Source organism: Capra hircus, chromosome 3 (assembly GCF_001704415.2).
Source record: "Capra hircus breed San Clemente chromosome 3, ASM170441v1, whole genome shotgun sequence".
NCBI classification, from domain to species: Eukaryota; Metazoa; Chordata; class Mammalia; order Artiodactyla; family Bovidae; genus Capra; species Capra hircus.
In genome coordinates this window covers 12,512,414-12,582,638 of record NC_030810.1, presented here as the reverse complement: position 1 = coordinate 12,582,638, position 70,225 = coordinate 12,512,414, and the positions used below count along the sequence as shown (strand labels likewise).

Below are 70,225 nucleotides of genomic sequence, written 5' to 3'. Positions count from 1 at the left end.
CAAGGGAAAGCTAGCAGGCATCAACAAAGACCCAGCACAGCCAAAAATAATACTTATTTTAAAAAAGAATTAGATGGGCTAATGTAAAAGAAGTTCAAGTCATATACAAATAGAAGTGATGTTCCCCTGAGGAGCAGCAGGGTGTGATGGAAAGAAGAGGGATTTGGGAATCCACCAAGGTTATTACTATAATCACTATTTATTGAGCAGTTTCTCTGCCTCAGACTTATGCCTTGTGCTTTCAGATCCATTACAACCATCTGTGAGGTAGATATATGGTTCCTGGTTTTACAGATAAGGAGACTGATTTAGACAGGTCAGGTGATTTGACTCCCCAAGGTCACATAGATGATCTGGGGTTTAATCCTTGAGGAACTCCTGCGTTCCAATTTGCTACATAGCCATCTGAGACAGCCCTGGCCAGTGTCCTTAGACCGGTCAACGAGACCTCTCTGTGCCTCAGTTTCCTGCTCTGTGCAATGAAGACCCTTCTGTTCCTCTGACAGGCGCTGGGAGGAAGTGAGCCCAGAAGTGGAGTGGAGCTGGTACAGAGCAGGGCGGGAGGGATGCTGACTGCTCCCCACGCCCCCTACCCCACCCCAGCAGTGGTTCCCAGCAAGGCTTGTGACTCCCCATTGCAGGCAGGGGTTCCGGGGACTGCTCAGTGAGGGAAATCTGGCTCAGGTGGGAGGTTTGTCATTTCCTGGCTACACTTGGCAACTCTTGAGAGGCAAGGCCAGTGGATGTGAGCCACCAAGCTGCCCAGGGTGGTCTGGGACCTGCCTCACTTCTGTCTCTAGTCACTGAAATCTCCATCACACTCCATGAGTCACTCAAGCACCAGAATTCCACACCACTGCTTGGAAGAAAGTGTACCCAGTGACAAGCCCCATAGACCTGTTTGTGAAAATAACCAGCACCTCCCTTGTGAGTTGTAGACCCCAGTGCACTAATCCAAGGCTCAGGGTCTGGGGAGGGAGGGCACTTTTTTACAGCCAAGGACCCCAGTCTAGCACAGTAGGTCCCCTACATAAATTCCCCCATTCAAGTTGCAAACTTTCAAAGATGTGAACATGTGTCTAGTAACGTAAGTTAGTTCATGTGTCTGTAAGATTGCTATACTGTAAGATTAAAAATGTTTATTTTGTGTGTCTGTTTTTTATCTATTTGTGTGGAAAGTATTATAAACCTGTTACAGTACAGTTCTATATAGCCAACTGTGTTAGTTGTGTGTGTAGACTTTGTTGGACTTATGAACAAATGACTTACAAACATGCTCTCAGAATGGAACTTGTTTGTATGTAGGGGACTTAAAGCAGCTTTCTCCACCTAGTTCCCCTTGGCCTAGCTGCTGACCCAGAAGGAGACAGGCAAGAGGTGGAGTGGCCATCCTTTAGATCCCATGTAACTCCAACCAAGCGAGGAAGAAGCTGTCTCTTCCTCGGGATTGAGAACAGTGGGTCACTTGGGGAGCTTTATAAAGCACTGATGCCTATGCCCACGCCCAGATTCTTGTTTAATTGGCTGGGATGTAGGCATTGTAAAAGCACCCTCTCCCCATGAGTTTAATATTCAGTGAAGGCAGAAAACAGCTGCTTTGATCCAATTCATTCATTAAAGAATCTTGTTTTTGAGTGTCACCCTGTATTGTGCATTGTGCTAAGCTCTGAGTGAACAAGAGTCTGGGACTGTACCCTCACAGGTCCTGTATTCTAGTGGGGAGACAAAATAAGCGAGCAAGTGGATAATGGCAGGTGGTAATAAGTGCTGTAAGGGACATGGATCAGTAATGCAATGAAAGAAATGGGTATTGTCTGCGGCTTCAGTTCTCAAAGTGTTGTCTGGGGACTCTGAGACCCTGTCAGGGGATTTGCAAGGTGGAAACATGTTATAACACTGTGGTTCCTTGGTACGCATGGGGGGTTGATTCCAGGACCCATGAGGGCACCAAAATCCACAGGTACTCAAGTCCCTTATATAAAATAGCATATTATTTGAATATAACCTGCTCACATCCTCACGTTCACTTTAGATCATCTCTAGATTACTTATAATACCTGATACAGCATAAATGGTATATAAATGGTTGCCAGGGAGACAAATTCAAGTTTTACTTTTTGGAACTTTCTGGAATTTTTTCCCCAACTATTTTCAATCCTTGGTTGATTGATTTTGCAGCAGAACTGTGGGTACAGACGGTTGATTATATTAAGATGCTGTTTGCCTTTTCTACTCTCACGCTCTTCCTAGTGTGCAATGGAGATTTCAGATACTCTGTGAGTGTGTAATGACCTTCTCACTCTGACAGCTACTGAGGCTGTGTGTTCCACTGTTTTAAAACATTCTTATATTTAATGTCTCTTTTGGCAAATGTTGATAGTTACAAGCCATGTGAACACAAACACTAGCTCTTTGGGGTCCTCAAATTTTAAGAATATAATGGAGTCATGAGCTATTTAAAATCCTAAAATATGATGCTGTTTAAGTGCTGCACTCATTATGCCAGCAAATTTGGAAAATTCAGCAATGGCCACAGGACTGGAAAAGGTCAGTTTTCATTCCAATCCCAAAGAAAGGCAATGGCAAAGAATGCTCAAACTACCATACTATTGCACTCATCTCACATGCTAGCAAGGTAATGCTCAAAACCCTTCAAGCTAGGCTTTGACAGTACATGAACCAAGAACTTCCAGATATACAAGCTGGATTTAGAAAAGACAGAGGAACCAGCGATCAAATGCCAACATCCATTGGATAATTGAAAAAGCAAGGGAATTCCAAAAAAAATCTGCTTCATTGACTACTCCAAAGCCATTAACTCTGTGGATCACAGCAAACTGTGGAAATTTTTTTAAGAGATGGGAATACCAGACCACCTTACCTGCCTCCTGAGAAACCTGTATGCAGGTCAAGAAGTGACAGTTAGAACAGGTCATGGAACAATGGACTGGTTCAAAATTGGAAAAGGAGTACATCAAGGCTATACACTGTTACCCTGCTTATTTAACTTATGTGCATACTATATCATGTGAAGTTCCAGCCTGGATGAATCACAAGCTGTAATCTAGATTGCTATGAGAAATATCAACAACTTCAGATATGCAGATGATACCACAGATGGCAGAAAGTGAAGAGGAACTAAAAAGCCTCTTGATGAAAGTGAAAAAGGAGTGTGAAAAGGCTTGCTTAAAACTCAACACTCAAAAAACTAAGATCATGGCATCCAGTCCCATCATTTCATGGCTAATAGATGAGGGAAAAGTGGAAATAGTGACAGATTTTATTTTCTTGGGCTCCAAAATCACTGCAGATGGTGACTGCAGCCATGAAATTAAAAGGCACCGTTCCTTGGAAGGAAAGCTATGACAAACCTAGACAGCATATTAAAAAGCAGAGACATCAATTTGCTGACAAAGATCTGTCTAGTCAGAGCTATGGTTTTTCCAGTAGTCATGTACAGATGTGAGAGTTGGACCATTAAGAAGGCTGAGTGCAGAAGAATTGATGATTTCAAATTGTGGAGTTGGAGAAGACTCTTGAGAGTCCCTTGGACAGCAAGGAGATCAAACCAGTCAATCTTAAAGGAAATCAGTCCTGAATATTCATTGGAAGGACTGATGATGAAGCTGAAGCGCCAGTATTTTGGCCACGTGATGTGAAGAGCTGACTCACTGGAAAAGCCGTGATGCTGGGAAATACTGAGGGCAGGAGGAGAAGGGGGCAACAGAGAAAGATGGCTGGATGGCATCACCAACTCGGTGGACATGAGTTTGAGCAAGCTCCGGGAGATGGTGAAGGACAGAGAAGCCTGAAGTGCTGCAGTCCATGAGGTTGCAAAAGAGTGGAACACGACTTTAGTGACTGAACAACAACAACAACGATGGAGCCATGAGACCAAAAAGTCTGAAAAATGCTGATGCAGTGGACAGGGCTTCCAGAGGGTGCTGAGGTGTGGGAACCAGCTTGACATGTCCAAGGAAGAGCAGAAAGGCAAGGGAACCAGGGTGAAGAAAGAAAGGGGTTGTTGGGAGATGAGGCTAGAGGGAGAGATAGAGACCAGGCATGCAGGGATCTGGAGGGAGGAATACTTCAGGCAAAGGAGGATTAGGAGGCTGTCCAGGTGTGAGATAAAAGATCGAACTAGGATAACAGTTATGGAGATTGAGTGAAGTTAATCCAGAGAGGGAAGGTGGAGTTAATGGGTGTTGCGTTAGTCGTTCAGTAGTGTCTGACTCTTAGAGACTCTGTGGACTGAAGTCCACCAGCCTCCTCTGTCCATGGGATTCTCCAGGCAAGAACACTGGAGTGGGTTGCCATGCCCTCCTCCAGGGGATCTTCCCAACCCAGGGATGGAACCCATATCTCCTGCATCTCCTGCATTGGCTGGTGGATTCTTTACCAATAGCACCAACTGGGAAGCCCAGAGTCAACAGGATCTGGTGATAAATCAAATGTAGAGCATAGAGGAGGATGGCTCTGGCTCGATGGCCATTCATGAAGGCAGGGGCCACAGGAACTGGATGAATTTTAGGGTGGGTGGTGGAGGACAGGGTTGGGGATGTCCCTCTGGCTATAGAGTTTTGCCAAGAAAATGCACTGGTCATAGCAAACACCCTCTTCCAACAACACAAGAGAAGATTCTACACATGGACATCACCAGATGGTCAACACCGAAATCGGATTGATTATATTCTTTGCAGCCAAAGATGGAGAAGCTCTATACAGTCAACAAAAACAAGACCAGGAGCTGACTGTGGCTCATATCATGAACTCCTTATTACCAAATTCAGGCTCAAATTGAAGAAAGTAGGGAAAACCGCTAGACCATTCAGGTATGACCTAAATCAAATCCCTTATGATTATACAGTGGAAGTGAGAAATAGATTTAAGGGCCTAGATCTGATAGATAGAGTGCCTGATGAACTATGGAATGAGGTTCATGACATTGTACAGGAGACAGGGATCAAGACCATCCCCATGGAAAAGAAATGCAAAAAAGCAAAATGGCTGTCTGGGAGGCCTTACAAATAGCTGTGAAAAGAAGAGAGGAGAAAAGCAAAGGAGAAAAGGAAAGATATAAACATCTGAATGCAGAGTTCCAAAGAATAGCAAGAAGAGATAAGAAAGCCTTCCTCAGTGATCAATGCAAAGAAATAGAGGAAAACAACAGAATGGGAAAGACTAGAGATCTCTTCAAGAAAATTAGAGATACCAAGGGAACATTTCATGCAAAGATGGGCTCGATAAAGGACAGAAATGGTCTGGACCTAACAGAAGCAGAAGATGTTAAGAAGAGGTGGCAAGAATACACGGAAGAACTGTACAAAAAAGATCTTCACGACCCAGATAATCATGATGATGTGATCACTAATCTAAAGCCAGACATCCTGGAATGTGAAGTCAAGTGGGCCTTAGAAAGCATCACTACGAACAAAGCTAGTGGAGGTGATGGAATTCCAGTTGAGCTGTTTCAAATCCTGAAAGATGATGCTGTGAAAGTGCTGCACTCAATATGCCAGCAAATTTGGAAAACTCAGCAGTGGCCACAGGATTGGAAAAGGTCAGTTTTCATTCCAGTTCCAAAGAAAGGCAATGCAAAAGAATGCTCAAACTACCACACAATTGCACTCATCTCACATGCTAGTAAAGTAATGCTCAAAATTCTCCAAGCCAGGCTTCAGCAATATGTGAACTGTGAACTCCCTGATGTTCAAACTGGTTTTAGAAAAGGCAGAGGAACCAGAGATCAAATTGCCAACATCCACTGGATCATGGAAAAAGCAAGAGAGTTCCAGAAAAACATCTATTTCGCTTTATTGACTATGCCAAAGCCTTTGACTGTGTGGATCACAATAAACTGGAAAATTCTGAAAGAGATAGGAATACCAGACCACCTAACCTGCCTCTTGAGAAATATGTATGCAGGTCAGGAAGCAACAGTTAGAACTGGACATGGAACAACAGACTGGTTCCAAATAGGAAAAGGAGTCCGTCAAGGCTGTATATTGTCACCCTGCTTATTTAACTTCTATGCAGAGTACATCATGAGAAACGCTGGACTGGAAGAAACACAAGCTGGAATCAAGATTGCCGGGAGAAATATCAATAACCTCAGATATGCACATGACACCACCCTTATGGCAGAAAGTGAAGAGGAACTAAAAAGCCTCTTGATGAAAGTGAAAGAGAAGAGTGAAAAAGCTGGCTTAAAGCCCAACATTCAGAAAACGAACATCATGGCATCTGGTCCCATCACTTCATGGGAAATAGATGGGGAAACAGTGGAAACAGTGTCAGACTTTATTTTGGGGGGCTCCAAAATCACTGCAGATGGTGACTGCAGCCATGAAATTAAAAGAATGCTTACTCCTTGGAAGAAAAGTTATGACCAACCTAGATAGTATATTCAAAAGCAGAGACATTACTTTGCCGACTAAGGTCCTTCTAGTCAAGGCTATGGTTTTTCCTGTGGTCATGTATGGATGTGAGAGTTGGACTGTGAAGAAGGCTGAGCGCTGAAGAATTGATGCTTTTGAACTGTGGTGTTGGAGAAGACTCTTGAGAGTCCCTTGGACTGCAAGGAGATCAGCCCTGGGATTTCTTTGGAAGGAATGATGCTAAAGCTGAAGCTCCAGTACTTTGGCCACCTCATGTGAAGAGTTGACTCGTTGGAAAAGACTCTAATGCTGGGAGGGATTAGGGGCAGGAGGAGAAGGGGATGACAGAGGATGAGATGGCTGGATGGCATCACTGACTCTATGGACGTGAGTCTGAGTGAACTCTGGGAGATGGTGATGGACGGGGAGGCTTGGCGTGCTGCGATTCATGGGGTCGCAAAGAGTCAGACACGACTGAGCGACTGAACTGAACTGGAGGAGTCAGGACTACAGTGACCAAACTTTGGGAGAGTGTGTACAGAAAGGAGACAAGGTACCTGAGGAGCTTTGCTGGGGAACCCCAGGCTGCAGGACATGGCCCAAGTTGATGTCAGAGCAAGTCAGGGGAGAACTAAAAGGTCCTGGAGGCCAGGAGCCAAAGAGGAAGACCACTTCAAGAAGGAAGGAAGGTCTGGGCTGGGAAGAGTGCAGAGGAGTCATGTGGGATGAGGCGGGCTGAGTAGGAAGAACTTCTTTGGTTGGGTTGGGATGAATGCTAATTTGCAGCAGAGCTGAAGGATGAAAAGAGATAATGTGGAAGTGATGCACAGAGAAAGACTTTCAGGAAGGAAAGGAGGAAAATGGCCTGAAGGAGATGCAGAGGGGGTCTTTTAGGATGGAGGAGACAGGACCTTTTTGTGTAGGCTGGGAGGGGATAGTTGATGGCACCAAGTCCCTGATCTGGTGGTGAGGCTGGTTCAGGACCTTGGGAGGGAAGGACAGAAAGAGTCACAGTGAGTTGGGGGGAGGGTGACAAGTGGAGGGAGGGTCATCTTGGGTGGCAGGCAGTGGGCAAGGTGGTTTGCAATTTGGTTTGGGAAGGGCCGATTAGGCAGGTGGTGGGTTGGAGAGGGAAGGGCAAGTTTGGACAGCCACCAAGGACGCTGGGTGAGGAAGCTGCTGGGCTCAGCAGCAAGGCTGGGCTTGAGACTTCTCTTCCCTCACCCAGAGTGGACCCGGGGGACTCAGAAAACACCAAATAGGTTGGCTTTAAGCAGTGATTCCCCTCTAAGAGCTCCTCATACATTTCCCCAGATGTTTCCCCATTATTTTCACCATATTGAGGGGAAATGCACAGAAGAGGAGTGGGAATTAACATTCTGACTTGATGTGGGGAAAGAGCAGAGAAGTCTCAGAACGCTTCTGAGAGCAGCCAGGATTGTAAGGCAGAAACCCTGGTTCCTTGAACCAGACCATCGGGCGGCAGTGACTTGACGGTCCTCCCCCTTCCTCCCCGCCCTCATGGCTCTCTTCCTCCCACCACGAGCCTTGACGCCTCCCTCTCTTCTGCCTTCTGGTCCCCCTACCCCTGCCCTGGCTCCAGCATCTCAATCCCCAAGATGGCAGCACTGTCCAGGCCTCTCACGAGTCTGTCCTTGCCCCTCCTTCCTGACTGCTGGGACTACTGCTGGCCTCTGCCTCCAGCCTCTCCTTCCAGTCCACCCTCTGCCAAGAGGCTTGTTCTAGAATATATGTAAATCTAACCACGTATCCTCTGATTTCTGAAGTCTTTCAGAGATTCCCAGGGTGTCTAGGTAGAGACCCAGACTCTTTAGCACGGTGTTCCAGGCCCCTCATTGGCCCAGAGCTCCTCGGGTCTCCTCTGCCCCCATGCTTTTGTTTAAGGGGGTTCTCCTGAGGGGGAAGCCCTGTTCCCTTTTCCTACATTTCAGAAATGGCTCAGCTGAAACATCACCTCCTCCTTAAAGTCGGCGTTGACCACCTAGGCTGAGTCTCCTCCCTCATCTAAGTTCCCGTAGTGCCCTGCACTCCAGTAGCGTCACCCCTCCCAAGTGTGATAGCAGGCTGTTCTTACATCTGTCTCCTTCCCCTGGACAGGGGCCAGGGTGGATCCTCTGTTATGTTCCAGCAAGGAACAGAGTTTGGAGCCTTGTGGGTGTTGAAATGAATGAATGAGTCAATATTCTCCTGGATCTTGTGTCATCAGTGTGGGAACCACTGCTAATAGTTATCTTTATTTTTCTTAATGCGTCATTCAGTTTTATACAACCAAACGCACAGGGATTCAAAGACCTAGGAGGTGGGCTTTGCAGAGCATGTGGAAGAGGATTCTTGGGAGCCTGCACAGGGGACCACCAGCACCTGGCTTCCCGGTGTGCCTGCAGAAGCTCTCCATGAGGCCATTCACCAGGACCCCATTCACCAGCTGGGTCTCTGGACACCTGGGACCAAGAAGCACTGATCGCTGGGAAGCCCGAAAGAGGTAGCCATCAGTCACCGACTCAGGCTGGCCCATGGCTGCCCTGCCCAGAGGCAGGGGACTGACTGCATGGAATGAATCCTGCTCTAAGAGGCCCTGGCTCCCCGTGTCTGCGTGACAGCCCTGACGGTTAAGATGGTTGTGCATAGTCACATCTGCAGGTAATTTCTGCATCCATCTGCATTGGAACAGACCTCATTCAATTAATTAGAACAACACCCACTGTCCCAGCTCCATCTCTCGGGCTGGAGGGGCCCTAGTATCCCCCGGACAGCACATTGCTCAGGCTGTCGGAACCCACACTCTTCTAGCGGGTTCTAATTGCATTAGGAGTAACCATGAGGTCAGCAGGCATGCTTGTTACGGACGGCCTAGCCTCCAGCCGCCCGGGTGCGTGCACAAGGAGCCCCAAGGCCGTGCTGCCTGACATTTGCAATCGTTTAATGGGAATGAGTTCCATCTCTGAGCTCTGCTTAGCCTTTCATTCAGCAGCCAAACTGTCCACCCTGGACAGGACATAAATCCTGTTGGCAAGTCACTGGGCCAGCTCTCCTCCTTGAGTTGCTTCTTCCCTGTAGCTTGCCAGGGGCAGCTGTTTGCACCCCAGCTTGGGAAAGACCCCAGGAAACTGATGGGGTGCAGGGGAGAGAGACCCACTGCAGTAGGGGCCAAATTCCAGAGGACTAGTCCAGGTTGAGTGAGTTACTTAACTCTCTGAGCTTTGGTTTCTCACTTGTCCAAAGGGGATGATAACTTACTTCTCTTAATTATTCTGAGAATTAAAGGCCTTGACTATGCCAGACACCCTATAGATACACAGAAAAGTGCTTCTTTCTCGCTCTGAACTTGCTGTGTGAACTTGAGTGACTACATGTAACCCCTGGGCTTCGCTTTTCTCATATGTAAAATGAGACTAAGATAGAGCCCATTGCATATGACTGCTGTGAGGGCTAAATGATGTAACCTGTGCAGAGTGATTAGAAAGGGGCCTGGCATGTGGCACTTAGTACCTGTCAGCTGTCATTGTTTTTACTTCTCTGTAGGACGCAGTTATAGGGGAAAGGTCTGGTCAATACATCATTTAGGGTGCTTTGGAGGTTAATCCTCTTCTTGGTGGAGTCTGAGCTACATTGCAGTTTGGGAGGAGAAACAACGAGTGGGAGGGCTGAGTTCCAGACCGACCAAATGTCCTGTTCATTTAATTAATATTTATGGAGGTACTACTATGTGCCAAGCACTGGGCTAAAAATATAGTGTTGATAGGAACGCCTACACAGGTTTCTGTCATTTGTGTGGTCTGGTGATTTTCTCTTCACTGGGTTATTCATTAAAAAAAAAAAAAAAATCATCAGTGAAAGGAAAGAGGCTCCTTGACACCACCCTAGCTGAGTTTCTGGGGGTATTTCAAGGGACTCGGGTCCAGGGTGACTACTTTCTAGGATCTTCCTCTGTTTGTGCCTTCCTCTTTTTTCTAGTGGTAGCAGAATTCCTCCAGGAGTGCGGTCCTAATTCCCCTCTGGACTGGACCACTGGCCTGTCCTTAGCTCCTGACTCTGTCTGTCACTAGCGATGCATACCTTGAAGTTGCCTGGTTCTTTGTCCATGACTGAGGAAGGACATGTCCTATGTCTCTTGCTTTCTGCTCTTCTCCAGAACCTAGTGGATGCCTGGTATGGAGTAGGTGCTGGACAGATAACTGTCGAACAGAAGGCTGAAGCATGGACGTTGGGCCTGTGGCCAGATGTAGGACTGGGTCCTGTAAGAGATAACCTGCCTCCACTTTGGACAGCTCCTTGGCCTCCCCTCTTGCCCAGTCCCTGTAGAATGTCTCCAGGGCCAGTGATTTCACTGTCTTCCTCTGGTTCCCTTTCCAGATGCTAAGCCCTGTTGGTCAGGAAGTTCTGCCCGATATCTGCCTAAATCTCTAGGAATAACTTAAGCCTGTTGTCCCAGAGCCAGGCAGCTCGGGAGGCAGACGAGTGTCCTCCCTGAATGCCTCTCCTCGCTCCCCGAAGGATAAGGGACCAGAACGGGAAAGCGAATGGGGCTGAGGGTAGGGGTTGGAAACAGGACTGACAAACGTCAAGCACATGTTCCCGAGGAAATAGGATGTAGTTGTGGTGAGCAGGGCTTGGCAGCGGGGGGCCTGCATCTGATCTGAATCTTCAGAGCTTTCCTGGCGGAGAGGCGCTGGCAACGAAGAGGGGTGAGCTCTCACCATTTGGGGTGTGGGGCATCAGGGATCATGGAATGCCTGCCTGGGGGAGTCTGGCCGGGCGTCTCCAGAGACTCAGGTTTTCCCTGGCATGAACCAGGACAATTCACCACCACCCAGCAGGCCGTTGAGAAGGGGCCTCTAGCAGGGGTAACTCTGTAAGAAGGAAAGGGCCCATTCTCAATCCATGCTTGGGTGCATGCTAAGTCGCTTTAGCCGTGTCTGATTCTTTGCAACCCCAGGGACTGTAGCCTGCCAGGCTCCTCTGTCCATGGGATTCTCTAGGCAAGAGTGCTGGAATGGGTTGCCATGCCCTCCTCCAGGGGATCTTCCCAACTCAGGGGTCAAACCCATGTCTTTTATGTCTCCTACACTGGCAGGCGAGTTCTTTACCACTAGTGCTGCCTGGGAAGCCCCATTCTCAGTCCAGGTCAGTCCCAAAGGCAGAGGGCCCCCCCACCCCCCCGAACAGGACCTCAGACAGGTCACTGTGACCTCTCCTCTCTGCCCTCACCCTGGTGTTCACTGTCGCCTCCGCTGCACAGGCCTCATGCAGCTCAGAGGGATGAAGCAAAAACCTCACAAGGGCCCAGGGAACACCAACCCATACACTCCTTCCTGCCTCTTCACATCCTAAAGGGCTGTTTTCCATCTCTCTCTGGTTTTCCCAAAGTCACACTAGTTACTCCAGCAGAGGGTGGAGGGATAGCTCTGGGCCAGGAGGCAGGTGACTTGCAGTCAGTTTCCAGCTTTCTGTGACCCTGGGCCAGTCTCTTCTGTCTGAGCCTTGAGTTATTCCCCTGCACGGAGTGGCCAAGGGCAAGGATATTTAAATGCTTTTGGTTCTTTATAGTAACGGACTCTTCAGTATTTTGGTGAAAAATCTGAGTTGGAATGTTGATGTATAAAGCACATAAAAGCAAAACTGCTCTAGTTGGAGTGGGGGAGGGTCTGGGGTCCCATCAGCTCAGCTTCCCACAAACCCAAGACTGAAACCCACAGGACCATGGGACCTCTAAGAGACTTATTGCCCTCAAGTTCAACTGGGGCTCCTAAGAGGGTTAGGACTGGGAGGTATAAGGGCAGTGCTATCGACTGGAAAGGTGTTGACAACTAGTTCAACTGCAGAGATGGGGGAGGCTAGGCTCGTTGTGCTTTGATCACAAAATAGAAGTAGCTTTCTGCGATGGGCCCGGCTCCAGCTAATGGAGCACTAGAACGACCCGCCTTCCTCCTGAAGCTAGGCATAGAAGGAGACGACTCCCCAGGCTTTCCTCCGGAGGGGCTGGGGACACACTGCCTGGAGTCAGGAGATCGATCTGATGGCCTCCCAGGGGCCGGCGCCTTGTGTGGGTATAGCAGGTGTGGAGGAGAGCTCCAAGCACGAGTGCTCCTACCAAGAAGTGGCTCGAGTGCTCGGTCCAGCCTTGCCCTCTCCAGGGGGATTGACTTTGAGACACCCGACCAGACCGTGCCTCCAGCCTCTGCTCCGGAAACCCCCTCATTCCACCGTGTCTGCTTAATCCCTGTTCACAGCAGGCTGACCTCCCACCTCCGTGGCCTCACACTGCGCCTGCCCCAGAGTCTCGCAGGCCTCCTTCGAAAAATAAATAAATACTTTCTCCATTATCCCATTAACAGCTTCACAAGTTTTTCTGCTATTAGTTCCCAACTCCAGTGAAAGTGGAAACACGTGTCCTGAAGAGCCTCGCTTGCCCACCAGCCGCTATGGGGCTGGTGCTAAACTCCAGGTGCGTGCTGGGCCTGTCCACCTGCAGCCGCCCACGGTGGAGAGGTGGGTCAGAATTGGCTCTGCTCCCCCAGCCTCGAGTTCTGCCAACCTCAGTATATAGCAGCCACCCCCCTCAGCACACACACACACCGGGTATGCCGCAGCTTTTGTGCACTGCTCCTCAAAGACGGTGCATCTTCATACAAAGCTCTGTACCTCTCTGGACCTCAGGTTCTTTCTCTCTTTTTGTTTATATCTATTTATTTATCTGGCTGCGCCACATGGGGTCTTCAATCTTCACTGCGGCCCGCGGAATCTTTAGTTGCTGCATGTGGGGTCTAGTTCCCTGATCAGGAATCAAACTGGCCCCCCTGCACTGAAAGCTCGGAGTCTTATCCACTGGACCATTAGGGAAGTCCCGGATCCTTTTTTCAAAGGGAGCTTATAATCCCTGGCTTGCAAGATTGGAGGACCAAAATAACCTGAGAGAACAAAGTGAAGTGAAAGTCACTCAGTTGTATCCTACTCTTTGCGACCCCATGGACTACACAGTCCATGGAATTCTCCAGGCCAGAACACTGGAGTGGGTGGCCTTTCCCTTCTCCAAGGGATCTTCCCAACCCAGGGATTGAAGTCAGGTCTCCCACATTGCAGATGAATTCTTTACCAGCTGAGCCACCAGGGAAGCCCCCTGAGAGAACAAGGGACGGTCTTAAAAGTCACAGAATGCTTTACCAGTTGGTAGGGTGTTTGGGAAATATTGTATTTTTCTGACCTTCGCTCCTACAGGTTTAAAGCAGGAAGTGACCAGGCCTTCCATATAGCTCAAGGCAGGCGTTTGGTAGCTCAGACTGTCTAGCTTTGGCTCATCTGCCTTTCCTCTGTGCACACCTCTGTCTACTTCCTATGGCCAGAGCTCTCTGAGAAGATTCTAGGATGCCGGATCATCAGCTCCTCAAGGTGGGGCAGGGAGCTGCCCGGAGGCCTCATCGAACACCCCCACAATGCCCAGGATAGGCCCTGGTCCAGAGCAGAGTCAGGCTGGGAGCTGGGGGTGTGTTTGTCTCTTCCTTCTATCTCTTGGCCCCTTTCTCTCCTCCTCTGCTTATGGCCCCAGGGGAGGCGGCCCAGGAGAGGTAAGGCCTGCACTTCAACCCAGGTGTGCAAGAGTGTGGGCTGTTTCTGGCTGCCCACTGGGCACCAGACTGCCCTGTTTTCCTGGGCAGAGCCTGACAGCAGCTGGCATCTGTCTACAACGCCTGTGAGGTCACTGCTCTGCCTTCCTGTTTCTAATAAACTAGGACTAAGTCTGGCTCAAGTCATCTCTGAAACCCTCTGTCCCTTGGCTCCCACTCTAGTGCCCCTCCCAACCCCTCCCAGTACCCCAGCCCTGCTTCATGCCTCTCTTTTTCTTTTTTTAATATTTATTTATTTACTTGGCTGTGCTGGGTCTTAGCTGTGGCACACGGGCTCTGTTTTTTGTTGTTGTTGTTGTTGCAGACTATGGGATCTAGTTCCCTGACCAGGGATCGATCCCAGGCCACCTGCATTGGGAGCACGGAGTCTTAACCTCTGGACTACCAGGACAGTGTCCTGCTTCACTTCTCTTGACTGTGAGCTTCGTGAGACAGGGAGGATGTGTCGTGATCCCTAGGCAAGTAGTGTTGCCCAGGCCTTGGGGTCAGCCGTGCTCCATCCAGTGCCAAGTTTGCACTGTGGCTCTCTTCTTGATGAGCAGTTTAGCCTTAGACAAAGGCCCCGACTTCTCTGTACCTCTAATTTTCTCATCTTTAAAGTGCAGGCAGCACATTGGTTTGCTGCGAGGATCTAGTGAGATGATGCGTTAACAGAGTACCTGGCACTTTGCAAGCCCTCCGAGAAATAAGCTGTTGGTTACTTTCTCCCATCTCTGCAACTCAGCCCAGGCCTGGTGGAGTGAGCAAATGTTCTGTTCCAGGCCCCAGCTCCCCAATTCCCCAGCCCCTCCTTCCGATTCCTGGCCAGGTGAGAGATGCTGTCAGCTCTGCCAGAGTGTGGTTCCCTGGCCCAGGAAAGGTTTCCAGACACCTGGGAGCAGCAGGATGACTATGCCCAGGAAGCCTCTCAGCCACGGCCTCTCAGCAGACAGCACCCTGGGGCTCATTCCTGGACGGGGAGCTGGATATACCCACCTGCACCACTGAACTTGGCCTCCTGTCCCGTCTGAGTTGGCACGACTTACCAGTGCCCTGCTCCTCGCTGCAGGTCCATGCCACCTGCACGGCAGCATCCGGCCTTCCTTTCCCTGCCTATCCGAAGCAGGAGGTCCCTTTTCACCCATCAACCAGCCACTTTTGCCCCCTTGGTTCCTCCAAAAGTTGCGGGACCAGGGCATTGAACCAGGGCATTCTGCCACCTCTGAGCTGCTAAGCCGCTGTCCACGTCACCCTTGGAGCAGGTGAAGTAAGGCTGGGACTGGCTGAGGGCCACCTGTAACCCGCTGTCTCTTGTCTTGGCCAATGTTGGTCCTCACGGGAGCAGGTAAGGGCTGAATCTCATCACCCTGGGATCCTGGGCTCTGCAATCAGAGGCTGGGGGCCTTTGGAGAGGGTCTTGGGGCCAGCTAAATACTTTGGCCTCAGGTTCCATGCAGGCCAGGATGGGGGTGGGCAGGCCCAGCCCTTTCTTGCCAGACACTGGTGGGGGGCTGGGCTTGGCCTTGTGGGGGAGCTGGCCTGAACAGAGCAGAAGCAGGGGCTGGGCCACCTGACCTCCTGTGAGCCCAGAGGCTACAATTCCTGAGCGCCTCTCCCCTCTGAGCAGCTCTCCTGGGAAAGCTGGCAGGTCTGGGTCAAGGGGAGGGAGTCTGGTATGGACCATATTCAGGGGCGGATTAGCTGAGGGAACTGCTCCCACCAGCAGGGAGGGGAGAGATAAAGCCTGGGAGCTGGAGAAGGGGGGCTCAGCGCGGAGACATTCCCTCCCCTGACCCCAGGCCCGTGCAGAGCCGTGTCTGTGTTGGGGGAGGGGGCTGCCCCCTTTCCCAGGGTACTGGCCGGCCCTGGAGCCCAGCACTTTCTCAGGCCCTTTATTAAATTTCTCAGGAGCAAGAGGGGAGGTTATCCCTCCCCTTCTTCCCCAGGCTCCCCTCCTTTTGTCTCCCTCCCCAGGAGGGTCGGAAAGGAGCTTTTCTCATTATTGTGGTTATTAAAAAATAAATGAGCCCGGGACAGAGACACATGCGCAGAGACAGAGAGACTGAGAGACAGGCAAGCAAAGAGAGACAAAGAAAAGACAGACTGACCGAAGAGGGAGCTGGGAAGACAGAGACAGGAGGCTGGCGCAGAGACCTTGAGAGCCCGAGAGAAATAGGTGGAGAGATCAGGGCTGCTTGGTGTAGGAGAGAGAAAGGAGGCTTTGGAACTTTGAGCTGCATTTCCTGTCACACCTGTACACAGCTGTGTGGCCTGGGGCAAGCTTCTTTACCTCTCTGGGCCTCACTTATCTCATCTGCAAAATGGAAATAATAACTTAGTTCGTAGCATCACCTTGAAGCATAGAAATAACATCTGTCCAATGCTGAGTGCAAAGCCTAGAGCTTAGTGAGTGCTCAAAACACGGCCTTATCAGGTTACACGTCTGTGCTTATGTATGGGCTGCAGGACAATGGCAGAGAGAACCAGGTGGTGCCCGGGGAAGCGCCCAAGGTCCGTGGGGCAGGGCTGGGAGTGTTAGAGCGCCTCACCCAGGGAATGACTGTTCAGGGATCTGGTACCCACTCCTTGTTCCTCACCTCACTCCTCTGAGCCAATTCTTGATTCCTAAGTGGGAAGGAAACTGGAATCAGAGGCCGTCCATCTCAGGCTGTTTTCCTTTCTCTCCTAAATGAAAAGCTTTGGAAGCAAACAGACAGACCTGGCATCGAATTCCAGAAATGTACTCTTAAGTTGTTTTAAGGGCAAAGGGCTAGTAATGTTTGGGTCTTCTCTTTTTTAATTGAGTTATAAAATTCTCTTATAAAACCCACTCACTTTGAGTGTACAACTCAATGATCTTTAAGTAAATGAACAGGGTTGTGCTACCATCACCCCAGGCCAATTTTAGAACATTTCCTTCACCCCCAAATTATCCTTCATGCCTGTGTAAGTCTCTCTGAACTCTAGGCGCCTACTCATCTGTTTTCTCTCTCTATGGATCTGCCTTTTCTGGATATTTCCTATGAACAGGGTCATGTAGTGGGTGGTCTTTGGCTTCTGACTTCTCTCACTTAGCATCGTGTTTTGCGATGCATCTGTGCCAAAGCAGGTAGCAGGCCTCCACCCTCTTCTAAATGCTCTGCAGTCTTCTGTTTATGAGTACACCCTGTGTTGCACATTCATCCACCAGCTGATGGACACTTAGGCTGTTCATAGGGTATTTTAAGGGTTAAATAAGATAGTGTATGTAAAGTGACTAGATCAATGAATATCAGATCATTTTAAATAGATGAAGAGGAGAGACAGAGACAGATTTCCTTGTAGGCTTACCCAGCAGCAGTCAAGAGGTGGGAGCTTTTTGTAGTACCTTATTTTCACTTCACCACCCTGGAGTTATCCTCTCTGCTTTAGGGAGAAGAAAACCACCCCCTTGGAGGACTGTCTGTGGTCACACCCACTAAGTGTAGAGCTGGGATTGTGTGAAGCCGGGCTGTGGGCCCCAGCCCTGCAGCAGCCACTCCACTGTCCAGGACCTGCCCTTGGGCCCCTCAGGGAGCACCAGGGTAGGGCTGGAATTCCAGCCAGCCCCAGCTCTCAGCGCCCAGCGCGCCCAGCCCAGCATGTTTACTCCACCCACCGGGGCCTGCTGCTGCTTAACCTACAAATCCCTGCACCCCCACCCCACCCCCATGTCTCCTCTCTCCTCTCTGTCCCTGCGGAGTCTCCAAGCATGGCCCATCTGCTGTGCCAGGCACTGCCTCACCATCTACTTTCTTTAATCTTCCACAACTCTTGAGCATTGGTGTGAAGGCTCAGAGAGGTTCGGAAACTTGCCCAAGATCACACAGTCTGTGTGCAAGTGGTGGAACCCAGATTCCAGTGTCTCCATCTGTTTGATTCCCAAGGCCATTCTCTCTCTCTCTCCCTCTGCTGCCCTCCCTTGCAGAGGATGCAGCTCCACATCTGGCTCCCAAATGACCCCCCCAGGAGGGAAGGCAAAGGCCTGGGGACCCCGTTTGCAGGGACGAGGGGGAGAGGAGGGGTGGGCAGAGGGACAGAACTGGCCTTCTTCCCTCCAAGTCGGCTCAGAGGCCCTGTCTAGGGTGCCCGGGCGCTGAGCTGCCCTCTTCTGTCCTCCTAGCTTCTTTTGGGAGACAATGTGCTTCTCATTAGGCTGGTGTTGGGTTTTGCAAACCATGCGGTCTAATTGTGAAGCGTTGGGGGTGTGAGTAAGTGCGCATCTCGTGTGAGAAGAGCAGTCAGGCCTCTCCCACCTCTTGCAGAGGGGGGCTTCCAACACACTGGACACAGCTGTGCCCCCAGCCCTCAAGGAGTGCTAGCCCAGACGGGCACAGAAGGGGCTTCCTAAGAGAAAGAAACCTTTTGAGCAGGGGCCAGTGGGGAAGAGACCAGGCCCACAGTTTTCATCTGCACCCCCCAGGGATGGGAGAGCCAGCCGGCTCCAGGCTCCTTGAGTCGCCTCCCCTCTGATTAGGGTCCCCAGGGCAGGGCCGGGCCCCTCAGGACAATCTCCCAGCCCTGGGGCTCCCTCCTCAGCCTGTCCGCACACCCAGCAAGAGGGAAGCAAAGGGGCTGCACCTCCGCCCCGTTCCGCAATGCTGGGTTCACAGTGGAGAAGCTGGGTAATGAGCATGTAACTGAGTTAGGCCCACGGGAGCCTCCAAACTCTCCGGTTTCCTCCCCACCCAGCGGGTCTGTCTGGGTGATGGCAAAGGGGCCGTGGACGCCGCCTTCTCAAACGTTCCAAAATCTTCTCTGTGAGTGTGAGCCAGGCCTCCCCCTTCCCTGCCACCACCCCGCCCCCCCCACTGGCGGGGGACCGGGCAGAGTGTGACTGTTATGCTGCCGGAGCTCCCGTCCCTTCCCACAGCGCACACACGCCTGTCCCAGCCGCATGGAGACCCACGTGAGACCCTCAGTCCCAGTTCCTGACATGCGCACACGCAGACGCGCACTCACAGACACGATCACCCAGACACACAGATGTCTGCACCTCCATCACACACACTACCCAGACCCCCTGTGTAGGCGCTTAGAGTCACATACACACTCAAACACACTTCTGGGACATACATCCAGGCATGTACGCGTCCATAGGCACACTTGCAGCTACACACACCGCCAACTGTTTGCAGACACATGCAGGGATGTCCTCTTTCTCAGGTTAGGATTTCATGCAAGGAACCCTAGAATTCTAGCCCTGGAAAGGCCCTTGAAAATACACTTGCCCAGCGCCCCCACCTCCACCCCGCAGGCCCTCCTCAGCAGCTAAAATACCACCCATGGAGAGACCCAGCTCTTCCTCTAGGCTCCAAGGTCAAGGAGTTCTCATGACATCTGAGGTGTGGTCCTTTGGGAATCACTTGCGGCAACTCAAAACCTCAGGTGCTGAAGCCCAGGGGGCTAGCTCTTAAAAGGGTTCTGGTGGGACGTGGGTCGGGAGGAGGATTCACAGGGGGCCTTGCCAAAGAGAAAGATTGGTTTGGATTAGGGAGGACACCTTGTCCCATCCAAGCTGAGAACATTGCGCTTGTTTGTTTGCTTGGACCAAAGGAGGAGGAGGAGGAGGAGGAGCAAGGAGCCCAGGCCCCTGTCTCATGATGCTGTCAGCAGACACGGCAAGTGTGGGGTGGGGACCAGGCAGGGGCAGGTCAGCAAACCTGAGCTGGATGGCTGGTGTGGCCCACCTCTAGTCTGGGCAGGATGACTAGGAGGGGAGAGGCAGGGTATGGGCTTTGAGGGAGTGGGAGGGAATGGGCCAGGGCTGTGTAAAGGAAAGAGAGGCCCCACCTGTCTGAGGCCAGAGGGACCAGAACGAGCACCTTGCATGTGATCTAGAATAAGACTCGCCTTTACTGGGGCCCAAGACCCGAGCTCCAGGTCACCTGACTTTCTGAGACCCCATGGACTATAGCCCGCAAGGCTCCTCTGTCCATGGAATTTTCTGGGCAAGAATACTGGAGTAGGTTGTCACCTCCTCCTCTAGGGGACCTTCCCGACCCAGGGATTGACCTGAGCCTCTTGCATCTCCTTCGCTGGCAGGCAGGTTCTTTGCCGCTAGTGCCACCTGGACAGACACCTCTGCTCCATTCATTTCTCCCCTCCTTCTTTCCTGGGTTAGCGCCTTCCTCTGGGCTCGTCCCATGGCTCCTAGGCTGCAACTCATCTCTCTGTGTTGTAACCAGTTACCTGCCTCCTCACTAGATGGTGATCATATTTTATGTCATTCACTCACTCATTTGTTATTAGCTGCATAACTTGGAGTCCTTCATTTTCTTCTCTAAAAGGTGGATAATGATAGCACCCTCCTCAGGATTGCTAAGGTCAAATGAGTTACTATATAGGTAAAGTTCACACAATATCATCTGGTACAGAGTAAGTGCCATGTAAATCCAGCTTAAAAAAATGTGGAGCTGCACCCCAGACACTGAGGCTGGGAACACCACAGTGAGCAAGGTGGACACAGAGCTCCATCAAAACCTTGCCATCTTAATCAAGCAGTCACAGTGATGCTGAAGGGGAAGGCGGGCTTGTAGGGGAGCACAAGTCTCGGGGTCCTAACCTGGGCAGAGGGTTGGAGAGGGGCTTCCCGAGGCAGGGACATTCAAGGAGAGACCCCAAGTGTGAGTAGGCGTAGTCAGGTAAAGAGCCGAAGCAGGGTGTTGCAAGCAGAGGGAAAAGCTGGGCAAAGGCCTGGAGGCAGGATGTCTAGATCATTAGAAACTCCAGGGTTTCGCCCTGAGCCTGGCCCAGGGTAAACCCTTGGTTGTTCTTTGTTGAATGGAGCACTGGTCTTTTTCTAGCTCCTGGAGTGGACACTCACACTTTATTCCATGGAATCTTCGTGGCAGCCTTGCAAGATGGGGGCTAAGGTACCCCATTCCACAGAGAGACTGAGGCCCAGCAGCTTCAGTGATGTGATTGGGGGCCCAAGTCACACAGTGAGTGGTGACTCGGTGACAGACAGGATGCTTTATCTTTCAGAGAGCTTTGGTGGGTCAGGGGGATATTTTTCCGCTGCTGTTGCAGAGGATCCCTGAACAAAGACCCAAGCTGAACAGCCAGGCTGGGGACAGGCCTCCAAGGCCCTCACTGCTGAGATGTAGCCCCCGGGGCCTGAGACCAAAATGCCTGGAGCCCAAATTTCTGTCCACCTTTGTCCATCCTGAGCCCGTGGTCTGACTCCCTCGCATACTCAGCCTCTCAGTGTGACCTGGAGACCCCAGCTCGGGGGCCCACCCCTCCCAGCTCTCCTTCCTTGGAATTCCTGGGTGCTGCATCTGGCTCCTGTCAGAACGAGGCCTCTGGGCCTCCGCTCCCCGGGCAGTGCTCAGGAGCTTGTATCTGTAGCTGCAGCAGATGTCAGCCTGGGATGGAGCCATCATGAGGGGTGAGGGTGAGGCCTGCCAGGACACCGCATGTCCGGTACCCTTCTCCAGGCCCCTGTCTGCCCGCACCGGGCCTGCTGTACTTTTCTTATCAGACCCTTAAACGGACACAGCTGGGTACAGGCATGACAGTGTGTCTTCCTTTGGAGAGCTCAAGTCCCAGAGGAGGCCTTGTCTATGCGGTGTCGGGGAGCAGAGGCCAGGCCCAAGGACTGCAGGGCCAGGGGTCAGGGTACCGGCGTGTCTGAGGGCTGCTCAAGCCTGGCTGATGGCCCTCACCCCCATGCCTGGCCAACTGTCAGCCTGTTTCCAAATTTAAAATGCTTATTCCTTAGGGTTCCAGGTTTTTGACCCCAGAAAAAATTCCAAGCCCCCTACACAGATAAGAAAACTGAGGCCCTGTGGATGCTTGGAGGGACCAGGGGTAGGTCTCTCTTCCCATCTTCCCGGGGCAGAGGAAGCGGGAGGTCTGTCTGTCTTTCCTTCCACGCATCCATCCTCAGGCCACTCTCAACCCCCGACCCCTCTAAATGCTCCCTGGAGCCTGTCCCCAGCCACCCCGTTCCAGGGAATGTGATGAAAGCCCTATTTATTATACTTCAGCTCGGACAGTTGTTTCAGATGGTTCCAATTCGTTAGCCTGCTCACACATCTGTTCCTGGTTGAAGTCAGAGAAGAGAAAGAAAAAAGGAAAACTCGACGCGTTTCACACACCCTCACTCAAATGCACATGGACTGGCATTACCCCCCGCCCCCTGCCACCACAACAGACCTTCACAATCCATCCCCGCCTCCCTGCCATACTTACACCCCACTCACTTTCACTCCCCTGCTCCACTTGCCCGGCTTCCACAGGCGTGCTTGCACTCAACAGACCCAGTTGACACACACACCCCAGTGTGCTCACTGGTGCTTACACAGCCCTGCACCTGTCCCTCCCCCCCGCCCCTTCTCCCCCCACCGCCGCAGGTCCTGCACTGTCTGCACACCTCCCGGGTCAAAGGTAAACCTCACAGCACTGGAGTGGGGGGCCCCGGATCAAGTCTTGGCTTCCAGTCTAGGTGCTGACTCTCTGAGCCCAGGGTCTAAGTCTGTCCTCTGGGCCTCAGTTCCCTTGTTTATAGAAGGATGTTTTCTCCTCCCTAACCTCAAGGGCTCTCGTGCTGGTTCGGATTTTGCACATGAGCACTCAGCCTGATGCCAGGCAGTGAGCTGGGGCTCCCAGACCAGAACACGGGTCCTTATTACTGAGCCTGCTTCCATCTTCCCCACACACACATGCTCCCACATACTGATCTGCTCCTATGCTGAGTACGCAGGTACAGGGTGGGATGGAAAGATTTCCAGGGTCCCTAGGAATCTTGAGGTCCTGCAATCCTTGACACTCGGCCTCCAAATGTATACAGCTGCATGCGCCTGTGTGCTCAGCAACCCAGGACAACACACACACACACACACACACACACACACACACACACACACACGTGCAGGGGTAAACAAAGAAGCAAAACCTCCCCCATACACAATCCTTAACACACCCACACTTCCCTCTGCTCTGCAGGGCACAACTGATTCCCTTCTCAACTGATTCACACATTCACACCCAGCTCCGCACACTAGGGGAAGAGCCAGGATCCCCTGGGAAGGGGCAGGTCTGGGTTCCTAGGTATAAAGCTGGATGTCTGGGGTGGAGGCTGAGGGAGGAAGTCAATCTCTCCTGCTTCTGGGCAGGCTGGAGGGCCCTATTGCGGGGGGGAAGGGAGGATAGCCCCACCCAACTCTAGGGACCTAGGGTGGGCAGGGCGGGGAGATGATCAACACCTCTCGGATGCGTGGCAGTGCCGGACTGCGACTAAGACCCCCCAACACACACAAGTGCTGAGCTGGCTGCTCTGGGCTCATTGAGGTCTAACAAGGAAGACCCTTTTTCCCACCTGCTTTGGGGTCTGGGTTGAGTGAGCAAGGGGCTATGATTCACAGCTGGAGGGCCAGCTTGCGGAAAGTGGAAGGAGGCAGTGTGGGCCTTAGAGACCCCCTTCCTTGCTCTCTGGTCTCAGAGCTCCTCTGCCCCACAGCAGTCCACCTCTACGCCCACCCTGTGCAGGGCCCAAGGGATCTGGTGGACGGGTCAGCTAAGCCCACCGCACTGCTGGTCTGGTCTGGCTGAGCTGTGATGGAAACCACATGTGGTTGGTGGGAAGTGGGGTAGATGGGAAGGCAGAGAGAGGGGTTCTTATTTCCAAGTTCATGGCCCAGATCTGGGGGTTGGGGTTGGTGAACAGGAGGTGCCAACCAGGGGACCATTTGGGCTGAGGAGTCATTATCCTGGTCTTTCATCCCATCCCCAGCCACCTTCCTTTCCCCTGGGGCTGCTTGAGAGATCCTTCAGAGGTTGGGGGGCTCCAGAGGGGCTCCTCCCTTGCTCCTCACCTAGAAATTACATCAGGTGGGAGCAGAGAGTAAGAAGTAAATATTATTGAGTCCCTACTGTATGCCAGGCCTTGCCTGAGGGCAATGCATGCATTAGTCTGTATGTACCAGAAAGTAACTCCACAAGGATAGACCTTTATCTTAGTTTTGTTCAGTGTTACAAGCCTAGTGACTAGCACAGTGCGTGCCATGGGGTAGACACTCGGTATATATTGAAAGAATGAACGTGAACCTGTGACTGTCTCATAACTCTAGGAGGGAGGTACAGTTAGTATCTCCATGTTACATTATCTTCACCAGAGGCTCAGAGAGGGTAAGCAACTTGCTCAAGATCACACAGCCAACTAAATAGAAGAACAGGGCCTGTCTTGTCAGTCCCCCGCTCCCCTTCGTTCGTGAGCAGGTGCAGGGGATCACAGTTACCCTGTGTGCACAGGTGCCCTGGCATGGGGCACTTTGCCCCTATAGCCCCACGGACACACGTAGACATCCTTGTGTGTTCTGGTGCCTCAGGGTACCTGTGAAGGCTCCTCTGTCTGCCTCTCCACCTGTCCCAGCATCCGTGTACCCGGACACCCACTGAAGGGGGATATGGGATGCATGACGGAAGACACAGGACATGGCAAGCAGGCCCCCTTGGGGCGCACTGGACCTGGCCGGCCCTTCCTGTCTCCCTTGCACCAGCGCCCAGAGGCTGCGGATGCCCGTGCCTATTTGCACTGGTACCTGGTGTGCGTGTGTGTGCGGACACTTCTGTGCATACGTGTATCAGGTGTGTGTCTGTATGCATGTGAACCTGAGTTGCTTCTGCCTCAGGGACCCTGGCCTGCCCCACCTCAGGGTTCAACTCTTCACAAACAACATGAGGTCCTGGGAAGGCTGAACCTAGAAGCTGGAAGAAGTCGGCTCTTGGCCTGGTGCCGCTGGGTGGGGGCGCATCATGGAGCGGGCAGTAGGGGTGGGCACGAGCCTGGGGAGTGAGGGGTGGGGAGCAGTGCTTGGGCTGGTGATTGGGAAGTTCCCACCCTCCTCCCCCCATCCCAGAAAAGGAGGACATCAGTTCTAGGGTTATGTGAGAACACATACACACACGCACACAGACATACGAACACACACACTGATACAAGCACACAACCATAACCACTGACCCCACACAGACAAACACAGACGGCTGCACAGATGGGACACTCAGATGTGCCCAGACGTACTCACTGGCACAGCCTCCTATGCACGCAGACACTTGCACACACACACATACCTGATGAGCACACAGATCTGTAGACATGCGTGCTACAACGAGCAGAGCCAGTCTCATCGTAAGAGCTCCTGCCTGACCCCTCTACCTGGCCTGCTCACCCTCCCCCTCTACCCATCCCCTCCTTTTCCCTGAGCTCACTTGAGCTGGACCGAACTGAACTGAGGGTTCACTCGGCAGGCTGAATGAGGGCTGTCTCTCCATTGCCTGTCCGCTCCCCAAAGAGTCCAGGGCCCGGAGGACCTGAATCTCATTGGCTGTCCAGCCTGCTCTGTGTAAGTCCCACCTGGGGCAGGCTGGCACAGAGAGGACAGCCCTCCGTGGACTCAGACTTGGGCCCACCACCTGATGCTGCTTATGGAGCAGCATCTGTCATCACACCAACCGCACAGTGCACACTCAGCCACTTCCTGCTTCCTCTGGGCCTCTGATGATGACTTTCCCTGAAATGTAATTGCTGCCTGACTCGTTCCTCTCGCCCTCTGGACTGCCCGCAAGGACAGGAGCCAAATCTTTCTTATCTTTCATTGTTTTCTAGTTTTGTTTTGCTTCAGTTTGCGTGCGTGCTCAGTTGTGTCCGACTCTTTGTGACCCCATGGACTGTAGCCCACCAGGCTCCTCTGTCCATGGGAGTCTCCAGACAAGAAAGCTGGAGTGGGTGTCATGCCCTCCTCCAGGGAATCTTCCTGTCCTGGGGATCAAACCAGCATCACTTATGTCTCCTGCATTGGCAGGTGGATTCTTTACCCACTGAGCCCCCTGGGAGGCCCTCGTTTTAGCTTAAAACTTGACATATAGTAAGTGCTTCATAAATACTAATTAAATACATGAAGTGAGTGAATGAATGAGTGAGAGCTTCAGCCCAGTCTCCCAGACATTCTTGGTTTTGCTTGGAGGGGCTGGGTGATTAGAAGATGGGACCTTTAGCTGGGAGTCGGGACACCTGGCTTCTAATATCTAAGTGACAGAGTGACCTTGGGTAAGTCACTTCCCCTCGCTGGGCCTGGTCCCCTCCTCTGTGAGGTGGAGGAGAGCTGGTGGCCGGTGCTTCCTGACGTGTTTCTTGCTCTGCCACCAATCGTGGGCCATGCTGTCTGGGTGGCCTGGCTCTTGTTTTCTGGGAGGGGCAGGGACATGAGAGGAGAATCTGAACATCCTTTACTCTAAAGAATAAACTCTGACCCTGGAGTAGCATTCAAGGCCTTCTACCTTCCAGTCTCAGTCCCAACTTCTTCCTTATTTCATTCCCTTCCCTCACCCCATACAACACTCTCTCTCTCTCTTGTGGACACTGGGCAAAACAACACACTCACAAGAAAAAAGGAGCTTGGGCCTGTACCTGCTGTCAGCATCTCGGTGTGATGGAGGAAGTACCGGCCATCAAGTCAGACGATTTGAGTTCAGATCCAGGCTTGAGCACTCATGGGCAGAGCACTTAGCCTTTCTGTGCCTCAGTATCCTCATCAGAAAGTTGTAAACAGTAATATCTTCCCTGTGGGGATGCTTCTGATCCAAGGAAGCTAGTGTCTGTAAAGCACGCTGAATGTTGTGTGACCCTGAAGAAGGAATTATTAGAAATCTGCCTTGTGCTCAGTCCCCTGACAAGGAACTGAGAGATTTGGGAAAGTTATTGCCAATTTTGGGGGACTCATGAGCTAACCAGGAGGATAGATGCATAGCCAGGAACCCCATGGGAAAAAATAATGTAATTGGAAGTAAAGGGCAAATGACAGGCTGAGGGAAATAGTTGCAGTGGATACGACAAACAAATAATGAATATTCTTGCCATCTATCAATCTCGTACAACCTAAGGGGGAAACTCCCCACGAAGAGCTCAATAGATCAATGGGATATGGATACAAAATTCACAGGACAGAATATAATACTGTCTATCAACTATTACTCAATAATTTTTTAATTCACAGGATAGAAATTATAAATGTTTAGTGGTAGACATTTGTAAAATATATTCCACCCATATCAGTCATCAAAGAAACGCAAATTAAAGCGATGGTAACACTTCTGCCTATCAAATTAGCAAAGTTTTTTTTTTTTTTTTTCCTTTAAAGAGAATACCCAGTGGAGGTAAAATCATAATGAGAAGGACAGCCTCAAACACAACCACCTTTTCTCTACTCATCATTCAATACTTCTCAGGCACACGTGACATGCCGGGCACGGTTCTGGGTGCTGGGAAGCAGGCTGACAATGTAAATGAGGATCCTTCAAAGCAGGCGCACCAGCCGCGCTGTTAGGACTCATGTCCACAGCCCTGACCGACACGGTTGAGCCGGGTGGTGAGTCACAGAGAGGTGGGTGCAAACCTCGGTGTCTTCAGCGGCACCCGAGCAGGGCTGCCTGGGTGGCCAGGCCCCGTCCTTGTCTGCGCAGTGAAGACGGGCTTCCCTGGCGGCTCAGTGGTAAAGAATCCACTTGCCAAGGCAGGAGATGTGGGTTCGACCCCTGGGTCAGGAAAATGCCCTGAAGAAGGAAATGACAGCCCACTCCAGTATTCTTGCCTGGGAAATCCCACGGACAGAGGAGCCTCATGGACCATCGTCCGCAGGGTCACAAAAGAGTTTGCCGTGACCTAGTGACTAAACAACACTGCGGATGATCATGTCCAGCCCACAGTTTTGTCGAGCGCTAAGAAAGCCAACAAATGCAGGACATCAGACCTCAAGTGACTTCCCCACGGGCGGCAGAGCCTGTGGACATGTGATGTCCACTGTGCGTTGTTTATCTTGGGGGGAAGTACCCACCCAAGCGTCTAAAACTGGAAGAGGGGCGAATATATGTTGTTCCATTGGCTACACCACCTACAGAAGCCATTCAAAATGGTGCAGCAAAAGATATTTAATGACACAGCCCAGTACTTGCGAAATGTCAGCTGATGGTACGCGACAAGTGACATAATTGCTGCAAAACAGCACCCCCAGGAGGTGTGAGTGCCATTGCAGTGAGGTGAGTAAGGGTGGGTCTACTCCTGCTTTGTTTTCTAAATGATCGTAATTGCTCTCATAACCAGGAGCTAGTTATGCATGATTAATGTTACATACTATAATTCACAGTTGGTATATTGCCACAAGGACCTTGTCAGGCAGGCAGTCAAAAGGCTATCACAGTGAGTAACGCCGAGCCATGCAGAAACTTCAGGCTTCGTAAAACAGGGATCATTTCCTGCTTATCTGTGTTTTCCTAGCACACTGCTGATCCTAATCAATCAGTCACTGAGAAACTATGTATTTGCCTGCTTTACAAGTGTCCTGTCATTTCTCCCAACAACCCTGTAAAGGGGGGAGCTATAATTACTTCCATTCTACACATGAGGAAACAGAAGTTGTCAACCTCCAGAGACTTGCCAAGGTCACAAAATTGACCGGGCAGAGTTGGGATTTGAACCCAGTTCAGTCTGGCTCCAAAGCTCTGTGTTTAGCCACTTTGCCCTGCCGTGCTGTGAGAGAACAAACGCTCATTAACTGTCTGGTGCTGGAGACCAGAGATGCAGAGATGACGATCCACAGCAGGGAAAGTGCAGGAAGGCACACCCTGCTTCCATGGCCTGAGACACGGGAGAGGAGGCGCGGGGACTCAGGCAGGCTTCCTGCAAGAGGGCAGCCGGTCAGAAACAGGGGCACTAGGAACGTGAGCTTGTTTCTAGGGGAGGAGTGATCTGACTCTTTGTAGGTTGGATTTGAAGAGATGGCGGGTAGCTGGACGTATTGACCGATGTGAGGATAGGAGAACCAAGCTGGAGAGACATATGTGGAGGAGCCACAGGGCTCTGGGTTAGGAGGCCGGCAGGGCAGTTGGGGAAGGGAGAGTGTCTGTTGGGTATATGCCATATGCTCTGTTTTATGTCAGCTGTGTTTTGGGGTGCTGGGGTGCCTGTCCAATCACACCCCTTTAAGAATTGTCCTCTATCCACAATCCCTCCCGAAGCCACATGTGCCCCATGACCTCATCATCCGGCCCACAGGTGTTTGTACCAGGGGTCAATAATAGAGTCAACTGAGGGCCAGTAAACACCTCTCCCTGGAATGGCTTGGGACCCTAGGAGACGGGAGTAGAAGCTGGGCAGCCACGCTGTCAAGTCACAGAGCGGGAAATTATACATGTTTAATGGTAGACATTTGCAAAGTAGATTCCATCTTATCAGTCATCAAAGAAAGACACACTGGCAAAGTTTGGAGAAGCCCCTGGTGGTCCAGTGGTTAGGGCTCAGTGCTTTCTTTGCAGGAGTGTGGGTTCTGCCTCTGGTATCCTGCAAGCCAGATGGTTTGGCCAAAAGAAAATATTGAAGGTGGGTTGGGCCGTGAGTGGCATTGTGCAAGCCAGTCTTCAGAAAGAAGACACACCTGCCCAGACAGAAGTGGTAATAAGGGACCAGGTGACCCCACAGAGGGACAGATGGAGAGTGATGACTGTCACACTTCTTGTTCCCAGGAGACATCCTGTCTCTCCTGCATTTCATTCCCCTCCTTGGATCCTCATGAGGTTAGTGGAGGTAGCATTCCAATCAGCCTCCTTTCCCTTGTGCTGGCTTTAGAGGGTTTCTGTTCTTTGCCACCAAATGACATTGAACTAACACAAGAACATTCCGTCTTAAGTGCCTAGTGTAGTGCTTGGCTCATTATTGGCAACAACAAAAACGATAGCTATTATTATCTCATTTACTCCTCAAAGTAAACTGATGAAACAGAAGGTATTATTTTACCCATTGAAAAGATGAGGAAATTGAGGCTCACTAACGCAGGGAGATCCAACCAGTCCATTCTAAAGGAGATCAGTCCTGGGTGTTCTTTGGAAGGAATGATGCTGAAGCTGAAACTCTGGTACTTTGGCCACCTCAAGCGAAGAGTCAACTCATTGGAAAAGACTCATGCTGGGAGGGATTGGGGGCAGGAGAAGAAGGGGACGACAGAGGATGAGATGGCTGGATGGCATCCCTGACTTGATGGACATGAGTTTGGGTGAACTCTGGGAGTTGCTGATGGACAGGGAGGCCTAGCGTGCTGCAATTCATGGGGTCGCAAAGAGTCAGACACGACTGAGTGACTGAAGTGAACTGAACTGAACGCTTACTCCTTGGAAGGAAAGTTGTGACCAACCTAGATAGCATATTCAAAAGCAGAGACATTACTTTGTCAACAAAGGTCCATCTAGTCAAGGCTATGGTTTTTCCAGTAGTCATGTATGGATGTGAGAGTTGTACTATAAAGAGGGCTGAGTGCAGAAGAATTGATGCTTTTGAACTGTGGTGTTGGAGAAGACTCTTGGGGGTCCCTTGGACTGCAAGGAGATCCAACCTGTCCATCCTATAGGAGATCAGTCCTGGGTGTTCATTGGAAGGACTGATGTTGAAGCTGAAACTCCTACACTTTGGCCACCTGATGCAAAGAGCTGACTCATTTGAAAAGACCCTGATGCTGGGAAAGATTGGGGGCAGGAGGAGAAGGGGATGACAGAGGATGAGATGGTTGGATGGCATCACCGACTCAATGGACATGGGTCTGGGTAGACTCCGGCAGTCGGTGATGGACAGGGAGGCCTGGCGTGCTGCGGTTCATGGGGTCGCAAAGAGTCAGACATGACCGAGTGACTGAACTGAACTGAACTGAATGCATTCTACAAATACTAGTTGAGTTCCAGTGCTGCGGATACTGGAGAGACAAAAGCTTGGCTTTGAAGATGCCTATATTCCCATGGGAGAGACAAACAACAAACAAATGAATGATAGATAAGAAACCATCAGGCAGAAATAAAACGCTATGCATCTGAGGTTCTAATTGTCTCAGAGCAATGTATGCATGGTAGATTGAGGCCATACCAGAAATTAGATGTCACAGACAGGTCACTGGGATCGTGAAGGGTTCGCTGGGCAGTGCTGAGGACCCAGGAGAGGTTGGAGACCAGGAATACCCAGTGGCACCAGTCTCCAAGCTGGGTGACTTCCCCTGGTAATGCTCATCAACCTGCGTTTGGAGCAAAGAAGGTTAACATCTGGACTGATGTGGGTTGTGATTTTGCTGAGCTGGTGCAGCAGAATACCCAAAGGAGTAAGGATGCTGAGAGCATAGGCAAAAGGTTGGGTCAAGTGATTATCTGGGGATTCTAGCTGGTGGGCGGGCAGGGAAGATAGATAAGAGTTCTCTGGGGTCTGGGAGGGAATGGATGGGAGAAAACGAAGCCTTAAAGGTCCTGGAAGGAGATCAAAGCAGCCAATCCTAAAGGAAATCAACTCTGAATAATCACTGGAGGGACTGATGCTGAAGCTGAAGCTCCAATATCTTGGCCATCTGATGCAAAGAGCTGACTCATTGGAAGAGAAAAAAAAGAGAGAGAGAAAAAGAGAAAATAAAGCAATAAACTGCTATGAAGAAAATGGTACAAAATGGCCTTTCACAGCTCCTTTAGGCAGGAGAAAGCCTCTCCAAGGAGGTGACATTTGAGCCGAGACAAATGACGAGAAGGATAGGACACATGTGGACTTGCAAGAAGAACGTTCGAGGAAGAAGAAAAAGGAAGAGAAAGACTATCCAGCAGGATCAGGTTTGGGGCTCTCAGAGGAAAACAAGAGGTCACCACGGGCAGAGTCAGCAAGCAGGGGCAGCCACCAAGGATTTTGGTGGAAATGTTTGACCTTAATTCTAAGGGCAGTGGGAAGATTTAAGAGTGCCATGGTACACAGCCCCCTAGAGATGCCAACTTGCTAATCTTCTAAAGCTGTGAATGTGTTACCTGACCTGGAAAAGGGGATTTCACAGCTATGATTAACATGCAGAGATAATCTCGAATCATCCAGGTGGGCCCTGTATAATCACAGGGATCCTTAAAAAAGGAAAGCAGGAGGCTCAGAGAACAAAATGTGATGACAGCAACCAGAGGTCAAAGTGATGCAAGGAAGGGGCGATGAGCCAAGGAATGTGGGTGGCCTCTAGAAGATGAAGAGGCAAGGAAACAGCCTCCAGAAGGAAGGAAGCCCTAACCACTTATACTGGGCTGCTGATTCCTAGAAGCATAAGATAATGCATTCATGTTACTTTAAGCCACTGAAGTTGTGCTACTTTGTTACAACAGCAAGAGTAAACTCATACAAGTGCTATGATTTGATTTTTTAAAGGAAACATTTATATATTTGGCTGCATCAGGCCTTGGTTGCAGCACCCAGGATCTTCAGTCTTTGTTCTGGCATGAGAACTCTTTGTTGCAGCATGCGGGATCTAGGTTCCTGACCAGGGATCGAACTCAGGCCCCCTGCACTGAGGGCGTGGAGTGTTAGCCAATGGACCACTAGGGAAGTCCCTGATTTCACTTGTATTTTTTTTAAAAAATCACCCTGGCTGCTGTGGATTGTGGGGACAAAAGGGAAGCGGGGAGACCAGCATCACCAGCAGGAGATGACAGTGCCTGGACCAGGGTGATGGGAGGAGAGATGGAGCCCAGTGCCTGGATCCAGACACCCTCTGGAGGCAGAAGTGCAACAGCTTGTTGATGGATCAGATGGAGGGAGTAGGAGATGGCAGCCCAGGACGCTTTGGGTTTTACCTTTAGTGGTTGGGTGCTGGAGGTGCTGTTTATTGATATGGGAAAGGTCGTGGGAGAAATAAGTTTAGAAGTGTCAAGGGACTCGGATAAGGTCACCCAGCCAGCGAATGAGAGACCCAGAACTAGAATCTGGGTGCCCTGACCCTCAGGCCTAACATGTTTGGACCTGTGAGGATGATCTCACTAAGGAAAAGAGTTTGGGAGATGTTTTAGTTAACATTTCAGTTGAGTCAGTTCAGTCACTCAGTCGTATCCGACTCTTTGCAACCCCATGAATCGCAGCACGCCAGGCCTCCCTGTCCATCACCAACTCCCAGAGTTCACCCAAGCTCATGTGCATCGAGTCAGTGATGCCATCCAGCCATCTCATCCTCGGTCGTCCCCTTCTCCTCCTGCCCCCAATCCCTCCCAGCATCAGGGTTTTTTCCAATGAGTCAACTTGTCGCATGAGGTGGCCAAAGTACTGGAGTTTCAGCTTCAGCATCAGTCCTTCCAAAGAACACCCAGGGCTGATCTCCTTTAGAATGGACTGGTTGGATCTCCTTGCAGTCCAAGGGACTCTCAAGAGTCTTCTCCAACACCACAGTTCTAAAGCATCAATTCTTCGGCACTCAGCTTTCTTCACAGTCCAACTCTCACATCCATACACGACTACGGGAAAAACCATAGCCTTGACTAGATGGACCTTAGTCGGCAAAGTACTGTCTCTGCTTTTGAATATGCTCTCTAGGTTGGTCATAACTTTTCTTCCAAGGAGTAAGCGTCTTTTAATTTCATGGCTGCAGTCACCATCTGCAGTGATTACTGTTTCCACTGTTTCCCCATCTATTTCCCATGGAGTGATGGGACCAGATGCCATGATCTTCGTTTTCTGAATGTTGAGCTTTAAGCCAACTTTTTTACTCTCCTCTTTCACTTTCATCAAGAGGCTCTTTAGTTCCTCTTCACTTTCTGCCATAAGGGTGGTGTCATGTGCATATCTGAGGTTATTGATATTTCTCCCGGCAATCTTGATTTCAGCTTGTGCTTCTTCCAGCCCAGCGTTTCTCATGATGTACGTTTAGTTAACCGTATTAGTGGAGCTCTCCAGGGAAGCAGAACCAGTGTGTTCTCTCTGTGTGTGTGTGTGTAGTGTAAGGAACTGGCTCACATGATTGCAGATATGGCAAATCCAAAATCACCAGGGTAGGCTGGAGGCAGACCTAGCAAAGCGTTGCTGTTGTAGTTCAATTCCAAAAGCTAGCAGAATTCCTTCTTGCTCAGTGGAGGTCAGTTTTTATTTTATTAAGTCCTTCAACTGATTGAATGAGACCCACCCACATTATGGCAGTAATCTGCTTTCCTCAAAGTCTTAAATGTTTATCTCATCTTAAAAATAGCTTCATAAAAACAATTAGAATAATGTTTGCACCACGGCCTTCCCAAGTTGATGCACAAAATTAACCCTCACACTTACTTTTCTAACTATCACACACTGTGCTTTTTATCTATATGAATTCCTAGTCAAAGAGAAGAACACAGGGCCAGGAATTACCTTTAGGGCTGGGAAGAAAGGTTGGCAAAGGACAAAGAACAGGAACCAAGACCCTGGAGAGAAACCTTCTAAGAAAGAGGGGATAATGAGAGTATCAGAGAGGGAAGTCCAGTGGTTGGGACTCTGAGCTCCCACTGCTGGGGGCACAGGTTTGGTCCCTGGTCAGGAAACTAAGAGCCCACAAGTCACATGGTGAGGTCAAAAATAAATAAATACATAAAGTTGCAGCAAGATAGAAAAGAAAGACAAAGAACTTACAGAATTAGGCAATTAGGAGGTTGCTGGTGATCTTAGCAATGGGTCATGTGGGGAAAGCAAGGACTACAAAAGGAAGAAGGCTCTTCACATGCGAGCAATGGGAACTCGAGTCCCACAGGGGAGACAGCGAGTGAATGATTACAAAATACAAAATACAACGTCCACTAGAGATTGTCATACTGAGTGAAGTCAGTCAGAGAAAGACAAGCACCATATGACACTGCTTACATGTGGAATCTAAAAAAGTGGCACAAATGAACTTACTTACAAACAGGAACAGTCACAGATGTAGAGACTTATGGTTACCAGGAGGGAAGGGTCAGTTCAGTTCAGTAGCTCAGTCGTGTCCGACCCTTTGCGACCCCATGAGCCGCAGCACGCCAGGACTCCCTGTCCATCACCAACTCCCAGAGTCTACCCAGACCCATGTCCATCGAGTCGGTGATGCCATCCAGCCATCTCATCCTCTGTCATCTCCTTCTCCTGCCCCCAATCCCTCCCAGCATCAGAGTCTTTTCAAATGAGTCAGCTCTTCGCATCAGGTGGCCAAAGTATTGAAGTTTCAGCTTCAACATCAGTCCTTCCAATGAACACCCAGGAGGGAAGGGTAGGGAGGGATAAATTGGGAGATTGAGATTGACATACACACACTACTGTATAAAATGGGTAACAGATAAGGACCTGTTATATAGCACAGGGAAGTCTTCTCAATACTCCGTAATGACCTAAAGGGGAATAGAATCTAAAAAGGACTGGATGTATGACTGACCCACTTTACTGTATAGCAGAAACTAACCCAGCATTGTAAATCAACTGTACTTCAATAAAAATGTTTTTAATTTATAATTAAATTTTTTAATAAATAAAAAAATACAGCATCCACTGAAACAGAAAGAAATCTATGATAGGGAATACTATTAAGGGAACCATTTGGATGGAGAGGTCAGGAAAGGCCCTTTGAACAAAACGATGTTTAAACTGAGATTGGGAGGCAGAAAAGAAGCTGCCCACATGAAGGGCTGTGGAAAGTGTGAGCTGACAAGGGACCTGTGCAAAGGCCCTGCGACAAGAAAGAGTTTGGAGTGATCAGAGAGCTGAAAGAAGCTTGGTAAAACTGAAGCTAAGAGAGGCGATAGATGAAGCTGGAGGGATGTGGCCTTATAAGGGATGGTGTTTGGATTTGATTCTAAGTGCGATGGAAAATCACTGGAAGGTTTAAGCAGGGGAGTGAGTGATGGGATCTGCTTTACAAATTTTAAAGTTTTTTCTGGCTACTGTGTGAGGGCTGTGTTGGGGGTGGGGACAGAGGGGCAGTTGTCAGAGATACATACGGGTGGACCAGGTAAGCCGCAAAGATGGCATAAAAGGTAGAGAGAAGTGAGCAGTGGATGGGTTTGGGAAATGGTCTGGAGGTAGAACCAACATAATTTGCTGATGGAGTGAATGTGGGAGGTGAGAGAAGAATGAAAAACAACTCCCAGTTTCCTGTTTATCAGGTTCACCGCTATTTACCAAAGAGAAATCTGAAGAGAAAGAGGTTCTAGGTAGGGGGTCACGAGTTTAGTTTTTTTATGTTGTGTGCTTTTAAAAAGTATTTATTTTATTTGGCTGTGCTGGGTCTTAGTTGCGGCATGCAGGATCTTTCAGCTGCATCATGCAAACTCTTGGTTGCGGTATGTGGGATCTAGCTCTCTGAACAGGGATCAAACCTGGGCCCCCTGCGTTGGGAGCATGAAGTCTTAGCCACTGGACCACCAGGGAAGTCCCACGAGTTTAGTTTTAGGGACAGGAAATGAGAGGAGTCACTCTTGGCTGTCTCAGATGTCTTGATGAGGCTGGGTGGCTTGAGGGGTGGATACCCGTGGCTATGAGCCCAGTGGAAGCTCGCGGATTAGCCGGGAAGATTCTCCTCCAGAACTCAGTGGGAAGGGGTGGAGGGTTTGCAGGACAGGGAAGATGTTGAGGCAAGGACAGGGCAGAAATCATGATCGAGTAGTTGAAACATCAAGAATCTGAATTAGGGGGAAGGGGGTCTCATGGGGGCCTGATGGGGGCGCCTAGGATCTCAGAGATGAAGCAGTTCAGGTGAGGCCAAGAGGGAATGGTCCTGTGGACAGGAGGCTGAAGGGACGATTGACACTGGGAGGTCTGGGAGGTGTTGAAAGTGGCGCTGACATGGAGCATGAGGTCCCCGAGATGATGGTTGTGCCTGTGATGGAAAAGAGCACCTTGAGATAGACATCAAAGTCCTGGGTAACCAAAGACATCACTGGAGGGCAGGAAACCCTGGTGAGGAGAAGAGGGAGGCAGAACAGCAAGAATGGAGAACAGGAAGTTCCCAGGATGGTAGAGGGAGGACCATACAGGACGGGCAAGGGGAGGAAAAGAAGGAGTGGGCTTTCCAGACCCCAAGGGGTGAGAGCTGCGGCATCCCAAGGGGTGTGTTAGGGGAGCCCGAGCTCTCTACAAATCAGAGACTCTGGGAGGGTGGGCTTGTGGTGGGAGCGGGCTTCCAGAGGACACACTGGCCCTCAGGCAGGGAGGACCGAGCAAGGAGAGAGGAGGGGCAGAGCTGTGTTCTAGGGAATTTCCCTCCTTACCATCTCTCACTGGGACTGCTAACCCCCTCCAGGCTCTCTGCTTCAAATCCAGCCGTCACCGGAGCTGCCAGGGACTTCCCTGGTGGTCCACTGGCTAAGACTCCGTGCTTCCAGTGCAAGGGGCTCAGGTTCGATTCCCGGTCAGGAACTGGATCCCAAATGCTTCAACGAGGAATTTGAATGTCACAACTATGGATCCTGTATGCTGCAACTAAGACCCATGCAGCCAAAAAGGAAATAATTTTAAAAAATAAATATTTTTTTTACAAAAGAGCTGCCAGGGACTTCTAAAGTACAACTCCATCCTGCCTCTTGTCCATGTCATAAGCCCCACTGCCCTTGAGGTGAAGTCCCTGCTCTTTAGCCTGGTACACAAGGCCCTTCTGGAAGGATCTCACCTGCTGCCCTACTTGTCACCTCTCTCATCCTAAATCCCTACAAAGGAGGATAACTTATGCCCCTAAGGGCACCATGATTCATCAGGCCTCTGGGCCTTTGCACACACCATTCCCTCTGCCTAGAACACCTTTTAAATCTCCCATTCTCACATGATTAGAAAATGCCAAGTCTTTCAAGCAAGAATTTCCTCTTTGGAGAAGCTTCTCTGATGCCCTCAAAGAGTCACGATTGCCCCTTTCATTGTGCCATCAGTCTTCCTCATCTACCTGGTCTTATAAATGTATCCCCTACTAGACCAGAAGCACCTTAGAAAGATAGTATAATATCCATTTCCCTCTCTCTTTTTGGTTGCACATGCAGCTTGTGAGATCCTAGTTTTCTGACCAGGGATTCAACCCGGGGCCACGGTAGTGAAAGTGCTGAGTCCTAATCTCTGGACCACCAGGGAATTCCTTGATATCCATTTATCTATCCTCCATTCCCAGCCCAATCAGTGCCCGGGATACAATAGCAGTTAATATTTATCAGTGACAGGACAAAATTACAGCTAATTATAAAAACTAGCATTACTAAGTAGTCAGTATGATTCCTAGCACTGCGTGAGTTTTGTATTTTATATATTTGACTTCAGTCATGAAATTAAGACACTTACTCCTTGGAAAGAAAGTTATGACCAACCTAGACAGCATATTAAAAAGCAGAGACATTACTTTGCCAACAAAGGTCCATCTGGTTAAGTCTATGGATTTTCCAGTAGTCATGTGTGAATGTGAGAGTTGGACTATAAAGAAAGCTGAGCGCTGAAGAACTGATGCTTTTGAACTGTGATGTTGGAGAAGACTCTTGAGAGTCCCTTGGACAGCAAGGAGATCCAACCTGTCCATCCTAAGGGAGATTAGTCCTGAGTGTTCATTGGAAGGACTGATGTTGAAGCTGAAACTCCAATACTCTGGCCACCTGATGTGAAGAGCCGACTCATTTGAAAAGACCCTGATGCTGGGAAAGGTTGAGGGCAGGAGGCAAAGGGGATGACAGAGGATGAGATGGTTGGATGGCATCACCGACTCAATGGACATGGGTTTGAGTGGACTCCAGGAGTTGTGATGGACAGAGAGGCCTTGCGTGTTGTGGTCCATGGGGTTGCAAAGAGTTGGACATGACTGAGCAACTGAACTGAACTGAACTGATTTATTTATTTGGCTGTGCCATGTCTTAGTTGGGAGTGCAGTTTCTTAGCCACTGGGCCACCTGGGAAGTCCTGCCGTGAGCTCTTTATTTAAATGCATCACCTTATGTTAGGCCCATAAGAGCTGTGGTGGGGCATAGTGTTTCTATACCCATTTTACAGATGAGGACATTGAGGCTCAGGGAGGTGAAGTGACTGGCCCAAGGACATTGGGCTAGTTGGTGGTAGAGATAGGCTTTGAACTCCAACAAGGCTAATTCCAGTGTCTGTGCTCTTAAACACTATCTTATATTGCCTCCGTGAAAGAGAGACAGAAGACACGATCTCAGAGGACAATGGGGTCACAGAGACTAAGGTTTGCAAGAAAGTCTACAATAAATTGACAATAACAAAGTCATCTTTTCTTTGAGTCACAGTATGATCACAAGCACTGTTGGTTGCCTACCCAAAACCTATCTCCCCTTCTTCAGAGCTGTCAGTTTTGCTTTTGTCTGTGAGCACTCTTTCCCTCATAGTTCAAGTAAATCCTGACTGGTCTATGCTAATTTTAGTAGCATCATCCCTCTTGTCTGTGGTTTGTTCCGTGGTGGGCATGTGATCCAGTTAGCTCCTTTAAAATTTTTTAAATTGGGATAAAACAACTTGAATATTATCCTTTAAACCATTTTCAAACGCCACATAACTCTTTAAGTGGTTGCTGGACTTGGTTGAAGATGCAGTGTCTGGAGCTGCTGCAGCCATCTTGGGATCATGAGGATAGTGGCCAAGACACTGAGGGCGGTGGAATGAGACTAGAAGACAGAATCTGATGTGTGTGGCTCGTCAGCTCTTCCCGATACATGAGATAATACACCACCCTGCTGTCTAACATTGTGCGTTGGTCTTCTGTTTCTTGCAGCTGGAAGTATATTGACAAGGACACTGCAGGGGGTAGAGCAGTTCTCGCCTGGCAGAGGATGACACGAACTATGAAGAATTTCACTAATCTCTAGGAGCTACTGCCCTGACCGAGCCCACTGACCTTAGGTCTTCTAATAAGAATGATGATCTTGGCCTGGGTTAATAGAAATAGTGACCTGGGACACCATCTGAATAAGCTTGTAGGAACTACAAAAGATGCAGTCATGGCCATACCAAACATTAGTTAAGTATGCGTGTGGTGCTGGGATCACAAGGCTGAATCAGATGCAACATTTGTCCTTAAGGGGCTCACACTGCAGTGGGAGAGATAATTGCAGGCCAGTGATGAGTGACGAATAGCTCTGCATGAAGTCCAGAGGTGGACGTGCAAGGCGGCTGGGTGAAACCTCACGTAGGCATTTTGAAGGCTGGTAAGAGAAAGGTCAGAGAAGGCCTTTCTAGGCAGAAAGACCAGCATGCACAAACTCAGGGCAATATGACACTTTCAGGGAAATTACAAGTCATTTAACATAATGAAAACTGGACTGGCCACTTACAGGCTGTTTGTCTCTGAGCAAATTACTTGATGTCTCTGAGGCTTCGAATTCGCATTTGTGAGAAAAAGAAAAAAGAAAGAAAGTAAAATGGTTGCAAAATTAGGTAACAGAATTTAGATGCAAAGCACAGTGCTTGGCATATATTAGGTGCACAAGAAATGGTCTTTATTATTCACCCATTTTTGTCACATGGTTCTAATTCATTATCTTCTCTGACCCAGGTGGCTTTCTTCCCTTGCTTGCTCATTCCTGAGCCTAGTAGCGAGCCCCCCCACCCCCAACTCCCACAGACTTTTCCTCAGGCAGGAAACCCGACCCACTGCCTGGCCTGGGACTGCTTCTAGGGCTGGGTGGTTTGTGTTATTCATTCTCTCTCTCTCTTTTTTTCCCCCTAAATGCAACAAAATAAAACCAAACAAAAAGCCCAACGCCTGGCGTGGCTTGTCAGGGAGTTATGCAAGTGTGTAAAAAAATAAAATAAAATAAACATTGAGTTTTCAGCATTTGGGGCTGTTTGATTAGGCACAGTGCAGAGCCAAGGGCCAGCAAGATGGAGGAGAGGCTGAGGGTAGAGGGGAGGGAATGGGGCTGGGGTGGTGGATGGGACCCAGGACCAAACTCAGAAATGGCTGTTTGCCCCCTGCAAACTTGGCAAAGATCTGATCGAATGAGCCCAGACCCTGGTATTTAGGACCCAATGCTCTGCTTTCTCTGGCCATCCATCCACCATCTCTGCTGCCTGCCCATCATAATACACCAGAGGTCATTCCATCCATCCCCCTGTCACTGTAAATGACCCTGTGCCCTTGTCTCCATAGTCAGTGCTCCCCCTTCCTCCCCAGAGAAGGAGAGTCCACAGCCTGTCTTGATTACTCACCACCCCTACCCCCCCCACACACACATCAGTATAGCTTTTCTGCTCTAACTTAACTCATGCTAACTACAGTTTTAGCCCAGTTCCCTTTACCCAGTCTGAAGTGATGCTGAAGAATGCTGTTTGCCACCCCAAGAAGTGAGTCTCCCTCCTTCTCTCCTTCAGGCTTGACTTCAACAGCATCTGGGTCACTACAGGTGTCAGCAGCCCTTCAAGACCCATCCCACAAACATTAGCATGGTTCCTACCATTTTACCCGGCACTTGCATCCTTCATTTCGCTGCCTCTCAAAACAGCTCTGAAGCTCAGAGAGGTTAAGTAATTTAGGAACGGCCACACAGCTGGTAAGTGCTGGAGCAGGGATTTGGTATCTAGGCTTTGCTTCAAGATCTATCCTGCACCAGCTCCCAGTGGAGGGTCCTCACCTGGGTTCCCTGGAGGTCACATTTCCTCTGAAACGGGAAGATGCTCTGAAGAGTTGACTGCTGAGAAGAGGAGAGTGTGGGCGGGACCCCAGACTCCCTCGGAGCCTGATCCTTGTCACTTTCCAGGCTCCTGATGGGAAACTGAGGTTTTGGTAGGCTCACGGGCCTGTTCTGCCCCCAGGATGCCTGCAGCTGCGCCGGTGCTCTGGCCGCTTGGAACCGCCGGGGAGGCAGGGTAGGGGAAGGAGAGGAGGCAGGACAGAGGCTCTGCGCCAGAGTCCAGACCAAGGGGGCAGTTGCCAGCCCTGCGCTCCGAGCGCAGCGCCCCAGCTGAGGGCAAGGGCGTGCGGGAGGGGGGCGACGAACTCCCAGGCCTGGCGCTCCAGTCCGTTTTTTGCTGCGGATCCCGGGAAGGGGGGCCGGCTCGGGGGTGGGACTGAAAAGGGGGGGGATTCCCTCCCTCGTGCGCGCCGAGGACTAGCCCCTCTCCCGGCTGGGAGCTCCGGCGGAGCCGAAGCGCAACGGAGAGCCCCAGCGCGGGCGGAGAGCCCGGCGCGGATCGCCCGAGTGGGGACTGTGGAGAGGAGGGCCGAACCGGGCTGCCCCGGAGGACCGATGCGCCGGGTGGGGCGCCGGCCCCGGAGGGCGTGAGCCGCCCGCAGATTGAGCAACTTGGAAACCGGCGGGCGGAGCGCGGGCGCGCTGGGCGCCCAGGACAGTTCCGCGGCGGGCGGGTGAGCCGGCCGCGCCCTCACCCTTCCCGGGCCTGCGCCCGCCGCGGCTGGCAGCGCGGAGGTGAGTCCCCCCGGGAGCTGCCCCGTCCTCCTCCTTAGCGCCCCCTTCCCCTGGGACCTGGGGCTCCGTGGGCCCTCTCGTCGGGGCTTGGCCGAGATGAGTGCCGGGGTGGGGGGAGACCGTGAGAGGCAGGGGACTTCTGACGGCTCTCGAATCAGCGAGGGCGGAAGAGGGCACCTTTTGGGGCTCCTTCTGCAAGCCCTGCCGCCCCCAGCCTTGGCATCCCTCAAGCCTGTAGGCAGCCTCCCGGCGATGCCGCCCTCAACCCCGCAACCCCCTGCGATCGTCCTCGCTCGGAGTTCCGAACTCCCCAAATCCACGAGACCTATTCTCCACCGCCTCCCACCCCAAGCCCCCGAAGCAGAAGCTCTTGATTCCTGGTGTCTTCATCTTGGATTCCCCCGAATCCCACGGCTCCCAGTTACCATCCCCAGACCCCCAGTGCCGGAGCCCGGGCCCGGGCCCGACGTGGCAGACGGTGTGTGCTGCGCCCCTCGGGGCGCTGCGAGGCGGCGCGGTTCACTGTCCCGAGGGTTCGGGCGCCGAGGGACCGTCTTGCTTGGTTGGGGAGAGGTGGCCGCTGTGAGTTAAGCCAGGGCTCCCAGGAGGGCCAGCTCGCGCGCTTGGGGCAAGGGTTTTCTTGTGAAACCCGCCTCTCAGACTTGGAGAGTTCTCTTGGATTTGGGGCGGGGGTGGGGGTGCCAGTCGGGGGACTTCGGGTCCACCTCCCCTCTCCCTGCACCTGCTGGACCTCCTAGATGATAGGGAGGAAGACTTTCAGCGCTCAGAGTCGTGATGGAGGGACGTGACGGAACCTTTCCCCGCTGCCTCTTGGTGTCGGGAAGCGGGGGTTGGGTCGACCCTCACACCTGGCCTGGCTCTGGCTGACACGCGAATCCCCACAGGTCGGGCGGGCACGTACTTGGTCCCGCCCCCAGCCCAGCAATTCTGCCCCCCGCCGGCCAGCCCTCTCCACTAGTAGCTGGTCCCGGGGAAAGCTAATGAGAAATTATCGGAATGGTTTACATTTTGGGGTCTGTAGCCGGCCCCGGACCGAGTACCAATTTATCCGAATAGTGTTGCAGGGAAGAAGGTGAAAGATTGCAAACTTCTGGGGGCGTCGAGTCTCCGCCCTGCGGCCCACGCCTCGGCCGTGTCCCCCTCCCCAGTGTGTCCTCCCCTCCTGGGCCACCTGGTAGGCGGGCCTCTCTCCCGGCCCCAGCTCTGCCCCTGCCTCCCACTCCTCCTCCAGCTGGGTCATGCCCTACACCTCTCAGCTCCCCGCCTCTTGCTCTGCCCTTGGTCCCTTACTGAGCAGCAAACACGGAGCAGCTGACTGACTGTTTGTGCCCCGAGACCCTAACCTCTCCCTGCCCATGAAGTGGGAACGACTGTGTTTTCCTCCTAGCGTTGTGGTGAGGAGTCAGTGAGAGCCCCCTGTGACAGGTGGTGCAGGCATGCCATGAATGTGGATCCCTCGCCCCAACCCTGGCAGAGACAAAGTGCCTTCCTCACCCCACGGATGCCTGAGCCCGGGGTCGCTGCCAGCAGTTCCCATTGCCGGTGCAGAGCGGCGGGCCTCCCCAAAGAACCAGGGGGCAAAGGAAATCAGCCAGAGGAGCCAGTAGAGATGAGGCAGGCTGCTTAAAAGAAAGTCATTAGCTCCTATCCCCTCTCTCAGCTGTGGCCCCACTGTGGGTGTCTGTGTGTGTACCACTGCACGTGTGTGGGTGGGGGTGAAGAGGGTGGGAACTTCTCTGGAGGGAAGCGGAGTCAGAGACCTGGGATCTTCTGAGGCTTGCTACCGCGATATTTCTAGTCTGAGACTTGTCCTGCTTTTAAAATCAGATATCACATGCAATCCAGAGTTTTCAACTTTAAAAAAACAAACAGAAGATCTAGTAATGTGGAGCCAGTCTTCGGGCCCATCAACAATCAGCTGGAATGGAATAGCAGATTCTCCCTTTAGATGGGGCGTCTGTCTTCCAGTTCACCCCCTCCACACTCTGCAGCCTTCCCATCTGTTGCTTGTATCCCTGACAGAGTGAACACAACTCCTTTGGAGGGTTGATTCTGTATTGAAACGCATGCCATCCCATGATGGTCGAGGAAGGCCAGAGCCACTTTTCCAGTGGAATTCAGATCTGGAGCCTCCTCCCTGCTTCCCTGCTGAGATCGGTGGGGATACAGGTGGGAGTGGGTCTGAAGATCCTCCCTGGCAAAGGTTGGGTGAGCCTGGCAGGGACCAGACTGAAAGCTAAGACCGGGGAGGACTGAGGGGGAATTCAGAGGGAAGTAGAGGGTAGTGGAGGAAGGGGGCTAGCCTTTGCTGAGCCCTGAAGCCTGGCGTGCTATAGTCCATGGGGTTGTAAAGAGGCGGACATGACTGAGCAGCGACTGAGCTGAACTCGGAAGCGCCTTGCCCTGCAGGCGCATGGAGTGCAGAGATGCATAGATCTGTTCTGCCCCAGGACCCCAGGCATACAGTGAGACCAAAGCCTCACAGACCCAGGATTTAACACCAGCTTTGTCCGGTGTGGTATTCTTCAGTATTTGTCAGGTGGAAAGACTCAGAGCACCCTGAGAATGTATCTGCCAGGGTCCTCAGACCTTAGTGTGAGAAAGGCCAGCATTAGAGATTGACCATATCACTCTGAGTGATCCCTGGGGCCAAGGCAATCAACCATAAAGATAAATGCAAATATGGAAATTGCATCATTGTGCTCAGTGTTACGATTGGTATCCAGATGGTATGAAAACTGTCTTTTTGCTTTTTAGATGACCATTGGAATGTAGACACAAAATATAGTCTTGGTGGAAGAAATTGCAACATTTATTGAGTTCTAGTGTGCCAGGCACCATTCTAAGCAGTTTCATATATTAACTCATTTAAGCTATAAAAAGAACCACCACTCTCCTGTTGATAAAGAAACTGAGGCTCAAACCAGCTAAGCAACTAGGATAAGGTAATAGCTAATAAGTAACAGAGGCAACATTCAAAGCCAGGCAGCCTGACTCTGATGTTTATGCCCTTAACCATTGTGGTCGATGGCCAGCCTCTGGGACTGGGGGCTGAAGACCCCAGTTTGATACACTCAGCCAGATGTCTGTAATCTGTGGGTGATGGAAGAGTGTGGTGGGGGCTGGGGCAGATGGGAAGGTTCTGGCAGGTCACACAGGGTGTACTGGAGGGGCAGGTGGGGGCTGGCAGCTGACGGGGCACTTGGGGGTGGCTGGGGGCATCTCCACAGGCTCCGGCCACGGCTCCAGGTGGGATCCATCAGTCTCGTGTAAACACTTCTCACAGGCAGCTTAACCACTTGAGTGTGTCTGGCCTTCAAAGCCAGTGGGAGAGACCGAGGAGGGGTTGCTGAACTCCCTCGTGGGATAATGATTTATCTCCCATGCAGGTGGGCTCCCTGGGGCCTCCCTGGAGGCGAAGGGGGAAAGACTGGGACAGGGTTGGGAAGGGCACTTTCACTCAAGTGTTTCAACTTTCTCATTAGTTAGGCTGAAACGCAGACAACTCTCAGAGCAAACCTGTGAAGCAGGCGTATTTATCCCCATTTCATAGATAGGGAAACAGAGAGGCTAAGGGATTCTTTCAAGGCATCTTAACCAGCCAGTGGGAGAGCGATGCTTCCCTGGCGTCTCCAAAGCTTCCCGAAGACTCGCTGTTTCCTCCCGTCCCTGCCTGAGTATGGGTGCGTGTGCAGCAAGCCTGTGGGCCAGCGCATGTGCAGGCCTCGTTGTGAAAGTGTGAAGCAAGCTGGGAGTGGGAAGGGGGCTTTCATCTCTTGGCTCCCAGGTTGGGCTCCAACTTCCCTGACACATTTCACTGGGGAGGGACCGGTTCCCCCTGCCCCCATCACCCGGGCCAGCGGGTCCAGAGACCTGGCTCTTGCTGGGCTGGGGGATTATCCCCATTCTCTGTGTCTCTGGCCAGGGCGGGCATCGCTGCCTCTTTTATCCTCTCACAAAGGCCAGGCCCGCCGGGCCTGCTGTGTCAGAGTTTCTGTGGCTGGGGGAAGCCTTACTTCCTTTTCTCCCGCCAAGCCCGGAGGGCCACGCCGGGTCTGCCAGTCGGAGACCACTGCTCTAGCTCCAGACAGGTGAAAGGCACAGGGGTGACTCAGCACCAGGGAGAGAAGGCTGAGGGGTCACTTGCCGAAGGACAGAGAGAGTTGCTTGTTAAGAGTCATGATTTTACTGCAGCATGAAGTCTGTAGGCTAGACCTAATGAAGGACTTCCAGCTAGAGCTGGCTCACTTTGGGCAGGGCAAAAGCCAGGCAGCTGGTTTCCAGTGATCCACAAGTTTGATTTGAGTGTCCACCATATCCCAACTACTTGGGTAGCCAACTCTCATCCCACATCAGGGACTCTTGCAAGATAGGAAAAGAAGCCAATCTCTACTACAGGGGTGCCAGGTGGGTAACTTGTAACATTCAGACATTCTGAGTTGTCTCCCGGGTAATGCACCACATGGGAGGGCAAGAGGCCTGGGTTGGGGGGGGGGCCCAGTGGTACTCTAGGATTAATCCTTCTCTCTCCTCCCCCAACAGGTTGGTGTTTGGAGGTGTCCCGACTGAAGTGACAAAGAGTTCTCCCCATGTGACACCCCAAGGTGCCTTTGAGGAAAGTTCTCTGGGTCTCTTTATGGGCTGATGGAGAAGTAGGCTCCCCACACCCTCTCTGTCCCCAGCTGAGATTATGGTGGATTTGGAATACAGGGCAGATTTGGGATACAGTCCAGGCCTGGACATCCTGCTGCTGACCCAGCCCCGGAGGCGTTAGCAAGAGCCCTGCGCCGTCCACCCCCGCAGAGACCACCCCTCCTACCAGGGGCCTGAAGCCGGCGAGTGACTATGCGGCTTGGACTGTGTGTGGTGGCCTTGGTTCTGAGCTGGATGCATTTGGCCGCTGGCAGCCGGGGGATCAAGGGGAAGAGACAGAGGCGGAGTGAGTAACGGATGGGGCTGGACCACAGTGGCCCTTGGGAGTGGTGGTGGGGAGGGCACTGTCTGGGGACTGCGACCTTCGGCTGTTTCATTCTGTGATGTCCATTGCAGATTTCTGCTTTGTCCATTACAGCTATATACGTCACTCAGTAGATTATCCAGTTTGTGGATTAATTTATTGAGATTACCCATCCTGTAGATAACTCACTTTGTCTGTTTTCCCTTTTGTAGATGCTGTTTTCTAGATTAACCCCTCTCCTGTGAGGATCCAGTTTGTGGATTATGCCCTTTGATATCACACCGGCTTTGTGTGGTATCCATGGAGATGCTTCCCAGCCCAATCCCCCTGGGGTGCTCAGTGTCCCCCAGGAGTTCAGGGTTCCTTTCATTTGGTGGTCTGAATACAGCCCTCAACTCCTTGGGGGCCAGGAAACCCACATGGACAGGCAGTGGGCAACAGGCTCCCCTGCCCAGGTCGTGGGGAAGGGACAGTGGGGCAGAGTATTCATGGGCCTGTCCGCCACTGTGGTTTTTAACCCTGCTCAGTGGGATTCAGGAAGCTGCACTGAGGGGTGATGGGGAGGCAGTGGGCAGAAGGCTGGCCCAACCACCCTTCAAACCAGAGCAGTTTCACTCTTCCTTGCTCTCAGGAAGCTTCCACATAAGGTGTCATTGGAAGAAAAGGGCTCTCACAGCCTAAAAAAAAAAAAAAAAAAAAAAAAATCCCATCATTGTACAAATAGGAAAACTGAAGCTAAGAAAAGGGAAGAGACGACAGTCTAAAAGACACACAGTCAGTGTTGGAACCCAGGTCTCCTGGTTTCTGTGAGCCCAGCCTTCTTGAAAACAGAGCCTGATGGAGTATTTACCTGTCCTCACCATTCTCACCGTCTCTCCTAGGATCCTATCCTAGGCCGTCCTGAGAGCAGGTACCCTATCCTTCCCTCGATGCCTTCAGGGATGGCGATTCAGGACATGCTGTCATGTCATGGGAGTGGCCCCTGGGTATGTGGTCGAGGCCCGACTCAAGTCTGTCTGTCTCTCAGAGTCCCCTGGAAGTGATGTCACGCCCCAAGACGGGCAGCTCCTCTCAAGTCTAGCCCCACCACCTCTTGCTTCACTTCTAAGGCCTTCAGACCAAGGCCCACCAGGAAGGGTTGAAAAGCAATGGAGTTCTGTCGGGTCTCCACTGGAGTGGCCAAGGCCAGAATCCAACCCAGAGAGAGAAGCTCAGAGAACTGGTGAAGCTGAAAATCCCTGGCTTAACAAACAGTTAGAGACGGTTAGGTTTAATCAGCAGCGAGGCCTTGATTTTCCTCCCTTCTCATCTGTTGCGGCCAGTATTTTGGTCTCCACTGGCCAGATGCGGTTTAGCGATTTATAATCAGTCTCCTCTATTTCCGAGAGGAGAGAGAAAACAAGAGAGGCCACTCACCATCATGTGACGTGCATTAATGGCCACACTTCCGCTGCTGAGCCACACACTCACCTACACCAGAGGGTCAGGAGACCTGGGTTCATCATCTTTTGTACTTAGGGAAAAAAAAGTACTGGCCTGGCCATCAGAATGGGCTGGTCCCAGCAGCAGCCAATCAAATGCAGCCATTGTGATGTTTCCACTTTTGATACAGCCACATCCCACAGCCTGGGTAGCACGTAGCCCAGCGTTTATTACCAAGCGGTGTGAGTGACAGACATTCTTAATGGTGAGATGCAAGGACAGGGAGAGAGGTGGGTAAGACTCAGGGTGCAGTGGGGGTCCAAAATGGACAGAGGCTCAGAGAAAGGTGACTCTTCTCCCTTTTCTTTAAATTAACTTTTATTGGGGCATAGTCGATCTACGATGCTGTAAGCTTCCGCTGCACAGCGAAGGGCACCAACCACATGTATACACAGATCCACTCTCTTCCAGATTCTCTTCCCATACAGGTCACCGCAGAGCACCGAGTGGGGTTCCCTGTGCTATAGAGCAGGTCAGCACTAGTTATCTATGCTAAATACAGTAGTGTGCATACGTCAGTCCCAATCTCCCAGTTTACCCCTCTCCCCACTGTCCCTCTTGGTAACCATACCTTTGTTTTCTACATCTGTGACTCTATTTCTGTTTTGTAAATAAGTTCATCTGTACCATGGTTTTAGCTTCCACATATAAGTGATATCATATGATATTTGCCTTTCTCTGGACTCGCCTTTTTCGGCTCCTTCTCACTGCCCTTTCCTTCATCTAAAGCCTTCACCTCCTCCCCCAGAAAAGGGTCTGTAGAGTCTCTCTTCCTTGGCCGAAGCCTCATTCACTCTTCTCTTCATTAATTTCTACTGGAGTATAGTTGCTTTACAACGTTGTGTTAGTCTCTGCTATACAGCAAAGTGAATCGGTTATGTGAATACACATATCCCCTCCTTTTTAGACGTCTTTCCCATCTGGGTCACCATGAGCACTGAGTAGAGTTTGCTGTGGTGTAAAGTAGGTTCTCGCTAGCTATGCATTTTGTATGTAGTCATGTATATGTCTTGGGCCCTTCCTCATGCGTCCGTTTCAAACCCACAGACCCTGGTCCTGGGTGCAGAGATGGATCTTGGAGCACCCACGGGTGATGGGGAGGAGACAGTTTCAACCTAGTGTAGGGAATGCCGAGGGGAACCAGGAGGGCTTTGGGGGCCCCAAGAGTGACTCTTGAGATGTAATTTTAAAGATGAGATAGTAAGGAATCTGCCTGCAATGTGGGAGACCTGGGTTCGATCCCTGGGTTGGGAAGATCCCCTGAAGGAGGGCATTCCAACCCACTCTGGTATTCTTGCCTGGAGAATCCCCATGGACAGAGGAGCCCAGTGGGCTACAGTCCACAGGGTCACAGAGAGTCAGACATGACAGCACAGGTGATCTGCAGGCCAGGGAGTGGGGGTGGGGAAAGGGGGAGGGGAACCCAGGCAGGGGACCAGCATGTCCAAAGGTGAGGAGCTAGGATGAGGCACAGACTGCGCAGGAAATGGGGTGCAGCTGGGGGAGAGCTGGAGAAGTGGTTCCTGGGTGCACTTCTCGGGAGCCCTGGGGTTTTCACTGGAACTGCTCTGCTCCTTTTGCTTTATACACGGAGGCTCTTTCCTACTGTAAAGAAGGGTTGTGCTCTTAAAGAGCCAAACACCCACAAGGGTAGAGCCATGAAAGCTGCCAGGAGCTGAGGGAGCGCTGGGGGCGATGCTGCAGAAATGGACAGAGGTCAGAGGTTGGAGCCCTTGGTAGCTGCCAGACTGGGAGTTGGCCTTTGACCCTGACTTGAGCTTCTGGTGATGAGGACATCCCCTTAGAGGTCTGAATCAGAGGAGTAGTGCTTGATCCAGCTGTAGTGGGGCGTGAGGGGAGGGAGCTTGAAGCGGGAGACCAACAGACCAGTTAAAGGCTATTTGGACCCAGGTGAGAAAAAAGTGCAGGGAAACTTAGTTCACAGTTAAGTTGAAAAATGCCAGTCTTCCCAGGGGGGTGTGCCCAGGGTACCAGGGCACCAGGAATGGAGAGCATGTGGCCTCTGCCTGCTCAGTGAGGCCCTGGCTCCTGTCATCCCCGACTTCACTTCACCTCCACCCACATAACTCAAGGGTCTCTAAGGAAACTAATTCCTCCAAGACTAGATACCACCCCTAAACCAAGGTCAGCCCTCTTCTGTGTCATGGAGCCTTCCCCTCCCGTGCCATTGATCCTCATCCAACCCCGAAACCACTCATTTCCTGTCCTACTCCCCATACTTTATCGAACAGTAAGCTCTGTTCATAGAGCCCCTTCCCTGAGCCCCTGTCTCACTCGCCTCATCCTCAGCTCTACATTTGGGAGAGTCTTATCCTTTTGTGGAGCCTCACTCCTTACTGGGCTCCCATTTAGAAACAAGGCAGGCTCCACTCTCCAAAAGTTCTTTCCAATGGGAGAAAAAGACATATTAGCTGATAATAATGATACAAGGCAGTGTCTACTGTGATGGATTCAAGTACTGGGGGCAGGGAACACAGAGAAATACTCTCTATCCAGATTTTACCAGAAGGCAAGATCAAGGGAGACTTCCTGGAGGAGGTGACTTTAGTTCTGAGGCTTGAAAGAGTTAGGCTTAGGAGGAGGCAGAGGGTGTTCCCGACAGAAGCACCAACTTGAGCAACACACAGAGATGTGAAGTAGTGGGATGTATTCAGAGAAATAAAAATAGTTCCCTATTGCTTAGAGGTCGGAGAAGGCAATGGCACCCCACTCCAGTACTCTTGCCTGGAAAATCCAATGGACGGAGAGGTAGTTTTAAGAGATGAAGTGGGTGGGATCAGCTCATGGAAGTTTTTAGGCCAGGTGGAAGTTCAGTTCAGTCCAGTTCAGTTGCTCAGTCGTGTCCGACTCTTTGCAACCTCATGAATCACACCACGCCAGGCCTCCCTGTCCATCACCAACTCCCGGAGTTCACTCAGACTCACGTCCATCGAGTCAGTGATTCCATCCAGCCATCTCATCCTCTGTCATCCCCTTCTCCTCCTGCCCCCAATCCCTCCCAGCATCAAAGTCTTTTCCAATGAGTCAACTCTTCGCATGAGGTGGCCAAAGTACTGGAGTTTCCCCTTTAGCATCATTCCTTCCAAAGAACACCCAGGGCTTTAGAATGGACTGATTGGATCTCCTTGAAGTCCAAGGGACTCTCAAGTGTCTTCTCCAACACCACAGTTCAAAAGCATCAGTTCTTCGGTGGAAGAGCTGAGTCTTAATTCTGCAGCAGATAGGGAGCTATTGATGGGTTGTGGGCTTCCCTCATAGCTCAGTTGGTAAAGAATCTGCCTGCAATTCAGGAGATCCAGGTCAGGAAGATCCCTTGGAGAAGGAAATGGCCACCCACTCCAGTATTCTTGCCTGGAGAATCCCATGGCAAGAGGAGCCTGGCAGGCTACAGTCCATGGGCTCTCCAAGAGCTGGACACGACTTAGCGACTAAATCACCAACCACCAAGAGGCAGGGGCATGACACCATGAATCTGAGTTTTGGAAAGATCCCAAGATGAGGAATCTGGGGACTTGGAACAAGTGAAGTCTCTAGAGAAGAGGCGCTGTGGCCAGAAGCCGCTCTTCAGGGAGCGGGGCTGAGTCACTCTGGGGCGATGCCTGATTACAGAAAGATCAGCTTCAGAGGGCTTTGCACAGGGATGAAGGAGGCAAGAAGCAGCAGGGAATGGAAGAGACACAGCCCTGACTTCCTGGCTCAGTGCAGTGGGCTCCATGGAGCGCTTAGGAGGCAAGGGGCAGGGTAGGGTAGTGAGGAGTGGAGAGTACGGTGGGGGTAGGAAGAGCAGAACCTTAATGAGCGAGTTTTGTGAAGAAGTTGGAAGAAGACCCCATGAGCTCTTTGAGCACCTTCCCCATCACTGAGCCTACCCATCCTCAACCAGGCTCCAGCCCTGCAAGGCAAGCCCCTTCCCATCATAGGCACAGAAGCCAGAGGGAGTGTGTCAAATTGTGAACCATGCCCTTCTGAGGTCCTTTCCTTGCCAGTTAGAATAAAGCTCTGTTTTCCATTTCACGGATGCACTAGGATGGTCGGGGCCTCAGAGCTTTTGCCCAGGCTGTTTCTCTGATCTGCACACCCTCTTCACCTAGCCTGCTTGGTAAGGGCACGTCCTCCAGTGTTCTTCCATTCCCCAAAATGTGCAGCCAGCCCTAGGTGGGCATCTGTTGCTGTTCCTCCACGTCCCCAGCTCCTAGCAGTTCTGGACACATGTTAGGTGTGCAGTGAACGTCTGTGGAATAAACGAGCCTCGGTTTCTCCTGCTGAATCACTGTTGAATCATTATGTAACCTCTGCCACACCCAGCATCTCCTTGGACACCCCCTCTCTCCCAGCACACACAGCCCCCTGCCCTCTGGCTCTCCATCCCCTCACTGCTCATCTTTTTGCCTTGCTAAGCTGAGAACACTTCGATTCCCATCCCCCTGGATAAGTGTCCCTTTCCTCGTTGAACTGCCCCTGCCCATCTTGAGCCCCCCTCCTCCTTGCTCAGCACTCCTTCTCGTTCCTGAACCCCCAAACCTCACGGAGCTCAGCTTCTAGACCCCTGTCCCTGACCCCAGTCTCAAGCCTCAAGGCTGGTCTTACTGGCTGAGTTCTGTCTTGACCTTCTCGTATCCTTGGGTCTTCACTCCATCACTCCCTGCCTCTGTCTTGCTCACAGTCCCTGCTCCCTTCTCCTCACTTTATCCCTCACCTCCATCCCCTCCACTAACTGATCAGCCCCCTGTGGTTGGGCTTGCATCCCACCACTCCACCAGAAATGCCCTTCTTGAGGTCACCCAATCACCTCTTGGCACATGTGTTGTAGGGTTCCCCAGAGGTCCCAGCCCTGGTCCCCAAGATCTCACCCTCTTCCACTCGGTTTCCATCTCCCACCCCAATGTCCTCCCATCTCCCCAACAATTCCTTCTCAGCTTCTTTCTAGGCCCTTCCCTGCTTGTGTTTTGAATGCGAGTATTGCCCAGGCCTCAGCTCTTGATCCTCTTCTCAAGCTGCACCCCTTCTTCCCCAGGATGCTTTCCCCTCCCACGGATTTAATCCCCACAACAGCTCCCAGCATGGATCCCTGAGATCCATGCTCCCTCTTTCCACAGCCTGCCTCTTAAACTAGATGGTTCTCCATTTTCACCTTCCTTTACTCCTTAACTACTGACATCCACTCTCGACCTCAACCAGGGATGCCAACAGCCTGTTTGTGGCTGGGTCCTTACATGACATCTCAGTAGCACCTGGCATTGGGCTCTCCTCCTTTGAGTGTCCTCCTCTCTCGACTTCCATGATGCAACTGAGTGTCCCTACCTGTCTGAGTGCTCCTCCTCGATGTCTTAGCTGACCCTTCTTCTTCTGTCCTTTTATTCAGTGTCTAATGCCTCTCCTCACTGTCTGCTCCCACTTCCCTAGCCATCTCATACACCTCCAGGCCTTTGATGACTGTTTCCTATTAAGGACTCCACATGTCAGGCTCCAGCCAAAATGTTTCTCTTGAGTTCCAGACCTACAGGTTCCGCTGCCTACAAGACACCTTCCCAGGGGCGTGCCACAAGAACCACAAACTCAACCCAATTCGTCATTTCCTCCACTCGAATCCGCTCCTCCTCCTGTGGGCCTTCTCTTGGCGAAGGGCCAGCGGCTATCCCGTCACCCAAGCCTGACCCCTGGGCATCATCCTCAACCTGTGCTTTCCTCCAGCCCTCACCCCCATGTCCAGTCCCTCACCTAGCCTCCTTGATTCTACCGCCTGAATATCTATCTTACATGCATCTGTACCCTTCCACCTGTCCATCTTCCTGGTTCAGCTCCGTCTCTTGGAACCTGGAAGTCCCCCTCCCTCCAGGTTTGCCATCTGTGCAATGCATTCTCCACACTACAGAGGGACCTTTCTAAAATGCAGCCCTGGCCATGTCTCCTGTTTTAAGGCCCCCGGGACTCCTTGTGGCCTTTGGAATAATGTCTGTGCTCCTTTTTTACAGACTCAGGCCTTTCCTCCTCTGCCCCCTGCTTCCCTCTGCACTCACTCCACGCACCAGCCATACTGAATGAATTTCAGATGCCCCATGGGCCGCACTTTGTCTTACGTGTCACTGAGGCCTCTGCATGGAAATGCGCACAGAGATTTGCTGCTGGTTGAGTGGGAGGCGGACAGCAGGATTCTAAGAAGGCCCTTTGCAAATGTGCCCTTCACTAAAGTGATAAGGGAGGAATATGTGAGTTATGGGAATGTAACCACAGACACCCACAAATGGGACACCTGGGTGACTTTGGTTCTTGTTGTTGTGGTTCAGTTTCTCATTTGTGTCTGACCCTGTGACCCCATAGACTGCAGCACGCCAGGCTTCCCTGTCCTTCACCATCTCCCGGAGTGTGCTCAAACTCACGTCCACTGAGTCGGAGATGCCATCCAACCATCTCCTTCTCTGCCGTCCCCTTCTCCTCCTGCCTTCAATCTCTTTTAGGATCAGGGCAAGCCGAAAACCCAGAGGGAGCCTTCATTTCAGCCATGAATTGAATCAAATCCTTGAGTCATAGACAACTTAATAGCGTTGGAGTGGAAGTGGTGCCTAAAATCTACAGTGACTTATTCATTTGGAATATAGCTGAATAACAGCCCAAAGTAGAAAACCAGTCCCAAGCAGGCTCCCTCATAACTCTGATACCATGTTTGGAGTCCTTTCCTCTTACAATGACCCAACCAACAAGAGTGATATTAAGTTTTAAATTTGTTGATTGGCTAAATGGTAACATCGACTCTATATAAGTAAGTTCTCTATTTGAAAAATCAGTCTGGCCAAACTGGTGACAGTTTCCCTATCACCCCTGGTTCTCATGAACTTTTTCCTCACTGCCTGGAGCACATACTGGCTGTGAAGCCTTGTTCAACTAATTCAACCTCTCTTATTTCTTCATCTGTGAAAAAGAGGGGGGAAAAAGAGTAGTATCCCCCACTGCATGGGTTTTAAGGATCAAATGATACTTGTAAAGCACTGGGAGCAGTGCCTGCCACAGAATAAGTGTTCAACCTTTAGGAGTAAGCTACGGAGGTTATGGTTAAGATTTTGTTGTTGTTTATCATTATTGTGTTTGCTATTCCCCCCCTCTCCTCTGCTCACCTTTCTGTTACTCATTCTCCTGTTATGAAATCAAGGATCATCCCTGAAGCCAGAGCTCTCCCCCACAGCCCTCCAGAGCAAGCATCCTCATCTCTCTTTTTAGGTGGTGGGAAGGGAGGCCCCCAGGATGCAGAGTTTCGCCCAGGGTCACAGGCCAGGCATTTGCCTTCAGGTCCAACCAGCGACGTCTACGCCATGGGTCCTCCATTGCTGCACGGTCTTCAGCAATCTCTGCTCTGATTCCCCTGGTTCTCTCCTCCAGCCTGTACACAGCTCCTCACTGCCTTGTTCTTCTTTTAATGACTGGTCCCACCCATCCCCTAAGCCAGAACCCCGGGAAGTACCCCAGCCTCTGATTGGTCACAATGGCCATACTGATTGTATTTCCTGAGTATCTCTCAAATAATTTTCTCTCTGTCTCCACTGAACAGAACCTTGTTTAAGACTTTTCCATCTTTCTCACCCGGATGATCCGGTCAGCTTCCTCCCAAATGTTCCTCCAGTCTCTGGTCTCTTCCCAGGCTGCAGAGGACACTTCCCAGCCTGTAAATCAGACCAGACCTTGCTCCTGCTTAAAACTTGCTGATGACTTCTTTATTTCATCAGTTCTGAGAAAGGTCCCCCTAAAACATTGTGAAACAAGGGTTCTGTGGCCAAAATGTCTTGGAAGTGCAGCTGTCTCCCTCTTAGAAAGTTACTTAAAGTCACAGAAGCATAATGAAATGAATTGAAACGTTAATCATTCCCAGTCGTGTTCGACTCTTTGTGATCCCATGGACCATAGCCAGCCAGTGCCCTCTGTCCATGGGATTCTCCAGGCAAGAATACCGGAGTGAGTTGCCATTCCCTTCTCCAGGGGATCCACAAAGACTGCAAAAAGCCCTGGAGTAGAAAATCTAGTTTAGACTTGTTGGACATGGTGGTTCTCAGATATATTCTCAGATATATCTAATGCAATGGCCTTTTTTCCACATCTTCCTATGAACATTTAGGGGAATCCTGTTCCAAGGAATATTCTTTGGAAAAAGCTGCAAGATAGAATTCAAGTCCATCGTCATGACATAAAAGGTGCTTAAAGATAGGACTACTTATCTTCCACCACGCCCCTCCCCACCTCTCCTGTACCCCCAATCTTCCTCAACTTCCTTCAGGTCGCTTTACACCTCTGTGGTCTTGCCCCTAGAGGGCCCTAGTCTCTACTTCCCGATGGACAAATCGTTATTCATTCTTGAAGAGTTCACCCAAATGGCCCCTCGTCTGTGACTCCGTCCTTCGTTCTGGATTCTCTTGATCCTCGTGGCTGCCAGCTTGTGCCCATTTGCAGGCACTGTCTGTACCCTGGAGAGACCAGTTCAGGATAGCCAGGGGTCTTTGCATCCATGTCCCTAGCACTTGCACTGCTTGTGGTACCTGGGCAGGGCCAGGTGAGTGTTGGTTGAACAAGTGAAGGAGGAAACGAGATCGTAGGTCTGAAACTCAACCCTGGGGTTGGGGACCTCGCTGGCTCAAAGGATGGTTCCAACCTCAGCACCTTTGATATCTGGACCAGATTGCTGTTGTGGGGGCTGCCCCATACATTGTAGGATGTTTAGCAGCATCCCTGGCCTCTGTCCCCCAGAGGCCACTAGAAACCCCCTCCCCAGTGTGATCATCAAAAGGCTTCCAGACTTTGCCAAAAGTCCCCTGAGTAGCAGACTCATTTCTGGTTGAGACCACTGTTCTAGACATAGCTTATTCCAGTTGTCTTCCTGTCTCTGGGTAGGTGGCCTTTTTCTCATTATCCCTCTTGTCCTTAAAATTTTCTCAGGGCTGTGTAAATTCTAGGCTTCAGCACCTTCTCTGAGGATGGTGGAGCAAGTCTGGGGGGTGAGCCTGCATTGCTCCTGGAGCTAAGGGGGCATTTAGGGTGGATGGCAGCTCTTGCTATGCTAGTTCCCTTGAAAGCAGATGGCTGGGAAGGTTTATAAAGGGGCCTTGCAGAGAGCTGCCAGCCTGGCCTGCACTTTCTGAGAAGCACATTGGTTCTGTAGGCTGAAACTCCTATCTACTCACTTTCCATCCTTGTGGGAGCCTGGGAAAGACGGAGGCCTCTCCCACAGCTGCCTCTCACCCTTGCTCCATCCTTGCAGTCAGTGCCGACGGAAGCCAGGCCTGTGCCAAAGGCTGTGAGCTCTGCTCGGAGGTCAACGGCTGCCTCAAGTGCTCGCCCAAGCTGTTCATCCTGCTGGAGAGGAACGACATCCGCCAAGTGGGCGTCTGCTTGCCATCCTGCCCACCTGGATACTTTGATGCCCGCAACCCTGACATGAACAAGTGCATCAGTGAGTGTGGGCAGGGCTGGGGAAGGGTGCTGGAAACTCTGGATATGGGGCGGAGGTGCTTTGAACTGTTGATGGGCTGCAAGAGGGGTGGAGGAGATATTGAGGAGGGGAGTTCCTGATTCCAATATCCAACTGCTGGCCAGACATCTCCCCAGACATCCCACCCACATTTCCAGCCCATAACGTAGCCGCATCTCCTCCCTCCAAACCTGCACTGACTTGCGTTCCCACGGGTGACTCTCAGTGTCCCAACCCATCACCCAAGGCACAGACCTAAGAGCCAGCCTCTCATCTATGCCCCCACCTTAGCCATTCGATAACCAAATTGTGCCTCCTCCAGCTCCTTTCCATCCTCACTGCCATTGTCTCATCCAGGTTCCCATCCCCTCTCTCCTGGACCACTGCAATAACCTCCATCTGTCCCCCAACCCTCATCTGGTTCCCTTCGACCCTCCCTCTGCCCTGCAGCCAGAAAGACGCTTCTGAGACATATAACCTAAAAAAAAATCGGGGCTGGCTCCACTGACTGCAGGGAAGTCCAAGCCCTGGTCAGCCTTCTCTCCCCATCCTCCCCACCTCCCATCTCACTCTGCTCTGCTCGCTCACATCAGCTACAGTTTCACGTGCTCCGAAGCACGTGCTGTCACCCTTCCCTCTCAGCAGGGGGCCACGCGGTGAACCCTCTCTGGTAAACAATGCCAGTGACCCTCTCATTTTGTTCAGAGCCTTGGAGTTTAGCATGCATTTCCAGACCTTCTATCGGTTCAGCCACACAGGCACCTTGGGAGGGAGACAGACCTAAGTGATGGTACCCTTTTCATAGCTGATAAGATCAAGGTCCCAGAGAAATGCCTGAGGGGAGTTCAGAACTTGGATTCTAAATCCCAACTCTGCTGTTTATTCCTTGTGTGACCTTGGGCAAGTCACAGCCTCTCCAAACCTCATCTTCAAAATGTGGGTGTTCGTTTTTACCCCCAGGATTGTTGTGAGAGGCATATGTCAGCCCTCAGTGTCTGGCACAAAACAAACGGAGCGGCTCTTCTTACTTTTGTTTGTGTTTTGCCTGCCACCAAACCCAGGACTCAGAGGCCAGGAGGCACAGAGGAGGGTGGGGTGGGGTGGGGAGCTTATAAGGATGGAGGTGGGACCCCAGGACTGCCCTCTCGGTCCTCGGGGATCTGGGTAGGGCATTCCTCGCTCTGCCTGCTCCTGGGAAACTGGCAGCCCAGACTTCAGGGGCGGGGACTAGTAGGAAGTCAGCTCTGCCCACAGTCCGGGAGGGGCGAGATTGTGAAAGACCCCTCTGGCTTCCAGCCTAGCCCAGCCACCCTCTCCTTCCACCTCCCAGCAGGAGGGAGAGCTGGCAGGAGGGCATCAGGGAGGGACCCAGGACTCTGACCAAGGTGGTTCCTGGAACTCAACCTTGCAGAGGCAAAGGAATTTGCCCTGGGATGGCTCCCCATCCTCCAGGCAGATTCTTTTTTCCCTGGGCAGGAGGAGAACCAGGCTTTGGGGTGCTGTGGATGCCCAGCAGTAGGGGAAGAGGAAACCACACAGCCACTCTCAGGGTGTCATTGTATCCCTCAGTTTGGCTCTGATTACGTGGTCCTTGGGAGAAGGCTATGGCACCCCACTCCAGTACTCTTGCCTGGAAAATCCCATGGACGGAGGAGCCTGGTGGGCTGCAGTCCATGGCAACCCACTCCAGTGTTCTTGCCTGGAGAATCCCAGGGACGGGGGAGCCTGGTGGGTTGCCGTCTATGGGGTCGCACAGAGTTGGACATGACTAAAGCAACTTAGCAGCAGCAGCAGCAGGTGGTCCTTGGGGTGCCCTGAGATACTGGGACCCTCCTCTCACCCCGCTAATCTCCTGTGCTCTGAATCTAGCTCTCTTGGGCCTCCCCTTGGGTTCCCGGGCCTGGAGCAGGTGCTAGGTTGGGCAGGTGGTGGGTAGGGAGAGTCCCAGCGGCCCTCAGGAGGGGCTGTGTTGGCCTCCTCTCTCCCCGCCCCTTGCTTTCATTTCTCTTTCTCCCAAGACTCCACGGCAGCAGTGGCAGCTCCAGGCCACTGTCCTGCCCTGTGTGGGTGGGTGGGCACAGGATGAGGGGAGGGGTCTGTCTGGGGCTGAGCCAGAGCCCCCACCCCCGGTCTGGCCCTCCCCTCAGAATGCAAGATTGAGCACTGCGAGGCCTGCTTCAGCCACAACTTCTGCACCAAGTGTCAGGAGAGCCTGTACCTGCACAAAGGCCGCTGCTACCCTGCCTGTCCCGAGGGCTCTGCGCCTGCAGACGGCACCATGGAGTGCAGCAGCCCGGGTAAGCCGCAGGGTCCGGGCCAGAGAAGGGGCGGGCCGTGTGGGTGGGTGCAGGCTCCCACGGAGAGCATGGGCTGGGCTCCGTGCAGAGAAAGCTCATGACGACCACCCCCTGAGTTTCTCTGGGGACTTTTATGCTCTCTGGACTTTAAGGATGCCTCTGGCCCGGGGCTGAGGCCGAGAACAGGTGGGAGAGGCTCCCTGGGGGGCACCTGGGGCCAGGTGAGGAGCCGTGACCCCTTCCTCCCCTTGCTTTCCTCCCCTCCCGCCAGCACAATGTGAAATGAGTGAGTGGTCTCTGTGGGGGCCTTGCTCCAAGAAGAAGAAGCTCTGTGGCTTCCGGAGGGGCTTGGAGGAGCGGACGCGGAGGGTGCTCCATGCCCCGGCGGGAGACCACGCCGTCTGCTCAGACACCAAGGAGACGCGGAGGTGCACAGTGCGGAGGACACCCTGCCCCGAGGGTGAGCTGCGGCCTGGGGGTCAGCGGTCAACACAGCTGAGGGAGGTCTGATGACCTCTGTTTCCTACCTGTGACCCAGAAGAGGGCTCAGGCCAGGGCCAGATGGGGCACCCTCAACTCAGGACCCCATGCTGTGCAAACCCGTGCCAGGCAGACAGTGATCCACGCAGCTGCGTGGGATGGCGGGATGCTTCTGTGGTCCTATCCCTCCCCATTGCTTCTGATTCAGGGGATGCTGGCACTGGGGACCCTTAGAAGGGGAGCTTGGAAGGGGGGTGCGAAGGCCCAGAGAGGGGCAGTGATTTGGTCAAGGTCACACAGCCCGCAGGTGGCAATGATGTGGCAGTGGTGTGGGATGGAGGAGTGGGGAGCCATCCTGCCTGTCCCTAGAGCTGCAGTGCCCTGCTGGGAGATGCCCTCGAGCCACTGGGATCCAAGGTCTGAGGAAACGTGAGGAAAGAGGAGGCAGTTTGGTTCAGGTGGAGAGTGAAAAGGCTCATGGGACCCCCTCTCAGTACCCGTGTTGCAGAGCCCTGTCCGAGGAGGCCTGGAGAGCACCTGGACCACCTCTGGGCCTCCTCCCCACCCCCCCACCTACCCACCCCCACCCAGCTTCCTGACCACATCCCTCCTCCCGCTCTTGGCCATGCCCAGGGCCTCCTGCTGTGTCAGGACGCCCTTTGTTGACTCTTCCTGCTGTTGGGGTTCCAGGGCAGAAGAGGAGGAAGGGCAGCCAGGGCAGGCGGGAGAACGCCAACAGGAACCCCAGCCGCAAGGAGAGCAAGGAGGCGGGCACCGGCGCTCGGAGACGCAAGGGCCAGCAGCAGCAACAGCAAGGGACAGTGGGACCGGTCACCTCCGCGGGGCCCACCTAGGGACCCTATTCAGCCTCCCGGTCCATGCAGAAGGAGCCCAGTGCTGCTCTGTGTGATGAGAGCTTTACTGAACTTGAGCACTGGGGGCAATGCGTACACACCCTCTCCATACATACAGGAACACACAGACACGTGCACACAGACCCCCATGTCCAAACAGGTAACTGACATACGTGCAAACATGTGTGCATGCATGCGCTCATGCACACACACACATCGAAGCTACTGGAAGACACTTCTGTCCCTGGGACATCACTGTGTGAGCAGGGTGGGGAAGCAGAGGGGTCGTCTCTGCCCCTCAGAGGGCCAAGAGGCACACACTTGGTTTGTGATGCAACCAGTGGATGCATCAGAGAATGTTGACCAGCGTCCAAGCCCAGACTCTGCAGAGTGGAACCTTCTGGAGGAGTTCATAGGACCAGCCTGCGTGCAGACAGCAGCCAAAGCTGGAGAACTGTTCAGCATCTCCAGCTGTGTGACTTTATCCTTGGAGAGTACTGTTACACATTCATATCAGGGCTTTCCTGACTCTGAAAACTGCTTAAAGGTTTATTTCAAATTAAAAACGAAAACCAACTGACAACAGTAGCCACAGGTACTATGCTTCTTTTCAGGGTACAGGGTTTGGTGGAGTACGTAGGAGAGCAGGAAGAGACAGGGCTGAATTTTAAGAGACCCCTGCTGGCCTCCTCTACGGGGCAGGGGTGGGGGGGTAATATTCGGGGAGGGAACCAGATTCTCTACATCTTTGTTATTCAGAGGGTGGCCTGTGGACCAGCACCAACGTTATAAGCAGGCAGCTTGTTAGAAATGAGAATTTACAGGTTCCATCCCAGACCTGATGAACCAGAGCCTGCATTTTAACAAGGTTCCAGGTGACTGGCATGTACATTCAAGCCTGAGAAGCACTGCTCTCATTCCCTCGAAGGATGGAATAGAGGTCTTGGCCAGCTTGCAGCAGGAAGGATCCCGGTCAGCTCTAAAGGAAGACTTCCCATCTGGGAGAGGTAGAATCTATATCCTGAAGGGTTATCATAGCACTTTAGGGGGAGGGAGTGTCCAGGACCCTGAGATGGCTGGGGACCACTGGACCCCAGTGGTGGGGTAGATGGCAGAAGAGTGGGTGGAATCCTTTCTTGTCATTCTGAAGTGTCCGCTGGCAGCCATCTGGTCACCAAGCTCTGGAAGGATGTTTGGTTTCCAGCGGGGAGCCAGACAGGGGCCTTGCTCTCGTGGAGCTTAGGGGTTGGTCGGGGGACAGGCATGAATCAAGTAATCCTTCCAATAAATGTGTAATTATAGATGGGTGTAGTTAAAGGCAGACAACCACTGAAACACACGCATAGCTATGAAAGTAAATAAAAATAAAAGCTATCTCAGGGAAGTTTTTCAGAGGAGGTAACATTTGAGCTAAGCTCTGAAGGATGGAGAGGAGTTAACACAAAGACAAGGAAGGGTGTTTAGACCAGTGCTGTCTGATAGAAATACAATGTGAGCCACTTATCTAATTTAATACTTTTCTAGTAGCCACATTTAAAGAGTAAAAAACAGGTGCAGTTCATTTTATCTTATATTTAACCAAATGTATGCAAGCTGTTGTCTTTTTAACATGTAATCAATATAAAAAAATTATTAGCAAGCTCTTTTACGTTCTTTTTTTTAAACTGTCTTCAACATTCTATGTATATACTTACGCTTTATAGCATATCAATTCAGACACTAAATTTTCTCCAGAAATACTTGATATGTATTTAGGTTTAATAAAAATTCAAATTAAGGAGTAGATTCAGGACTTCCCTGGTTGTCCAGTGGTTGAGAATCTGCCTGCCAAAGCAGGGGATATGGTTTCAATCCCTGCTCCGGGAAGATCCCACGTGCCATGGGGCAACTGAGCCCACGCAACTCCTGAAGCCCTCACACCCTCCACAACAAGAGAAGCCACCGCGATGAGAAGCCTGAGCACAGCAACGAAGACCCAACACAGCTGAAATAAAACATTTTTAAACAGATTCACCTACCACGTACCCAAGTTGTTTAAAGAGTAGATTAACATTTTCTGGTAGCTGAATTGAATACACGTAAAATTTTTAATTTAATTGAAATGAACGTACATTATCAATTCCATTCTTCAGTTGTGCTGGCCATGTTTCAAGTGCTCACTAGCCGTATGTTGCTAGTGGCTACTGTATTGGACAGCATAGTCCTATATTGAGGACCCAGAACATGCAAATATGCTGTGGCAGAAAGGAGCTTGGTGTTCAATGAAATGAAAGAAAACCAATGCAGCTGGGAGGCCTGGAGGGCAAGGGAAGTGAGTTGTTTGCAGAAAGGTCCACCTAGAGTTGGGACTTTATTTTCAGAGCCAAAGGAGGCTGCCGAAGAGTTAAGCAGCAAGCCAGCATGATTAGATGCGAAGCTTTGCAAATTTTGAAAGACTCAGCATGTTGGTTGTAGTATAGAAGACAGATTATCAGGAAGCTGTTTAGGAGTCTGTCGCTGTCATCCAGGGGACACGTGTTGGTGGAAGTGACAGTGGTAATGGAGAGAGGAGGACAAAGTCAGAGGTATTTGGAGAACAAAATTGGCAGAGTTTGGTGATAAACTGGACATGGACGAGGAGAGAAAGGAGAAGGAGGTGTCAAGGACAAAGTCCCCATTTCTGGCTCAAACATCCAGATAGAGGATGATGCTGTGTTCTGAGATGGGGAATCCACGAGGAAGACCAGTTTGGGAAGAGAAAAAAGAACAAAACCTTGGTTTCGAGCAAGTTGCATTTGACAAACCAATGTGATGTCCTGGTGACGGTGGTGGGTAAACACTCAGTTCAGTTCATTTCAGTCACTTAGTCATGTCCGACTCTTTGCAACCCCATGGACTGCAGCACACCAGGCCTCCCTGTCCATCACCAACTCCCAGAGTTTACTCAGACTCACGTCCATTGAGTCGGTGATGCCATCCAACCATCTCATCCTCTGTCGTTCCCTTCTCCTCCCAGCTTCAATCTTTCCCAGCAAGGAAATGTCAAGGTAGACATTGCCTTGACACAAAAGCAGGCCTAGAGCCCACAGGGGACATCTGAGCTGGAACGCCAGCTGGTATAGAGAAGATCCTTGGGGCTGTGGGTTGGGAAGCGCCCTGGGTAAAGAGAAGTCTCAGGACCCAGCTCTGCAGCCCTCCGAGGATAAAGGTCAGATAACAGAAGATCAGTAGGCCAAGGAGCAAGAGAAGGAACAGGCAAAAGGAAACCCAGGGGAGTGGCATATCCCAAAAGCTAGCAAGCAGGAGGAGAGATCAAGAGGACCAAAAGCTGCTGGAAACAGAGGAATGGGGCCTGGAAACTGACCCCTGGACTTGCAACACATACACTAACTGTGGCCTCCTCCAGAGCTTTTTGCAGAAGGTGATGGAGGCAAAATTCAGCACAAATTCTTTCTGGAAGTTTAGCTCAGAAACAGAGAGAAATAAGACAGAGGCTAGAAAGATATGGTGTCGAGAAAGAGTGTTTTGTTTTGTTTTAGATGGGGAAGACTTGACAATGTTTAAAACCTGCTGGGAAGGGTGAACACACAGGAGAGAGAAGGGGGAGATCAGTAGTGGGAGGCTCTGAGTGGGGGATAGTTCCACAGGAGCAAGGAGATGGCAGTGCAGCGTGGGAAGGCTGGAAGGCTTGGAAGATGAGGGTCTCAGATCTGCGCACCTGACTCACTGTGGGGTTCGACCCACTCATTTCTCTGAGCCCCTCCGCTGCTTGTCAGGAGCCTGGGTGACAATGGCTGGCTCCAGCCTCTACCCAATGCCATTACTTTGCCTTTTCTCTCTGCCCCACCTCTGTCAGTCTCTCTGGCCCTATGCCTCATCCACCTCTCATTTGGTTTCTCTGCTTTTGCCCTTCCCTCTTTCTCTGACTCTGTCCTTTCTCCTTTTTGTTGCCGTGTCTTTCTCTGTTCCCAGCCTCTAGCTCTACCTGTGTGTACCATTGTTTTTCTGTTTTTCTGTCTCTGGGCCTCAGGCTCGTCTTGGCCATTTCTGGCACTGATTTGTCCTTATCTCTTAGAACCTAGGTCCTTGCTACTCAAAGGGTGGCCATGTATCAGCAACATCAGCCTCATCTGGGAGCTTGCTAAAAATGCAGACTCTCAAGCCCCTCCCAGACATAGAAATCGGAGTCTGGCTCGAAACAGATCCCCCAGGTAATTCACACACACGTTAAGCACTTCAGAAGCATTGCCTTCAGCTTTCCTCTAAAACATCAAAACCAAAACCCAAATCAAAGAAGGAGCTGGATCCTCCCATATCTCCTGCATCACCTGGGTGATGCTGAGGCATTCTGCTCCTCTTCATCTCTTCTCAAGCCACTCATGGTGCTCTAGGCAGTTAAAGGAGGGGATTTAATCGGGGCTCCAGGTGGTTCTGAGCTGCCACATCTGTATAATTACCCATAGGAGCAAATTCTGAGGCCGGTGTGTCCAGGTGCAATTCCAGTGCGTCCTTACCCTGGTCTGTCTCACTCTGTCCTTTCAAGACTAACAATGTGTTTTGAGCTGGAGATAAGGTATGGGTTTCAAGGTGGGGAGTGGTTACCTGCTCACAGCCTTGGAAGCAGCCCACCTGAGGCTGGAGACCGTTAGGATGGATGGGAAGTCACACTTTGTGATTTTCAGAGTGAGGGGATGCTGGAGAGAGGAGTCAGGTCAAGATTGCTGACCCTACTCCCAGGTTTAGGCAACAACAGCATGGGATGTGTATACAGGTGTTATCTGGTTATGATGTCATTTGGAAAATGTTAGCTCCTTCCTCTACAGGGTCCCAGACTCTCTCAGACTAACACATTTCTGTCCACCTTACCCAATGCCAGCTCTGGTATGTTTCAGACCAATTCTCCAGGGAAAGCATTTGTCTTCCATTTCAATATTTTGGGTGATGGGATTGTGCATGCTGAATTTGTTTTTCTTTTTTTAAGTAGGTTTTCCCCCACCTGTTTCCCTGGTTCTTTTGGTTTGGTTCAGGACAGAGAGAATTTGGGGAAAGGGTCAGCTTCCTGGGCCCCAATTCAAGTCCCTGACACAGGGCCAGGAATCCAGGTGTGGGCATTTTTTTTTTTTTTGCTCCTGACTCCTCCAGCTGTGGTCTAGATTAGACTGAAACAGACAACAGGTAGAAAGCCTGGTGAAGGGTGGTAAGAAAGGAGAAAAACCACCAGAGAGAACAGATTCCATTTTGAAGGATTAGATGGATTTATTGCAAAGGGGCTGGAGTGCTGCCTGGCTAGTAAAAGTGAGCCGGAACAAAAGCCTGGTTACAGGGGAGTAGGGAAGATCTGGAGATTAGGTGCCCCAGGGGTTGCTGAGACCAGCAGACCTGAGCTGGGCGCACCTGCTTTGGTGCACCTCCTGGCTCTCCCGAGGGAAAGAGCCAACACAGGGTGAGGGATAAACAGATTTTGTCTGCAGCCTCGCTTGGCTTCAGCATCAAATAGACCATGGATCAGCAGCCCTGATGGGGGAGGGTGGAAGGGTTGCTCAGCATGGATCCACACCTGTCTCTCCTGCCTCTAGCCTACGACATTGGTGGTGAGGAGGAGGAGAGACCCGGCCAGCGGCTGGAGAAGGTGGCTTGGGTCCTACCCTAGAGCCTTCCAGAACTTAAGTAGGAAATTGCGAAACAGGGTTACATTTTGAAAGAGAAAGTATGTGAAATATGGTTCCTCCCTCGCCTGTTCGCTCTCCCGGAGCTTGGTGCAGGGTGGTGGGTGAGATGGATTCCTGGCTGGACTCAGTCCTGTGCAGGGAAGAGGGCAGAGCGAAGCCCACAAGGGCCCCTCAAGCCAGGCCACAGCAGCTGCCAGCCTTTGGTTATTGATTATTGTTATTGGGAGGCACTTTTTCCATCTGCAGAGCATCAGCCTGGCCCATGGAGAAGGCCGGCTCCTTCCTCTGGCTGAGTTTCATCTCCTGAAAGGGCTGGCTTCTGAGGGCTCCCTCTGCAACCCAATATGTACCATGGGCTGCTGATTAAATACTTGGAATGTCTTCAGGTCGATCCAGGCCCGTCCATAAAAATGGGAGGCATTTTGGCAGTTCCAAGGCCCCTGGCACCCCGTCTTGGCACTGGCCCTGCTGTCTTCTTCTAGGAGCTGGGGTGGGCCTCCAGCCAGCATGCTTCCCTGGGAAACATCGAAGTGAGTTAAAGTCAACAATGAGTTCATCTCCAAAAGGAATAAGCCGGCAGCCTTCAGGGCAGGGGAACGGGAGAAGGGGGAACAAGGATTCGGGGGCAGTGGAGGGGGTTAAGTGATGCTGGAACAGCCAGACCAGATCCAAGCCTGTCAAACAAGCTGGCAGCTCAAGGAACAAAGAAAAGTGCTTTCCCAGGCCAGCCCTGGATGGCTCCTTGGCAATGGTGGTGACAATGAGGGTGTCACAATTTCAGGGATCATGAGAAGAGTCCTCTAAGGGAGCTGGAGCAAGACACTGACTTTGAAAGAGGCTGGGGCAGTTGAGACGGTGGCCCCAAGAGCCCTGGCTCTGCTGGCCCCAGGACTGCCAGGAGGGCATGTGCAGATGGCCATGTAGGTCGTCAGACCCACTGTCTCATCTCGGAGGATTCCAAAGGGGAGGACTCAGGTGTCAAGGCCCAGTGAAGAGCAGGCTCATGATTGCGGAACTCAGCATTTTCACCTGAACATCTCTATCGTTAGAGTAATCTTTGAGGGCTTTGCATTTGTATAAAGGTTTCTGGTTTGGGCCAGTGTCCCTCTTCTGTGTTCTTCACCGCCTGGGGCATGAGGAAACCACATCCTGTAGGGCATGGACTGCACTCTACTCATTTGATCTGATGCGCCATGGGGCTGGGGAGTCGAAGGTAAAGTCCAAAGTAAGCCTTACTCTGGGACAGGCCTGAAGGTGGAACCACCAAGTGGAATCCTGGCCTCTTGGGCCACCTTCCAAGGGCTGAGCTCCACATAGAAGGAGGGGAGCAGATAGAAAAGCCTCACGGTGGCCCATTAGCTGCTTGTGCCAGTTGAGATTCGCAGAAAACCCATCCGGTTCAGACTTCGGATCTGCCCCAGGGGCCGGCAGACTGACAGCAACTGCCTTGAATGTATACTTGGCCTGTCTCCCAAGGGTGGAACCACTGAAGACTGTGCTTGATTTCTCTCCTGCCTCACATCCATTCTCACAAGGTATTTTGTTGTATGAGGCATTTGCCGATCATGCATATTTACAATAGTTTTCCTGCCACCAAACCAACAAAATGTCCACAGACATTGCATCTCAGTTTCTCACAAACACATTCTCTTTGCATTCCCATGGTTTCCCCCTCCCTATTTCCCTCATTTTCTGAAAAACCTTCCTCCCTCTTTTGGTCCTTCTGATTCCTCTCCATTGACCAACTGTGACATTTCTGTTCCCCACAAAGCTCTTCCAGCCCCCTCCCGCCCCCATCATGCATCTTTCTTTCCCTTCTATGTGGTGCCCCACATTCTTCACACCCAGCCCTTGCTCAGTCCATATGTCCCCTGTATTTTCCACCAACTGCATGCGTCTTTTGTTATTGCATGCTAGATGTTCGTGGAATGAATGAAAAAAAAGTGAGTGAATGAAAAGGTCTCATTTGAATGTCTTTAGTCTCATGATATTACTGGAGATGGTAGTTATCAATAGGGCTTTCTCCTTTTTCCTTCTGGGAGGAAAAATAGGACCAGCATCAAAGTTCATTAGGGCACTGGATTAAAGAAACCAGGCCTTGATCTCTTTGTCATTGGCCACCACTGGTGTGACAACCTAGTTTTCCAGAGTCACCTCCCTTCACTCCCCTCCCCCATCCCATCTTCTCTTCTACCCAGAACTATTCAGTGGTACCGAGTTCAAATGAATTTTCCAAAATGTAAGTGCCTTTGTCCATGCTGTTCCCTCCCCCTAAAATGTGATCCCTGTGCTGTCCTCCGTGGATCTACTCATATGTCATCTTCAGATTTAATTTGCTTGGCTCCCTGCCCTCTGTGTTTCCCTATGGACTGTCTATAAACCTTTATGACATCTGAGTGTCCCCAGCCCAATGTCAGCTCCTGAGAGCAGAGACTGTGGGATTCGTTCTTGCATTTCCCCAAGTCTCACAGAGCTGCGGGTACAGTTGGAGACATACCTAAGATAACAATGGCTAACATTTGTATAGCACTTAGACTATCTTAAATCCTTTGCTTGCGTTGCCTTACTTCATCCTCAGCACAGCCCTGTGACTTGGGTACCTTTATTGTGCCCATTTTACAGATGAGAAAACTGAGCATGAAGAGGTCAAGGGAAGTGAGCAGGGGCACACAGCTAATAGTGGAGCCAAAACCTGAACTCAAGGAGTTTCGCTGCACTGCTGCTGAGCTGTGTGAAAACTCACACCCAGCCCTCACATTTTGCATTTTTGTGCTCACATTTGTACTCCATCCCCCAGCCTGTTCCACTTGTTTATAGAGGAGGGGGATCCAGGGCACAGATTCTATAT

The 70,225-nt window shown here is 51.4% G+C and overlaps 1 protein-coding gene across 4 annotated transcripts; it reads left to right on the top strand.

The window, feature by feature from the left end:
- On the top strand, nucleotides 41,039-63,437 carry RSPO1 (R-spondin 1). Of its 4 annotated transcripts, none has more exons than XM_018039335.1 (6): nucleotides 41,039-41,087; nucleotides 46,733-47,129; nucleotides 57,889-58,080; nucleotides 60,246-60,395; nucleotides 60,667-60,855; nucleotides 61,566-63,437. In XM_018039335.1, the coding sequence occupies exons 2-6, from the start codon at nucleotides 47,036-47,038 to the stop codon at nucleotides 61,727-61,729; spliced, it is 789 nt and encodes a 262-aa protein (XP_017894824.1). In that variant the 5' UTR covers nucleotides 41,039-41,087; nucleotides 46,733-47,035; the 3' UTR covers nucleotides 61,730-63,437.

Bases quoted from the DNA above. Each gene is read 5' to 3' on its own strand.
- RSPO1 (XM_018039335.1), top strand. From the start codon at position 47,036: ATGCGGCTTGGACTGTGTGTGGTGGCCTTGGTTCTGAGCTGGATGCAT. The intron at 60,396-60,666 runs GTAAGCCGCAGG...CCCTCCCGCCAG, and splicing joins CATGGAGTGCAGCAGCCCGG to CACAATGTGAAATGAGTGAG. The intron at 60,856-61,565 runs GTGAGCTGCGGC...TTGGGGTTCCAG, and splicing joins GAGGACACCCTGCCCCGAGG to GGCAGAAGAGGAGGAAGGGC.